Source organism: Triticum urartu, chromosome 2A (assembly GCF_056163025.1).
Source record: "Triticum urartu cultivar PI428250 chromosome 2A, HENAU_Tu73, whole genome shotgun sequence".
NCBI classification, from domain to species: Eukaryota; Viridiplantae; Streptophyta; class Magnoliopsida; order Poales; family Poaceae; genus Triticum; species Triticum urartu.
In genome coordinates this window covers 661,918,168-661,989,139 of record NC_141874.1, presented here as the reverse complement: position 1 = coordinate 661,989,139, position 70,972 = coordinate 661,918,168, and the positions used below count along the sequence as shown (strand labels likewise).

Below are 70,972 nucleotides of genomic sequence, written 5' to 3'. Positions count from 1 at the left end.
GTAGGTGACTATAGACTTGCAAGATAGGATCTAGAACTCACATATATTCATGAAAACATAATAGGTTCAGATCTGAAATCATGGCACTCGGGCCCTAGTGACAAGCATTAAGCATAGCAAAGTCATAGCAACATCAATCTCAGAACATAATGGATACTAGGGATCAAACCCTAACAAAACTAACTCAATTACATGATAAATCTCATCCAACCCATCACCGTCCAGCAAGCCTACGATGGAATTACTCACGCACGGCAGTGAGCATCATGAAATTGGTGATGGAGGATGGTTGATGATGACGACGGCAACGAATCCCCCTCTCCGGAGACCCGAACGGACTCCAGATCAGCCCTCCCGAGAGGTTTTAGGGCTTGGCGGCGGCTCCGTATCGTAAAACGCGATGATTTCTTCTCTCTGATTTTTTTTCTCTCCGAAAGCATATATATAGAGTTGGAGTTGGCGTCGGAGGGTCAATAGGGGGCCCACAAGGTAGGGGGGCGCCCCCCACCCTCGTGGAAAGGGTGTGGGCCCCCTAGTCTTCATATTTGGTGAGGATTTTTTTATTATTTTTTATAAGACCTCCCGTGGAGTTTCAGGTCATTCCGAGAATATTTGTTTTCTGCACATAAAACAACACCATGGTAATTCTGCTGAAAACAGCGTCAGACCGGGTTAGTTCCATTCAAATTATACAAGTTAGAGTCCAAAACAAGGGCAAAAGTGTTTGGAAAAGTACATACGACGGAGACGTATCATTAGCTGTAGAGCCTTATTAGTAGCGCCGGTCCCCGCGCTACTGAGAGGCCCAAAACCCGCGCTGCTGCTAGGCTTTTCCCTAGTAGTGTATGGACCTGTAGGTCTAAGGTAAACTACTCACACTTCATCGAAGGGGCTATGGTGTTGATGTAGAAGCCCTCCGTGATCGATGCCCCCTCCGGCGGAGCTCCAGAACAGGCCCCAAGATGGGATCTCGTGGATACATAAAGTTACGGCGGTGGAATTAGGGTTTTGGCTCCGTATCTGATCGTTTGGGGGTACGTAGGTATATATAGGAGGAAGGAGTACATCGGTGGAGCAATAGGGGGCCCACGAGGGTGGAGGGCGCGCCTGGGGGAGTAGGCGCGCCGCCTACCTCGTGGCCTCCTCTTTTCTTTCTTGACGTAGGGTCCAAGTCTCCCGGGTTTTGTTCGTTGAGAAAATCACGTTCCCGAAGGTTTCATTCCATTTGGAGTCCGTTTGATATTCCTTTTCTTCGTAACCCTAAAACAGGCAAAAAAACAGCAATTCTGGGCTGGGCCTCCGGTTAATAGGTTAGTCCCAAAAATAATATAAAAGTGGATAATAAAGCCCAATAATGTCCAAAGCAGTAGATAATATAGCATGGAGCAATCAAAAATTATAGATACGTTGGAGACGTATCAGCCTCTCCGATGATGTGTGAGTAGTTTACCTCACACCTTCGGGTCCATAGTTATTAGCTAGATGGCTTCTTCTCTCTCTTTGGATCTCAATACAAAGTTCTCCTCGATTCTCTTGGAGATCTATTCGATGTAATCTTCTTTTGCGGTGTGTTTGTCGAGATCCGATGAATTGTGGGTTTATGATCAAGATTATCTATGAACAATATTTGAATCTTCTCTGAATTCTTTTATGTATGATTGGTTATCTTTGCAAGTCTCTTCGAATTATCCGTTTGGTTTGGCCTACTAGATTGATCTTTCTTGCAATGGGAGAAGTGCTTAGCTTTGGGTTCAATCTTGCGGTGCTCGATCCCAATGACAGTAGGGGAAACGACACGTATTGTATTGTTGCCATTGAGGATAAAAAGATGGGGTTTATATCATATTGCATGAGTTTATCCTCTACATCATATCATCTTGCTTAAAGCGTTACTCTGTTCTTATGAACTTAATACTCTAGATGCATGCTGGATAGCGGTTGATGTGTGGAGTAATAGTAGTATATGCAGGCAGGAGTCAGTCTACTTGTCACGGACGTGATGCCTACATACATGATCATACCTAGATATTATCATAACTATGCTCAATTCTATCGATTGCTCGACAGTAATTTGTTCACCCACCGTAATACTTATGCTATCTTGAGAGAAGCCACTAGTGAAACCTATGGCCCCCGGGTCTATTTTCCATCATACAAGTTTCCAATCTATTTTATTTTTTAATCTTTACTTTCAATTTATATCATAAAAATACCAAAAAAATTATCTTATTATTATTATCTCTATCAGATCTCACTCTTGCAAGTGGCCGTGAACCCCTTTATCGCGTTGGTTGCGAGGTTCTTATTTGTTTGTGTAGGTACGAGGTGACTCGCACGTGGTCTCCTACTGGATTGATACCTTGGTTCTCAAAAACTGAGGGAAATACTTACGTTGCTTTGCTGCATCACCCTTTCCTCTTCAAGGGAAAACCAACGCATGCTCAAGAGGTAGCAAGAAGGTTTTCTGGCGCCGTTGCCGGGGAGCAATAGCGTGGGGTGAATATTCTCGTGTGTGCTTGTTTGCTTTATCACTAAGTATTTTTTATTTGCTGTTCTAAGTTGTTCTCTATCTTTAGTTATGGATATGGAACACGAAAGACCAAAAAAATTAGGTGTACCTGCTACTCATGGAGATGGGGAACCTCCTAAAACCCTCGATGCTGGTTATGTGAAAAATATTATGTACTACTTTGATAATCCTGAGAAAACCCCATTCAACTATGTAATGAGAGACACGTTGGATCAATTTCAATACTTTAGGGATTATCGCTTGACTCAAAAAGGGAAACTATTATGGGATCAAATTCATAGGTTGCATCGGTATGCTCGGGAACTATGCTTGAGATATGACTATACTTGTTGCTCTAGGATCAAGGCTCCACACCTTCCCTTTTCATGCAAATTTAATGATGATAAAACCTTGGCATCTTATGCTAATGGTATATATGATTACTACGATGTGGAACAAATAGAAGAATCTGTTGCTTTTATGGGTGCTTATGAAATTGAATCTTTGTTTAAAGAGTGTGAAAATCTTGATGATGCTGTTTACGGACCTGAAAATTTTGCTATACTTAAATATTGCTATGAGAATTATGAATTCAATTCCGATATTGATGATTTTATTGATAGAGTCTCCGCTGTCCAAGAAGATACTAATATTTTGCAGGAGTCTATGGAAGAAGAAATTAATGACATTGTGAGCTTATTGGATGAAAAAATGAGGAGGAGAGCGAAGAACAAAAGGAGGAAGAGCGGATTGATCACCCATGCCCACCGTCTAATGAGAGTAACTCTTCAGCTCATACATTGTTTAATTTCCCTTCATTCTTACCGAAGGATGATTGCTATGATGACTGTTATGATCCCGTTGATTCTCTTGAAATATCCCTTTTTGATGATGCTTGCTATGCTTGTGGCCAAGATGCCAATATGAATTATGCTTATGGAGATGAACTTGCTATAGTTCCTTATGTTAAACATGAAATTGTTGCTATTGCACCTACGCATGATAGTCCTATTATCTTTTTGAATTCTCCCAACTACACTATATCGGAGAAGTTTACCCTTATTAAGGATTATATTGATGGATTGCTTTTTACTATTACACATGATGATTTTGATAGATATAATATGCATGTGTTTTCTGCTCCTACTTGCAATTATTATGAGAGAGGAACTACATCTCTGCCTCTTTATGTTTCCAACACGAAAAAATTGCAAGAAACTGTTTATAATATGCATTGGCCTTTACTTTGTGTGCATGAATTGTTCTTTTATGACATGTCGATGCATAGGAAGAGAGTTACACTTTGTCATTACATGATATATGTTACTTTTTGCTCACTAATAAATTAAAAATCATTGTTAATTAAAATTGGCTTTGATATACCTTGGGATCCGGGTGGATCCATTACTTGAGCACTATATGCCTAGCTTAAGGCTTTAAAGAAAAGTGCTTGTTGGGAGACAACCCAATATTTTTCCTTGCTGTTATTCAATAAATAATTAATCTAGCCTCTGTTTAGATGTGGTTTTATGCTTTTAATTAGTTTTTGTGCCAAGTAGAACCTTTGGGAAGACTTGGGGAAAGTCTATGCGATCTTGCTGTAAAAAACAGAAACTTTAGCGCTCACGCGATTTGCTGCCATTTTTTACTGGAGAGTGATATTTAGTTAATTATTTTTGCAGATGATTAATAGAAAAATTCCTCACGTCCATCAATTTATTTTAGAATTTTTGTGGTTCCATAAGTATGCGTTTGATACAGATTACTACAGACTGTTCTGTCTTTGACAGATTCTGTTTTCCGTGTGTTGTTTGCTTATTTTGATGAATCTATGGCTAGTAATGGAGTTTATAAACCATAGAAAAGTTGGAATAAAGTAGTTTTAACACCAATACAAATAAATAATGAGTTCATTACAGTACCTTGAAGTGGTGTTTTGTTTTCTTTCGCTAACGGAGCTCACGAGATTTTCTGTTAAGTTTTGTGTTGTGAAGTTTTCAAGTTTTGGGTAAAGATTTGATGCATTATGCAACAAGGAGTGGCAAGAGACTAAGCTTGGGGATGCTCAAGGCACCCCAAGGTAAAATCCAAGGACACCAAAAAGGCTAAGCTTGGGGATGCCCCGGAAGGCATCCCCTCTTTTGTCTTCGTTCATCGGTAACTTTACTTGGAGCTATATTTTTATTCACCACATGATATGTGTTTTGCTTGGAGCGTCTTGTATGATTTGAGTCTTTGCTTTTTAGTTTACCACAATCATCCTTGATTTACACACCTTTTGAGAGATACACACATGAATCGGAATTTATTAGAATACTCTACGTGCTTCCCTTATATCTTTTGAGCTATATAGTTTTTGCTCTAGTGCTTCACTTATATCTTTTAGAGCACGGTGGTGGTTTTATTTTATATAAATAATTGATCTCCCATGCTTCACTTATATTATTTTGAGAGTCCTTTAGAACAGAATGTTAATTTACTTTTAGGCATAATAAAAACTTTCATATAAGTGCATTGGATACTATGAGAAGTTTGATACTTGATAATTGTTTTGAGATATGGAGATGGTGATATTAGAGTCATGCTAGTTGAGTAGTTGTGAATTTAAGAAATACTTGTGTTGAAGTTTGAGATTCCCGTAGCATGCACGTATGGTGAACCGTTATGTGATGAAGTCGGAGCATGATTTATTTATTGATTGTCTTCCTTACGAGTGGCGGTCGGGGACGAGCGATGGTCTTTTCCTACCAATCTATTCCCCTAGGAGCATGCGTGTAGTACTTTGTTTCGATAACTAATAGATTTTTGCAATAAGTATGTGAGTTCTTTATGACTAATGTTGATTCCATGGATTATACGCACTCTCACCATCCACATTTGCTAGCCTCTCTATTACCGCACACTTTTTGCCGGTATCATACACCCACCATGTACCTTCCTCAAAAAAGCCACCATACCTAACTATTATGGCATTTCCATAGCCATTCCGAGATATATTGCCATGCAACTTTCCACCGTTCCGTTTGTTATGGCACGCTTCATCATTGTCATATTGCCATGCATGATCATGTAGTTGACATCATATTTGTGGCAAAGCCACCGTTCATAAAAATTTTCATACATGTCACTCTTGATTCATTGCATATCCCGGTACACCGCCGGAGGCATTCACATAGATTCATGTTTTGTTCTAAGTATTGAGTTGTAATTCTTGAGTTGTAAGTAAAAGAAGTGTGATGATCATCATTATTAGAGCATTGTCCCAGTGAGGAAAGGATGATGGAGACTATGATTCCCCCACAAGTTGGGATGAGACTCCGGACGAAAAATAAAAAATAAAAGAGGCCAAAAAAAAGAAGGCCCAAATAAAAAAATAAAAAAATGAGAGAAAAAGAGAGAAGGGACAATGTTACTATCCTTTTTCCACACTTGTGCTCCAAAGTAGCACCATGATCTTCATGATAGAGAGTCTCCTATGTTGTCACTTTCATAAACTAGTGGGAATTTACATTATAGAACTTGGTTTGTATATTCCAATGATGGGCTTCCTCAAATTTCCCTAGGTCTTCGTGAGCAAGCAAGTTGGATGCACACCCACTTAGTTTCTTTTGTTGACCTTTCATACACTTATAGCTCTAGTGCATCCGTTGCGTGGCAATCCCTACTCACTCACATTGATATCTATTGATGGGCATCTCCATAGCCCGTTGATACGCCTAGTTGATTTGTGACTATCTTCTCCTTTTTGTCTTCTCCACAACCACCATTCTATTCCACCTATAGTGCTATGTCCATGGCTCACGCTCATGTATTGCGTGAAAGTTGAAAAAGTTTGAGAACATCAAAAGTATGAAACAATTGCATGGCTTGTCATCGGGTTTGTGCATGATTTAATATTTTGTGTGATGAAGATAGAGCATAGCCAGACTATATGATTTTGTAGGGATAACTTTCTTTGGCCATGTTATTTTGAGAAGACATGATTGCTTAGTTAGTATGCTTGAAGTATTATTATTTTTATGTCAATATTAAACTTTTATCTTGAATCTTTAGGATCTGAACATTCATGCCACAATAAAGAAAATTACATTGAGAAATATGTTAGGAAGCATTCCACATCAAAAATTCTGTTTTTATCATTTACCTACTCGAGGACGAGCAGGAATTAAGCTTGGGGATGCTTGATACGTCTCCAACACATCTATAATTTTTGATTGTTCCATGCTATTATATATTCTGTTTTGGATGTTTAATTGGCTTATTTATACACTTTTATATTATTTTTGGGACTAGCCTATTAACCGGAGGCCCAGCCCAAATTGCTGTTTTTTTGCCTATTTCAGTGTTTCGCGGAAAAAGAATATCAAACGGGGTCCAAACGGAATGAAACCTTCGGGAGTTGATTTTTGGAACAAACGTGATCCAGAGGACTATGAGTGGATGTCAAGCAACCAACAAGGAAGCCACGAGGCAGGGGGCGCGCCTACCCCCCTGGGCGCGCCCTCCACCCTCATGGGCCCCTCGTGGCTCCACCGACCTACTTCTTCCTCCTATATATACCTACGTACCCTGAAAACATCGGAGAGCACCACGAAAACCTAATTCCACTGCCGCAACCTTCTGTACCCGTGAGATCCCATCTGGGGCCTTTTCCGGCACTCCGCCGGAGGGGGATTGATCACAGAGGGCTTCTACATCAACACCATAGCCTCTCCGATGATGTGTGAGTAGTTTACCTCAGACCTTCGGGTCCATAGTTATTATCTAGATGGCTTCTTCTCTCTCTTTGGATCTCAATACAAAGTTCTCCTTGATTCTCTTGGAGATCTATTCGATGTAATCTTCTTTTAAGGTATGTTTGTCGAGATCCGATGAATTGTGGGTTTATGATCAAGATTATCTATGAACAATATTTGAATCTTCTCTGAATTATTTTATGTATGATTGGTTTATCTTTGCAAGTCTCTTCGAATTATCAGTTTGGTTTGGCCTACTAGATTGATCTTTCTTGCAATGGGAGAAGTGCTTAGCTTTGGGTTCAATCTTGCGGTGCTCGATCCCAGTGACAGTAGGGGAAACGACACGTATTGTATTGTTGCCACCGAGGATAAAAAGATGGGGTTTATATCATATTACATGAGTGTATCCCTCTACATCATGTCATCTTGCTTAAAGCGTTACTCCGTTCTTATGAACTTAATACTCTAGATGCATGCTGGATAGCGGTCGATGTGTGGAGTGCTACCTCTTGAGCACTGCGCTGGTTTTCCCTTGAAGAGGAAAGGGTGATGCAGCAAAGTAGCGTAAGTATTTCCCTCAGTTTTTGAGAACCAAGGTATCAATCCAGTAGGAGGCTACGCGTGAGTCCCTCGCACCTAAACAAAACAAATAAGTCCTCGCAACCAACGTGGTAAGGGGTTGTCAATCCCTACACGGTCACTTACGAGAGTGAGATCTGATAGATATGATAAGATAATATTTTTGGTATTTTTATGATAAAGATGCAAAGTAAAATAAAAGGCAATGAAAATAACTAAGTGTTGCAAGATTAATATGATGGAAGATAGACCCGGGGGCCATAGGTTTCACTAGTGGCTTCTCTCAATAGCATAAGTATTTTACGGTGGGTGAAAAAATTACTGTTGAGCAATTGACAGAATTGAGCATAGTTATGAGAATATCTAGGTATGATCATGTATATAGGCATCACGTCCGAGACAAGTACACCGACTCCTGCCTGCATCTACTACTATTACTCCACACATCGACCGCTATCCAGCATGCATCTAGAGTATTAAGTTCATAAGAACAGAGTAACGCCTTAAGCAAGATGACATGATGTAGAGGGATAAATTCATGAAATATGATAAAAAAAACCATCTTGTTATCCTTGATGGCAACAATACAATACGTGCCTTGCTGCCCCTACTGTCACTGGGAAAGGACACCGCAAGATTGAACCCAAAGCTAAGCACTTCTCCCATTGCAAGAAAGATCAATCTAGTAGGCCAAACCAAACTGATAATTCGAAGAGACTTGCAAAGATAACCAATCATACATAAAATAATTCAGAGAAGATTCAAATATTGTTCATAGATAAACTTGATCATAAACCCACAATTCATCGGTCTCAACAAACACACCGCAAAAGAAGATTACATCGAATAGATCTCCACAAGAGAGGGGGAGAACATTGTATTGAGATCCAAAAAGAGAGAAGAAGCCATCTAGCTAATAACTATGGACCCGAAGGTGTGAGGTAAACTACTCACACATCATCGGAGAGGCTATGGTGTTGATGTAGAAGCCCTCCGTGATCGATGCCCCCTCCGGTGGAGCTCCGGAACAGGCCCCAAGATGGGATCTCGTGGATACAGAAAGTTACGGCAGCGGAATTAGGGTTTTGGCTCTGTATCTGATCGTTTGGGGGTACGTAGGTATATATAGGAGGAAGGAGTACGTCAGTGGAGCAACAGTGGGCCCACGAGGGTGGAGGGCGCGCCTGGGGGGTAGGCATGCCCCCCTAGCTTGTGGCTTCCCTGTTGGTTGCTTGACGTAGGGTCCAAGTCTCCTGGATCTTGTTCGTTCCAAAAATCATGTTCCCGAAGGTTTCATTCCGTTTGGACTCCGTTTGATATTCTTTTTCTATGAAACTCTGAAATAGGCAAAAAAATAGCAATTCTGGGCTGGGCCTCCGGTTAATAGGTTAGTCCCAAAAATAATATAAAAGTGAATAATAAAGCCCAATAATGTCCAAAACAGAAGATAATGTAGCATGGAGCAATCAAAAATTATAGATACGTTGGAGACGTATCAAGCATCCCCAAGCTTAATTCCTACTCGTCCTCGAGTAGGTAAATGATAAAAATAGAATTTTTGATGCGGAATGCTACTAGGCATAATTTCAATGTAATTCTTCTTAATTGTGGTATGAATATTAAGATCCGAAAGATTCAAGACAAAAGTTTAATATTGACACAAAAATAATAATACTTCAAGCATACTAACTAAGCAATTATGTCTTCTCAAAATAACATGGCCAAAGAAAGTTGTCCCTACAAAATCATATAGTCTGGCTATGCTCTATCTTCACCACACAAAGTATTTAAATCATGCACAATCCCGATGACAAGCCAAGCAATTGTTTCATACTTTTAACATTCTCAAAAAATTTCAATCTTCACGCAATACATGAGCGTGAGCCATGGACATAACACTATATGTGGAATAGAATGGTGGTTGTGGAGAAGACAAAAAGGGAGAAGATAGTCTCACATCAACTAGGCGTACGGGCTATGGAGATGCCCATCAATAGATATCAATGTGAGTGAGTAGGGATTGCCATGCAACGGATGCACTAGAGCTATAAGTATATGAAAGCTCAACAAAGGAAACTACGTGGGTGTGCATCCAACTCGCTTGCTCACGAAGACCTAGGGCATTTTGAGGAAGCCCATCATTGGAATATGCAAGCCAAGTTCTATAATGAAAAATTCCCACTAGTATATGAAAGTGATATCATAGGAGACTCTCTATCATGAAGATCATGGTGCTACTTTGAAGCAAAAGTGTGGTAAAACGATAGTAGCATTGTCCCTTCTCTCTTTTTCTCTCATTTTTTTATTTGGGCCTTTTCTTTTTTTATGGCCTCTTATTTTTGGGCTTCTTTGGCCTCTTTTTATTTTATTTTATTTTATTTTTCGTCCGGAGTCTCATCCCGACTTGTGGGGAATCATAGTCTCCATCATCCTTTCCTCACTAGGACAATGCTCTAATAATGATGATCATCACACTTTTATTTTCTTACAACTCAAGAATTACAACTCGACACCCAGAACAAGATATGACTCGATATGAATGCCTCCGGCGGTGTACCGGGATATGCAATGACTCATGAGTGACATGTATGAAAGAATTATGAACGGTGGCTTTGCCACAAATACAATGTCAACTACATGATCATGCAAAGCAATATGACAATGATGAAGTGTGTCATAATAAACGAAACGGTGGAAAGTTGCATCACAATATATCTCGGAATGGCTATGGAAATGCCATGATAGGTAGGTATGGTGGCTGTTTTGAGGAAGGTATATGGTGGGTGTATGATATCGGCGAAAAGTGTGCGGTATTAGAGAGGCTAGCAATGGTGGAAGGAAGAAATGTACGTATGATCCATGGACTCAACCTTAGTCATAAAGAACTCATATACTTATTGCAAAAATTTACAAGTTATCAAAGCAAAGTATTACGCGCATGCTCCTAGGGGGATAGATTGGTAGGAAAAGACCATCGCTCGTCCCCGACCGCCACTCATAAGGAAGACAATCAATAAATAAATTATTCTCTGACTTCATCACATAACGGTTCACCATACGTGCATGGTACGGGAATCATAAACTTTAACACAAGTATCTCTCAAATTCACAACTACTCAACTAGCATGACTCTAATATCGCCATCTTTATATCTCAAAACAATCATCAAGCATCAAACTTCTCTTAGTATTCAACACACTCATAAGAAAGTTTTTACTAATCTTGTATACCTAGCATATTAGGATTATTTAAGCAAATTACCATGCTATTTAAGACTCTCAAAATAATCTAAGTGAAGCATGAGAGATCAATAGTTTCTATAAAATAAATCCACCACCGTGCTCTAAAAGGTATAAGTGAAGTACTAGAGCAAAACTATATAACTCAAAAGATATAAGTGAAGCACATAGAATATTCTAATAATTTCCGAATCATGTGTGTCTCTCTCAAAAGGTGTGTACAGCAAGGATTATTGTGGAAAACTAACAAATAAAGACTCAAATAATACAAGACGCTCCAAGAAAAACACATATCATGTGGTGAATAAAAATATAGCTCCAAGTAAAGTTACCGATGGAAGTAGACAAAAGAGGGGATGCCTTCCGGGGCATCCCCAAGCTTTGGATTTTAGGTGTCCTTAGATTATCTTGGGGGTTCCATGGGCATCCCCAAGCTTAGGCTCTTGCCACTCCTTGTTCCATAATCCATCAAATCTTTACCCAAAACTTGAAAACTTCACAACACAAAACTTAAAGTAGAAAATCTCGTGAGCTCCGTTAGCGAAAGAAAACAAAACACCACTTCAAGGTACTGTAATGAACTCATTATTTATTTATATTTTTGTTAAACCTACTGTATTCCAACTTCTCTATGGTTTATAAACTATTTTACTAGCCATAGATTCATCAAAATAAGCAAACAACACACGAAAAACAGAATCTGTCAAAAAAAGAACAGTCTGTAGTAATCTGTAGCTAACGCAAGATCTGGAACCCCAAAAATTCTAAAATAAACTGCTGGACGTGAGGAATTTATATATTAATCATCTTCAAAAATAATTAACTAAATATCACTTTCCAAATAAAAATGGCAGCAGTTCTCGTGAGCGCTAAAGTTTCTGTTTTTTACAGCAAGATTAACAAGACTTTCCCCAAGTCTTCCCAACGGTTCTACTTGGCACAAACACTAATTAAACACAAAAACACAACCAAAACAGAGGCTAGATAAATTATTTATTACTAAACAGTGGAAAAAAGCAAGGAATAAAAATAAAATTGGGTTGCCTCCCAACAAGCACTATCGTTTAACGCCCCTAGCTAGGCGTAAAAAGCAAGGATAGATCTATGTATTGCCATCTTTGGTAGGCAACCCATAAGTGGCTCTCATAATAGATTCATAAGGTAATTTGATTTTATTTCAAGGAAAGTGTTCCATGCCTTTCCTTAACGGAAATTGGAATCTAATATTTCCTTCCTTCATATAAATAATTGCACCAATCGTTCTAAGGAAAGGTTTACCAAGAATAATAGGACATGAAGGATTGTAATCTATGTCAAGAACAATAAAATATACGGGCACATAGTTCCTATTTGCAACAATAAGAACATCAATAATTCTTCCCATAGGTTTCTTAATAGTGGAATCCGCAAGGTGCAAGTTTAAAGAGCAATCATCAAAATCACGGAAACCTAACAAATCACACAAAGTCTTTGGAATCGTGGAAACACTAGCACCCAAATCACACAAAGCATAGCATTCATGATCTTTAATTTTAATTTTAATAATAGGTTCCCACTCATCATAAAGTTTTCCAGGGATAGAAACTTCCAACTCAAGTTTTTCTTCATAAGATTGCATCAAAGCATCAACGATATGTTTGGTAAAAGCTTTATTTTGACTATAAGCATGTGGAGAATTTAGCATGGATTGCAACAAGGAAATACAATTTATCAAAGAGCAATTATCATAATTAAATTCCTTGAAATCCAAAATAGTAGGTTCATTAACATCTGGAGTTTTGATCCCACTTTCATCAAATTTAGCATCAAAATCTAAAAACTCCAAATTTTTGGAATGCCTTCTAGGTAAAGGTGGATCATATTCAGTCCCATCATTATCAAGATTCATATTGCAAAACAAAGATTTAATAGGGGACACATCAATAACTTTTAGATCTTTATCTTTATTATCATGGAAACTAGAAGAACACGCTATTATAAAGGAATCTTTCTTAGCACGCATCCTAGCGGTTCTTTCTTTGCACTCATCAATGGAAATTCTCATGGCTTTGAGAGACTCGATGATATCATGCTTAGGTGGAATAGATCTAAGTTTCAAAGAATCAACATCAAGAGAAATTCTATCAACGTTCCTAGCCAACTCATCAATCTTAAGCAAATTTTCTTCAACCAAAGCATTGAAATTATTTTGCGAAGTAATAAATTATTTAATATTAGATTAAAAATCAGAGGGAATCTTATTATAATTTCCATAAAAATTGTTGTAGGAATTACCATAATTATTAGAGGAATTACTAGGATAAGGCCTAGGATTAAAGTTTCCTCTATACGCGTTGTTACCAAAATTATTCCTACCAACAAAATTCACATCCATAGATTCATTATTATTCTCAATCAAAGTAGACAAAGGCATATCATTAGGATCATAAGAAACACTCTTAGTAGCAAATAATTTCATAAGTTCATCCAACTTTCCACTCAAAACATTAATTTCTTCTATCGCATGCACTTTTTTATTAGTAGATCTTTCAGTGTGCCATTGAGAATAATTAACCATAATATTATCTAGGAGTTTAGTAGATTCTCCTAAAGTGATTTCCATAAAAGTGCCTCCCGCAGCCAAATCTAAAAGATTTCTAGAAGCAAAATTCAATCCGGCATAAAAAATTTGTATAATCATCCACAAATTCAAACCATGTGTTGGGCAATTACATATCATTAATTTTATTCTCTCCCAAGATTGTGCAACATGTTCATGATCAAGTTGCTTAAAATTCATAATATCGTTTCTAAGAGAGATGGTCTTAGCGGAGGAAAATACTTAGATATAAAAACATCTTTGCACTTATTCCAAGAATCAATACTATTTTTACGCAAAGACGAAAACCAAACTTTAGCACGATCTCTAAGCGAAAAAGGAAATAGCTTCAATTTAACAATATCATTGTCCACATCTTTCTTCTTTTGCATATCACACAAATCAACGAAGCTATTTAGATGGGTAGCGGCATCTTCACTAGGAAGGCCGGAAAACGTAACTTTCATGACAAGATTCAGCAAGGTAGCATTAATTTCACAAGATTCAGCATCGGTAAGAGGAGCAATCGGAGTGCTAATAAAATCATTGTTGTTGGTATTGGTAAAGTCACACAATCTAGTGTTATCTTGAGCCATCGTGACAAGCAAGCAATCCAACACACAAGCAAACGAGGAACGGGCAAAAAGAGGCAAATAGAGAAAGAGAGGGAGGATAGAGAGAGGGCGAATAAAACAGCAAGGGTGAAGTGGGGGAGAGGAAAACGATAGGCAAATGGCAAATAATGTAATGCGGGAGATAAGGGTTTGTGATGGGTACTTGGTATGTTGACTTTTGCGTAGACCTCCCCGGCAACGGCGCCAGAAATCCTTCTTGCTACCTCTCGAGCACTGTGTTAGTTTTCCCTTGAAGAGGAAAGGGTGATGCAGCAAAGTAGCGCAAGTATTTCCCTTAGTTTTTGAGAACCAAGGTATCAATCTAGTAGGAGCCTATGCGCGAGTCCCACGCACCTACACAAAACAAATAAATCCTCGCAACCAACGCGATAAGGGGTTGTCAATCCCTACACGGTCACTTACGAGAGTGAGATCTGATAGATATGATAAGATAAGATTTTTGGTATTTTTATGATAAAGATGCAAAGTAAAATAAAACACAATGAAAATAACTAAGTGTTGGAAGATTAATATGATGGAAGATAGACCCGGGGGCCATAGGTTTCACTAGTGGCTTCTCTCAAGAGCATAAGTATTTTACGGTGGGTGAACAAATTACTGTTGAGCAATTGACAGAATTGATCATAGTTATGAGAATATCTAGGTATGATCATGTATATAGGCATCACGTCCAAGACAAGTAGACCGACTCCTGCCTGCATCTACTACTATTACTCCACACATCGACCGCTATCCAGCATGCATCTAGAGTATTAAGTTCATAAGAACAGAGTAACGCCTTAAGCAAGATGACATGATGTAGAGGGATAAATTCATGAAATATGATTAAAAAACCCATCTTGTCATCCTCGATGGCAACAATACAATATGTGCCTTGCTGCCCCTACTGTCACTGGGAAAGGACACTGCAAGATTGAACCCAAAGCTAAGAACTTCTCACATTGCAAGAAAGATCAATCTAGTAGGCCAAACCAAACAGATAATTCGAAGAGACTTGCAAAGATAACCAATCATACATAAAAGAATTCAGAGAAGATTCAAATATTGTTCATAGATAAACTTGATCATAAACCCACAATTCATCGGTCTCAACAAACACACTGCAAAAGAAGATTACATCGAATAGATCTCCACAAGAGAGGGGTAGAACATTGTATTGAGATCCAAAAAGAGAGAAGAAGCCATCTAGCTAATAACTATGGACCCGAAGGTGTGAGGTAAACTACTCACACATCATCGAAGAGGCTATGGTGTTGATGTAGAAGCCCTCCATGATCGATGCCCCCTCCGGCGGAGCTCCGGAACAGACCCCAAGATGGGATCTCGTGGATACAGAAAGTTACGGTGGTGGAATTAGGGTTTTGGCTCTGTATCTGATCGTTTGGGGGTACGTAGGTATATATAGGAGGAAGGAGTGCGTCGGTGGAGCAACAGGGGGCCCACGAGGGTGGAGGGTGCGCCTGGGGAGGGGGGGTAGGCGCGTCCCCCTACCTCGTGGCTTCCCTGTTGGTTGCTTGACGTAGGGTCTAAGTCTCCTGGATCTTGTTCGTTCCAAAAATCACGTTCCCGAAGGTTTCATTCCGTTTGGACTCCATTTGATATTCTTTTTCTGTGAAACTCTGAAATAGGCAAAAAAATAGCAATTCTGGGCTGGGCCTCCGGTTAATAGGTTAGTCGCAAAAATAATATAAAAGTGAATAATAAAGCCCAATAATGTCCAAAACATAAGATAATATAGCATGGAGCAATCAAAAATTATAGATACGTTGGAGACGTATCATGGAGTAATAGTAGTAGATGCAGGCAAGAGTCGGTCTACTTGTCACGGACGTGATGCCTATATACATGATCATACCTAGATATTCTTATAACTATGCTCAATTCTATCAATTGCTCGACAGTAATTTGTTCACCCACCGTAATACTTATGCTATCTTGAGAGAATCCACTAGTGAAACCTATGGCCCCCGGGTCTATTTTCCATCATGCAAGTTTCCAATCTATTTTATTTTGCAATCTTTACTTTCAATTTATATCATAAAAATACCAAAAAATTTATCTTATTATTATCTCTATCAGATCTCACTCTTGCAAGTGGTCGTGAAGGGATTGACAATCCCTTTATCGCGTTGGTTGCGAGGCTCTTATTTGTTTGTGTAGGTACGAGGTGACTCGCGCGTGGTCTCCTACTGGATTGATACCTTGGTTCTCAAAAACTGAGGGAAATACTTACGCTGCTTTGCTGCATCACCCTTTCCTCTTCAAGGGAAAACCAACGCATGCTCAAGAGGTAGCAGCAAGCCCCCCTTTAATCATTCTGATATCGTCCATTTCATTCTTTCTCATGCTTGCATTAGATTTTGCTACTGTAATTGATTCCTCCTATTCTGATGCATAGCCTACTTTTATAACCTGCTTATTGTTACCTACCTACTTATCATAAATTGCTTAGTATAGGTTGGTTAGTGATCCATTAGTGACCCCACCTTGTCCTTGTTGCCCCTGCTTCATCATCGACGACTCGATCAACATGATCGACGACCAGAGCCCGACACCTCACATCACATCACACCCCTTTTGTTGCTCGACTCTGCAGAGCTACTATCGAGTGCCGAGGGTGATACTTCGTAACGCACTCCTGATGATAATTCTGTAGTGTAGCTATTCGGTCGTGGTCAATGAGGGTGATTCCTCCTTCACCATTCCCGATACGGCTCTTTCGTGCAACCTCTCAAGTGTGGACCTCAAGGGTGATTCCTCCCACGTTCACCTTGATGATTACACCGAGTGGAATCCATCGAGGGTGATTCCTTTGGTTTCCCCCCCTTGATGTTTGGACACACGATTACCTGGACTTTACTTGAGACCTTTTTTTAAGTCGGGTCGGCCCTGAGGAGTACCCGCGAGTTGATGTGAAAGTCGGGCGGGCCCGTAGAGCACCCGCGAGTTTTCTATGAGGCAAGGTCGGGCATTCTAGGCCCTTGCCGTAAGTCCATGAGACGGGGCGATGGGGTCACATTATCGTGAGTCTCTGCTCATCTCCGCGAGCCCCCAATGCACTAACAGGTTTGGGTATTTGTTCTAAGTTGGCCTTTGGCCTTTACGCACTAACCACCACGCAGGAATAGTTATGGGCCTCAGCGTCATAGTATCAGTTGAAGCTTTGTCAAATGTCTAGTTCAGCATTGCGGCACAGCCTGGTCGGCACCCCAGTGGATGTGGCCTGGATCGCCCTGCGTGCAACGACCCGGAGTGCAACGGGCGATGGGCCTAAGGCCCCGGAGTGCTTAGGATGTAGATCGGCGGGGACCTCTCTGCTGAGCCTAGGTAGGGCTGCGACATGTTGATCTTCCAAGGCCGGGCATTGACTCGGAAAAGTGTGTTCGTCCAGAGTAATCAAGTGTGTCGGGTAACGTGGTGCACCCCTGCAGGGAAGTTATCTATTCGAATACCGTGTCCACAGTAATGGACGTTCAGACTTGTATCCTGATCTATTACAACTAGAACTGGTTACTTGAGACATGAGATGGATATGTTGGCTCCGGGATTGCTTTTTTGCAGGGAGTTGAGGAAGGATCTCTGAGCTTTAATGTTACAACATGCTTGTTTAATATTAAAATGCTATTATTTACTCTTCTACATGCTGCAAGATGCTTGGAGCTGCTAGCCTTCGATAGGCTATGCCTTCCCCTCTATTCTGGAATTTTGCAGTTTAGTCCACAGATACAACCCTCCCATTTGATATCAATGCATACTTAGTATAGATCTGATGCTTGCGAGTACTTTGGATGAGTACTCACGGTTGCTTTGCTACCCCTTTTCCCCCTTCTTTCTTCTTTCCGATTGTTACAACCAGTTGGTGGATCCCTGGAGCCAAATGGCACCGCCGACGGATACTACTACATGGAGGCCGCCGAAGACCAGGAGTAGTTAGGAAGTCCCAGGCAGGAGGCCTTGCCTCTTCGATCATTGTTGTTTTTGTGCTAGCCTTCTTAAGGCAGTCTTGTTTAACTTATGTCTGTACTCAGATATTGTTGCTTCCGTTGACTCTTGTGTATCGAGCTATGTATTCGAGCCCTCGAGGCCTCTGGCTTGTAATATAAAGCTTGTACTATTTTATTTGTGTTGTGTTGTGATATCTTCCCGTGGGTCCTTGATCTTGATCGTACACATTTGCGTGTATGATTAGTGTACGATCGAATCGGGGCGTCACGTTATCTTTTTTCCACTTATCTCTGGCTACTCATCTCGGACGACTTATCATGGGTGACTTATTCCTGGCTACTTATTTTTTTTCTCTCCCCCTTTCTGGCGACCCATGGACTCGCTTTATATAACAGCTGAGTCCATGGGGTTACAAGAGACTCCAGGTTATACCCGCAGCCGGAGTCCTACTCTGAGTGCTTAAAATCCTCCGTTTCTCCCAAGTTGAAAGTCTCCGTCTTGTATTTGGACTCTAGGTATTGTAGCAGGTCGGGTCTCATCGCAGGCCGGGCCAAGGTTGTAGCCCGCTCATTTGTCTCGCTTATATGTCCTGCTTATTATGTCCCGCTCATTTAACCGAGCAAACTTAACTCCATAGATGACTTGTCCTCGAAGATGACTCAAGTCTAGAGATGACTTATCATCATAAATGACTTAAGTCCAGAGATGACTTATCCTCAGAAATGAGTGAAGTCCATAAATGACTTATCCTCATGAGCCGGGTCTAGCCGCGGGTAACTCCCCTGACAAACCCCGTCAGGGCATGCGGCGGCTATGGGCTTCCCTAGGTCGGCCTAACCGCCCTTAGTACCTCGTGGATTCGCTGCCTCCAATCTTGAAGAACGAGGAGAAGATACAAGGAAGAGGGATAAAAATTAGATGAACATGAAAAAGTAGTAGATTGATTATTCGATTGTGTGTTGTGTTTTCAATCTGAAGGAAATATGCCCTAGAGGCAATAATAAAGTTATTATTTATATTTCCTTATATCATGATAAATGTTTATTATTCATGCTAGAATTGTATTAACCAGAAACTTAGTACATGTGTGAATACATAGACAAACAGAGTGTCACTAGTTTGCCTCTACTTGACTAGCTCGTTGAATCAATGATGGTTATGTTTCCTAACCATACACATGAGTCGTCATTTGATTAACAGGATCACATCATTAGAGAATGATGTGATTGACTTGACCCATCCGTTAGCTTAGCACGATGATCGTTTAGTTTGTTGCTATTGCTTTCTCCATAACTATACATGTTCCTATGACTATGAGATCATGCAACTCCCTAATACCGGAGGAACACTTTGTGTGCTACCAAACGTCACGACATAACTGGGTGATTATAAAGGTGCTCTACAGGTGTCTCCTATGGTATTTGTTGAGTTGACATGGATCAAGATTGGGATTTGTCACTCCGATTGTCGGAGAGGTATCTCTGGGCCCTCTCGATAATGTACATCACTATAAGCCTTGCAAGCAATGTAGCTAATGAGTTAGTTACAGGATGTAGCATTACGGAACGAGTAAAGAGACTTGCCGGTAACGAGATTGAGGTATTGAGATACCACGATCGAATCTCGGGCAAGTAACATACCGATGACAAAGGGAACAATGTATATTGTTATGTGGTTTGACCGATAAAGATCTTCGTAGAATATGTAGGAACCAATATGAGCATCCAGGTTCCACTATTGGTTATTGACCGGAGACATATCTCGGTCATGTCTACATAGTTCTCGAACTCGTAGGGTCCGCACGCTTAACGTTCGGTGACGATCGGTATTATGAGTTTATGTGTTTTGATGCACCGAAGGTAGTTCGGAGTCCCATATTTGATCACGGACATGACGAGGAGTCTCAAAATGGTCGAGAAATAAAGATCGATATATTGGACGACTATATTCGGACACCGGAAGTGTACCGGGTGATTTCGAAGAAAACCAGAGTGCCGGAGGGGTTACCGGAACCCCCCGGGGAAGTATTGGGCCTTAGTGGGCCTTAGGGGAGAGAGAGGGCAGCAGCCCAGGAGGTGGCGCGCCCCCCCAAGGGGAGTCCGAATAGGACTAGGGGAGGGGGCGCGGCCCCTCTTTCCCTCTCCCTCTCCCTCTCTTTCCTTCCCCCTTCCTCCTTCCTAGTAGGACTAGGAAAGGATGAATCCTACTCCTACTAGGAGGAGGATTCCTCCTTTCCTTGGGCGCCGCTAGGGCCGGCTGGCCTCCCCACTTTCTCCTTTATATACGGGGGCAGGGGCACCCTAGGACACACAAATTGATTGTTCCAAGCCGTGTGCGGTGCCCCCCTCCACCATAATCCACCTCAGTCATATCACAGTGGTGCTTAGGTGAAGCCCTGTTCCGCTAGCAACATCATCACCATCATCACGCCGTCGTGCTGACGAAGCTCTCCCTTGAAGCACTACTGGATTGTGAGTTCACGAGACGTCACCAAGCCGAACGTGTGCAGATCGCGGAGGTGCCGTACCTTCGGTGCTGGGATCGCGACGTACGACTACATCAACCGCGTTGTCATAACGCTTCCGCTTACGGTCTACGAGGGTACGTAGGCGATACTCTCCCCTCTCGTTGCTATGCATCACCATGATCTTGCGTGTGCGTGGGAATTTTTTTGAAATTACTGTGTTCCCCAACACAATCGGCCATCACCCCTTATGTATATAATAGGGAGATGGACTTACCTGCAAGGAAAGGTTAGAATTCGCATTCAAAACCCTAGTTTGGGTCCAACTCGGAATTCAAACTTTTTAAAACTGTTCGGTTTATAACCTGGCTGCACCTTGCGGGTCACTGTTGAGGCAGGAAATGACCTTCGATGAAAATGTGCCCAAAAGCATATTTACTTGTTTTGACGAGACGAACAACTTTCGTGTTTCACGTTTTTTGATTTGAGGCCATATGCAGGGCCAAATCGCTCGCGCAAAATATGTTATTATTCATGTGTGTCTGGTCTCGTGCGTCATATTTTGCTCACTGCAGGGTCGCGTTGTGCAGGCTCTAATTTTTGCATACAACCTCGTATTGGGATGATTTTTATATACTTAATCATTTCGATGAGACAAAAACAATTCGTGTAGATCAATTTTTCATATGAGGCTGTTTTGGGAGCGTAATCAGCCGAATAGTGTTCTAGATACAAAATCTCGATACTTCGAACACAACTTCGTTCTTAAAGATGAGATCGGATGGCTATGGCCCAAACATCAAAGTTTCTCCTTTTGACGATACGGAACTTTCTCACTTTGGGCACTTTTTCATTTGAGGTCTTCTTAATTATGTTTTTGACCAGCCAAAATCTGGTGCACTTTTGTAGATCTGAAACCCCACACGCGAGGGAGGAACCCCGTCAGAGCGCGCGGCGGCTATGAGCTACCCTAGTTCGACCCGATCGCCCCTAGGGCCTCGATGTTCGCCACCCTGCAACAAGAAGAATGAACGAAGAACGAGGAAGAAAAAGAACAAGAGATAAAAGTAAAGGTAAAAGGTGGTAGATGATTTTGTCGATTGTGTGTTGTTCAATCGGCCGTCACCTCTCATGTATATAAGAGGCGGATGGACTTCCTGTACAAGGAAAGGTTAGAATTCATGTTCAAAACCCTAGTTTGATTCCAACTCGGAATCCAAACTTTCCAAAATTGTTCGGTTTATAGCCTGGCTGCACCTTGTGGGTCACTTTTGAGGCAGTAAACGACCTTCGATGAAAATGCGACCAAAAGCATATTTACTCGTTTTGACGAGACGAACAACTTTTGTGTTGAAATGTTTTTGATTCAATACTATCTTCAGGGCCAAATCGCTTGCACAAAACAGATAATTATTCACGCAACTCATCAGACCTGGTCACATGTGTGTGGCTCGGGCGTCATATTTTGTTAACTGCAGGGTCGTGCTGTGTGGCCTCTAACTTTTGCATAAGACCTTGGATTGGGATGATATTTATATCAAAATCGATCATTTCGGCGGGACGAAGACAATTCGTGTAGATCAGTTTTCCATATGAAGCCATCTTGGGGGCGTCATCAGCCGAATAGTGTTCTGAATACAAAATCTCAGTACTTCAAACACAATTTCGGCTTTAGAGATGAGATTAGATGGCTATGACCTAAATATCAAAGTTTCTCCTTTTGACGATACAGAACTTTCTCACTTTGAGCGCTTTTTCGTTTGTGGCCTTCTTAATTATGTTTTTGACCGTGCCAAAATCTGATGTCAACAATACAGTGTATAAATTTCAGGGATTTAGAGGTGAAGGCTCATTTGCGACGAGCTCTACAACCTCAAGTAGACTTCACTCACACCACCTGGTAGGTTTCTCCTTCCCACTTGTGGCCCGTCTTCTTTTCTCCTCACGCCCTGTTGCGGCTCATCACCGTGCTTACATGTTTGCCAGGACGGCATACTTGCCGGTGTTCTCTGGCTGTAACTGAAAGAACCGACACACCGCGATCTCGATCAGTCGTACCTTTTGCGTGCTTTCTGCGGTCGCCCAACAATGTGCCATATAACAACGAGTGCTCCTGGCATACATACCTGGGAAGAAGAAAAGAAGAGGGACCACAAGTGAGAAGGAGAAGCCTACCGGGGGGTTCTGGCAAAATATTGCCTATGTGGCGTGGGTCAACGGGCCACGCAACCTAGTCAGACGCGGAAAGGACCCGCGGTGAACGACTTACAAACATATAGGACCTAGATGTGCGTTTTCAAATTTTTAGGACCTACTTGACACACTTGGAATACTTTTAGGTCCGCAGTGTATTTTACTCTTAAATGAATTGGTTTTCCTAGAATACATTCCGAATTATGAATAATGCACTTCACATCAATTTTTCAAGATAAATACTCTAATTTGATGATAATTGGTGTGGTTGAAATGGTATATAAATTTGATTCTTGCATTATGACACGTTAAATTACAAAATATATATTGGTAAAGACGTGCATTTGCACGTACACGTTTACTAGTCTAACAAAATACTAGAGAAGCAAAAAACCGCCTACAGCGGATCAAGTGGTCGAATTGGGAGGCCGCGTGTGCAAAGAGCACCAGATGATGCCATTGCAACTCAAATCTAGTGATGATACTTCTGTCCTTTGATGATTGTCCACGCCCTGCAAAATTATGACACCGAATGAACAATCGATTGATATCACAATTAGCAGCAAACATTTGCTGGCACTGATAAATATGCGTGCCAACCAAGATTTACCTGTGTTACACCGACGCTGCGTTGATTCTACATGCTATATCACTAGCGTTGACGTGGAAAATTAAGAAAGTATGTTCAAACGCAGAAATGGCATCACTGCGTTGCAGAGGCTCGTTGTTCACCTGTAGAGCTGCTCCATTAAAACTATTAAAGCGACTTGGTGGTTCAAAACCAGTGAGGATAGCCTAATTGTTGCATCAGCTCGCTCTCGTACTTGTATTCCAAGACCATATGGCCCGCCAATACAAAATGTGAGCCTTGACGATCCCTAAAACATTTGGACACATATTATCAGCGAGTATGTTCTCCCAATATTTTTTCAAACACAAAAAAAAATCTCCCAAGAAATTTCCAGCAGCTTGAACTTTAAAACTAAGTAGTTGGCTACTGAATATCGGATTAACCGAAGTGCAGAGCATACCGTGTTGCCAGCATCCCCAATGAGATCAGCTATCTGCTCAGATATGACATCCTTCCCGTTTTCATCCAACACAACAACCTAATCATGCACACTAACATCAGAACAATTAGACTGCTAGAACCTAATGGATGGGTGAGGTATTTATCAGGTAAATACAAGAAAGCACCGAAACATACAAAATCTTCAGCCTTGAGCTGCTGCATCATAGACGCGTCTTCTGCTTCAATTTGCACCTTAACATCGCTGAAAAGTGGAAACAACAGAATATCAGGGGCCAGCATCAACAATCAAATTCGTCAGGAACAATCAAACAAACAGCAGAATAAGAAGTTCACAGTTTCCAATGAGGTGTAAATTTACCAGTTGAAAGCCAGTCCACCAACAGCAGAAAATCTCACGGTACAGTAAAACAATATAGTGATAGGGAGCATGTACTAGGTAACCATAGAAGAGTGAGAAATAGCCTCTGGGGATGCATTGACCACAATGTTCATAGCATCATACAACATGTCATACCTTGTAAGTTTTGGGTTGGACTTGATAAGGGTGTCCTCAACGTCGCAGTAGTGACCGAGCTTCTCTTTGTACTCTTCAACAAGAAGTTGTGTCCCCTGAGACCTCTTCTTGCCGACTGTCAGCACGCGCATAGGCATTGCTCTCTGCAAACATGGACCAACGGAAACTGAATTTATAAACCTGATTGAACTCATAAATTTGGCCGTTATCTCGGCTATACGGTATGACCCTTTATATGGATGAAAGACAAAGTTCAGAACTATGCATCGGCCGGTGATGAGTCTAATATCTTCAGAGGATATACTGCAGAGTACAGATTGCAGAATATATACACCTCTAATTCTGAAATCATTTTCTTTTTTGCTGTCTTGCTCAATTAAATTCTACTGTGAACTTATGAAGGTAAGTGAGTAAGTCTAGATCTTCGTGCAAGTACCACAGGAGAAACAATTGCACAAAGTGGGTGATTTTTCTTGAGGATAACTGAACTGAAAATTTGCAGAAATTCTTCTCTGAGCTTCTTACCACAGATTGTCCCGTGTATTTGGATCTCCTGCCTCGGGCAGCTGAAGAACAGGGAGCATCAGGCAACGAAAAACAGCATTGGAGGGGGGGAATCAGGAAATGGTGAGAATATTAGGACAGCTCAGATTGAGAGAAGCAGCGAGCAGAGAAATGGTGAAGGGAATTGAGGCTGTACCAGGAGGAGGAGGACGCGCGGGCGCACCCCTGTTCTTGCTGGGGGTGGGGTTGAGTCCGCAGCGGCAGCTCCATGGCAAGACTCCCATGGAGGAGACGGGGGGGAGTGAAGCTCGCGTGGTGGGCGCGGACGACGGGTGGGGTTGGGTTTGCTGGGTGCACGCCGCCGTTCGGCTGGGAAGAAGATGAAAACCCGCAGAGACGTGTTTCTCTGCTTAAAACGTACTTTGCGGGAGGAGCCTTCGCGACGACGATGACGTATTTAGGGGTCGATTTCGGTGCTTCCACGGCGCAGGCTCAACACTTTTCACTTGCAAAAATGCTTGTCGACAGATGATGTCCTGCAACTGCATAGGACTGATTGAAACACAATTTACTGAAAGTATTAGTGTTATGACGAGTGCTCAGGCGTCACTAGTCTCGGGTGAATTGACTAGTTTGGTATCTGCAAGACTTGAGATGGCTATGCTAAAAATAAAAGGTTGCTAATGGGAGCATAAAGCATGGCAAATCAATAAAGTAAAGTATGTAGATAATCCTAGTGTATTAGTATTGTTGTCATTGGGTTCTTGCAATTATGTACCTACCAAATGCTTGACGACTACTTACAATGTACGTATATTCGTGTATGCAAACAAGATGTTTGATGAAATGTCAACAAGAACCACATCACCTTCCGAAGCCCTGCCACCACCATTGGCCACACACGGTTTGCACGGTAGCGGTATCCGGCGGTGGCGAGGGAGAGCGGCTGGAGAAGAAATACCCTAGGAGATGAATCCCGGCGTTGCCGGTGTTCGCCCGCCCCACCGTGTGAGTGTGACGCCGGGCAGTAAACCGGGGACAGGTTAGGAATTTTCTGTTGGAAATATTAGCACTTTTCCATTAGACTAATCCACGAGTAAACAGTAAGCATGGTATAAAAGGTATGCATCTCATAGCTATACCTAAGCATACTAGCACGTACAGAACATAGAAGCGAACCATCTATGAGCAGCACATATACGGCTAGCACAAGTACGAGTAAACGAGGGATGAACAGATCATACCCTCCGATTGGCCAGGCCAACGCGGCGGCGGCAACAGCTGCCTCAGCGTCATTCGTGGCCTTCTTCTTGGCGGTGGCGTCATCGGCCATGGAGTCGATACAGGGGAGGTAGTGGAAGCAGAGGCGGACGGAGTTGGGGACGGATCGGGAGCAGTCACGTCGAGACGCTCCCCAAAAACCTTATTGCCGTTCTCCCGGGCAGGATCTCGAATGACAGGGTTCTGGAACCTGCTCTCCCGACCAGCCGTGCACGCGATCGTCGGGGCCCATGACCGAGGCGGACGGAGTTGGGGACGGATCGGGAGCAGTCGCGTCGAGACGCTCCCCAAAAACTTTATTGCCGTTCTCCCGGGCAGGATCTCGAATGACAGGGTTCCGGAACCTGCTCTCCCGACCAGCCGTGCACGCAAGTCAGCCCACCTATTAACGTCTCGGATAGTGGCCCCACCTATTAGCGACTCGTTAATTAATCCCTTCATTACCGCAACCCGCGGCGGAGGAGAAGCGCGCGTGTACCACTCCTCTTCCCAAGCTCCCAATGACAAGTGGTAGAGCAACCTTTATAAAGGGGTCTCAGCTCTTCTCAACTAGCAAGGTGGGACTAAACTTCCCACCACCTGTCATCTCATACATGGGCCTCAAGATTAACCAGGGATTAGCGTCTTATATGGGCCTAAGCCCATCCATAATCCAACAATTTCTTGTACAAAACATCTTTCATGTGAATATGGGATAGCCTCAAATGATCCTTCAATTAATAAGATGTATTGTAATAAGTTCAATAACAACAAATATAGCCACGCAAATTCGTTGGCCACTCCATTATTTTCAATACCAGACTTTTAATTTTACCAACCATGTGCAGTGTACTATGAGTGCATTCCTGAATCCTATACATGTTAAGTATGCACTCTCCAGTTTCTCTCTGCAATTTGCACAATCTGATATTCTGCTAAAGTCTAAAAGCCTATCATCCTGTGTACATACACCTAAGAACATGCCTTCTTAGTTCCTATTTTTTTTAGAAAAGGTCTTAGTTCCTATTTGCTCCTGTTCTTCAAGCTGCCATGAGAAGGTAATACACAACTGACACGAATAAAAAAAACGACCGACCAAGGAGTCAACAACAGCGTACTAAACACATACAAATGGGGCCCACCGCACACCCAGCAGCCTCGATCAACCAGGAAGCCCCCGTTCCCGGGAGCTTCGAGGTTTAGGGGATGTGTTCCTGTTCTTCAAGCTGCCCTGAGAAGGGAAACCCCCACTGTACTCAAAGGCCCTGCTGTCCATCTGATACGTCGTGGACGGCGTCGATGTGCTGGAGTACGGATACCTTGGTGCAAACGTCCTTGTTGTCGAGTCCACGCTGAACGACGAGCTTGCCGACATCGAACCGGGTGTGAGCCCGTTGTCCTGCATTATCATCTCGATCTCCCTCACCACATTGTTCATCTTCGGGCGGTCAGGTCCCACCTCCTCCACGCATTGCAGTGCCATCGTCACGAACCTTGGGAATCCTAGGAGGCCCCCCATTTTGTAGAGAACTGGGTCCATCACATCCTTCAGCCCACAGTACATGGTGTCTTCCATGTCTAGTGCCGTCTTCACCTCACGGACAATGTACTTCTTCTCGTATATAGGTGGCTTGGCTACTATGAGCTCTAGTAGTACCACGCCGAAGCTGTAGACATCGCTCTTCGCCGTAAGTTGCTGCGTCATGTAGTACTCTGGATCTAGGTAACCCTGCATTGACGACAAGTGTTTAAGCTTAGAACTGAAATGGTAAGCATGATCTGCATGATATGGCATGGTTGATACCGAGAAACATTTAATTTTATACAGAAGGGCAAGCCTACCAGTGTTCCCTTGACATTTGTGCACAGCTCGCCTTCCTCGCTGTCTGATACCAACAAGGAGAGGCCAAAATCTGCAACCTTTGCGGTCATCTTCGAATCAAGGAGAATGTTGGTGGACTTGATATCTCTATGAATGATTGGAGGATTGGCATGGTCATGGAGGTAAGCTAGCCCTCTAGCTGAATCTAGAGCTATTTGAAGTCTCATACTCCAATCCAATTGTACTCCTTTCATACCTACAGTGAGCCATTGTGATCAGTCCAGCTGATAATCATGAAGGAAAGATATTTAGATTTGGAAGAACTGTGCCACAATATATATCTACTGCTTGATTCTGGAAGTTGGCCAAAAAAGGCACACGCCTCATATAAATCGAAGTTACTTCTGACAATCAGATGGAAGAACATGTTAACGTACCATATAACGCCTCACTTAGAGTTCCATTGGATATGAACTCGTAAACCAGCATCTTTTCGCCCTTCTCGAAGCAGAAACCAACTAGCCCAACCAAGTTGTTGTGATGCACCCTCGAAAGGAGCTCGATTTCTGTCTTGAACTCAAGCCCACCCTGCATGGACCCTTGCTTGGACCTCTTGATGGCTATGAGCTGTCCATCCAGAAGTTTTCCTCGGTACACCTGTTCCCATCGGAAAACAACATTTATAGAACTGTCCTAACTCCTAAAGATGATAAGAACCTTAAGTTGTCGAAAAGATTGTTGCTTAATTACCGTTCCATAGCCTCCTTCTCCAATTGCATTGATTTGTTTGAAGTCGTTTGTGCTAAGCTTGAGCTCTTCCAGTGTGAAGGCTCTAGCGCTCTTGAGTTTTGGCGCTTCACCAATATCTTCCGGCGTTGATCCCCATGAAGCTGAAAAATATAAACATTTAGATCAAAAGGGAGATAAAACAACATAATATTACCTCCGTCCAAAATTACTTGTCTTAGATTTGTCTAGATACGGATGTGTCTAAAACTAAAATGTGACAAGTAATTCGGGACGGTGGGAGTATGATTTAATCTGTATGAAATGTATGAGGTACCAAAAGGATTATTCTGGGAGACAAGCATCTTAGCCCGTTTCTTTTGGCGCACGGCGTAAAGTCCAATCAGCGCGAGCCCGACAACCAAAAGAACAGAGCCAGTCACGACACCAATCAAAATAGCTCGAGAAGCTGCAATACATCAACAGCTAAACATCAGCACAAATCAATATGCCAGCCTAACAAACTTCACCGCAAGAACCGGATCAGGCTCCATAAATCACCTTTGTCGTGGAACGGATAAGGATGTGATTTCACATAGTAAGGTCCAAAGTTCTCCGGTGGCTTGTAAGTCTGAAGTGTCAGATTAAAGCAGTTGAGCACCTGAGAGTAATTGAACCTCTTCTGGTTTACTGGGCACGCCTTGATGTCCACTTTCAGGTACACGTCATCAACGTATGGTACCAAACCTAGCTTGTTCGGGGTACAACTGCTCACTGTTCTCGACAGGTTGTCGTGCAGTTCAGGAAGGAACTTTCTGACATCGCCAAAGGAAGGAGATCGGAAGAATATGGTTTCAACAAATGGATGTGGACACTGTACATCAGAGAAGGGTAGCATGATTGGAAATTCGGCTAGCTGGTCGGTGCAGAGCAGCGTGTTTGACAGAAGAGAGTCGGTGCAGAGTGGGTTTCCTTCAAGCCTGGCAAGAACAGAGCAGCAGGATAATAGAGTAAAAATTTGAAGGAAATGGAACACATTTCTTTGTCAAAAAATAAGTCTCAAATGAGCAACCGCCAACAATACTCACTTGAGAAGCTTGCTGTCAAGGCTGCTGTACACTGTAACTGAGGTAATTTTGTTGTTCCGCAAGTCGACAAGGTCTAGTCCATCGTTGATGTTATTGCCCATGTCAAGCGTATCATTCAGTTCATTATCATTCAATATTCTGCCGTACGATTGACTAGTTAGTGCATTTCGATAAATAATGTGCAAGGTAGAGGTCCTATGGTTGTTGTATTGTCTTACACATGTTGCAAATCACGCAAGCCGAAAAGCTTCTGTGGTAGTTTCCCAGAAATCCCAACCGACTGCATTGTACTGCACGGCAAAACGAAAGAGTCCATCATTTGCTTCTCTTAAACTGCATCTTAACTATTGAATTCAGATAGCACTGTAACTTACAGGGTCATTAATCCGGGCAATTCTGTAAACCAACTTGGAACACCAGAAGGCGTGAAGCTGTTATTGCTTAGATCCCTGTGCATATAGCGCCGTATCCCTTGTCAATGATATTGAATGAGAGTTTGTAAATAATGCTGATTAAGATCACACTAATTTCTTACACATTTCCAAGACCATTCATATCAGTCAAATTCGGCATTGGTCCACTTAGCTTGTTATTTGACAGCATTCTGAGATTTCCAACAAAAAATACAAGTGATATATTAGTGCTTATCTCATCTAAGTATGCAAGAGTAGCATCAAATAAGATGGGAATGGTGGGTACGGCAACTTACAGAACATGGAGCTTAGTCAGGTTATTCATAGCCGGAACTCGGCCTGTGAAGTTATTGTTATTTAGACGACTGTATTCCAAAAGCACATCAAATAATTAGCTTGCCGCAAAAACGCTAACTCCCGAAAGTAATTCTGAAGCAAGCTGTGTGAACACTTACAGTACTTCAAGTGTTGGGATTAGCCCAATAGATGATGGGATAGTTCCACTCAAATTGTTCCTGTCCAGAAGTCTAGACACAACAAACCATTGTCAGACAAATTACGGTCCAAATGATACAGGGTGAAAGGCTATATCTGAACTTACATATGCTTGAGGTTCATGCTGGAGTTGAACATATATTCTGGGATAGGACCTTCTAGAGAATTCTGGTTAAGATGGCTACAAAAGGCAGAGCGGCCTATGAATGAGTGATAGACAGACGACACATATGATTAACAAGAAACTGATGTTAGGTGACACTTACAAGTGCTCTGCATTAAGAAGCTGGTCCAATCCAGCACCATTGTCCCTTGAGTTTGGGAGAAGTCCGGTTAACTTGTTATCAGCTAGGTCCAGCCATTTAACCTTGGAGAGCTTGCCCAGTGAGGGCGGGATTCTGCCCGTGAATTGGTTTGAGTTCAGACCGCTGCGGAAGGACATCGAGTTATGGAACCACATTAAGATCCACCAAATAGGGAATTCTTGCAAACAAAACTATGACATATTTTTTCAAAAGAACAACCAGAATCTTACAAGAATTCGAGTTGTGCCAGGTTGCCTAGTTCACTTGGAACAGTACCGCTGAAACTGCAACCTATTAATGCTCTATACATGGAAGATGGTAAGTCAGTAACTCAGGTGGAGACACAAGATTATACAGTTCATAGGCCTACCGCCTCTTTGTACAATAATGGAAACTGTTGTAACTTACAAATTTATAAGCTGAACTAATTTCCCAATGGCAGGTGTAAGTGGACCGCCTAGGTCTTTATTTGAGGATAAATCCCTGCAGTGCATTCATCAGTCAGTGATTAACTTTGTACTAGTAATTTTTTTCGAGAAGGAGGGTTGACCCCTGGCCTCTGCATCAATGGCTGCATATAGCCATTTTTAGTTCTCAAAAGGAAAAACAACATAATGGAAACACTCACAGGACCCTAAGCTCAGTCAGGCTTCCTATATCATCACTGAGAGTGCCTTTCATGTTCATGCCAAAAAGATTTCTGCCACATTGAAGAGGGTAAATCAAAACATAAGGATCTTGAACAGCTAGCTCCTAACAAATGGTGGTGTCAATTGTGCTCACAGTGATGTAACCCTTGAGTTGGCACCATTGCATTCGATTCCATCCCATCTGTCGCCGCAAGGATCGTTCGATTTCTTCCTCCAGCTAGCAGGCACATTTGACCATTTCCTCATCAAGGATTTGAGAGCAGCCGCTGCAAAGGCAGGAGAGAGAGAGAGAGAGAGACAGGGACTTGTGAACCAACTACTGGAAGTGGATACTCTTTTACTAATAAATAAAGAGGTTGGTTAACTGAAATTTGCTAGTAAGTAGTAGTAAATAGATTATTCTCTAACAAGTTGCAACTGAACAATCTGTTGGGAAAATGATCCCAGCAGAAAATTTCACAGCATCTGGAATCATGGATTACAAGATTTCCTATTCCTAGCTCACCCGAAGACCAAAACTGAACCTCCAAACAACCAAGCATATTTTCCGGCGCAGTCTGAATAAACCTTTCCTCCTCCCCGAAGTTCGGAGAAGGGGAAGGAGAAAAGCTTAGCAAACATACATACCATCCTGTGGGTGGGTGGCGGCGGCGGCGATCCTGGACTGCGCCAAGAGGCACAAGACGAGCAGCAGCAGCAAGAGGGGGAGCCGCCCCTCCCTCTCCCCCTTGGCCATCTCCTCCCTCCTCTGCCCCCGGCCAAAACGGCAAAAGACCGACCTTTTTCCGATCCCGGTGATGTGCTTCAGTTCGTGGCGTTCTCCGCTGCGGTGCTGCCCCCCTGGAAGTGGAAGATGAGCGGCGCCCGGCGGTGGAGATGAAGGAATGAAGAGCGAGGCAGGACGCGGAGCTGGCCAATTCTAATCACACTTGGACCTGGGCAAAGCAACACGCGTGGCGAGGAAAATGGCGCTGGTTTGGTGCGGCTTACTAGTACTTGGTCAAATCCCTGAAATGGTATTTCCAACGTTTTGCATCTTGTCGCTAGTACTGCAACCACAGTTGTTTGGCTTGGCACTCTCCTGCTTGGGAGTATTTTTTTGGAGGGATGGGAGCATTACTATCTTACTATATGCTTGATTGGATGGCGGTTACCGACTACCGGGGTTTTTCAGAGAAAGAATGCAATGTGCAACTTTTGTTTATGCTTGACGAATGGCACGGCTCCAGAACCTGGCCAGGCAAACACGCTGGCACGACACCAAAGATGCATCCTACTACCGGTCAAATTAGTGATGTCACACTGAACAACAAGGATCCGCTTGGACGTGTTTGGTTACCTGCATTTCTCAACAGGCTCGCCGGATGCATGGAAATTCACTCTGATTATATAGGATGTGCTGGTCCACACGCGCACGAAGCTTAAAGCAGCCCAAAGCCCAGCTCACTAGTAATGTTCGAATATGTTGTTCCCAACTAGTCGTGCTAAATTGAGCGCAAAAGGGGGCACGACATACGCGGCGATGCAGGGGAAATCGGCATGGAGATGGCGGGAGACCAAAATCCCTACCAACGCATGATGGTCCAAAATGTAGTCTCCCCCCCTCCCTCCCCCTTCCCTACTCGCTCATCTCTAGTGGTAGGACATTGGTGCATCCTTGCAAACCGGGATTTGACTCCCATCGAGAGTGAATTTTCGTGATCTCAACCTGGTGGACTCTATCTTAATATATAGGGCATGGGCTACTCCCCAGTGGCTCTTTTTTTCTAGCGGTACCAAAAATCCAGACTCGGTTCTTGGCACTAGTGACGACTCGGATCTGCGGAAGCGACGACGGTCGTGACGACTTAAATCTCCAACACCAAGACCTGTTACTCTCCGCCATGAGATCCTTGTCCCCTTTGTCTCCATCTAGTCTGCCTTGTCTCTAGCATGGGTTGGTCGTTTGCTTCAATGGTGATACGCAGCATACAACCACCCTCCACAGTTAGGTCGTTAGGGAGGGCGTACGGTCGATTTCCCCATTACTTACCACGTCATTGATTTCACTAGGACGAACTAATGAATCTGGTAGTTCAGACAGTAGCACTCATAGTTGTGATTCATGCATGGGTTATCTTAGTCACAAGAGAGCGGTTCATCACAATTCAAAACTATGGTCCATTGTTAGCCCGAGATTAAGATAGAGTCCACACTTTGGTTCTACCTATTGTCATTTAAAATGTAGGAACACAAATATTTTAAATGACAATAGGTCCCTACTTACCGCCGGTTTTCCTTTCAGATACAAAAATGACACACTTTGGTCTACTAAGATCCCCAACAAAATTCTGGTGCACTTTGTAGTAATTGAACATTTCTAACCCCATACTGCCTAATAAAGGAGTTCCTTCCGGTCCACAAACCATAAGGAGTGATCGTGATAGATGACAAATTACATGAATCAGAGACAGCCCCCCCCCCCCACCCCTCTTTTACCGAAAAAGGGTTTCCTCCCCGCTTTGTATTCCAAAGCAACCAATATCGAGTATAGATAACGCTGTGGCGAGCAGCACAACATACCAAGAAAAAGAAGAAGAAACAAATGCCAACTACGGCAGCTTGGCAAAGCGCGGATGACCCAGCACCGCGGCGCCCACCGGACACAAATCACCACAGACCAAGGCTTCGATCCGCCGCGTACCAAGCAGCACCTCCAAGAAGGGATGCGACGCCGACGACGCTGCTGCCCGGACGAGTCCTCAGGTTTCCCCGGGCACGCGAAGGGAGGTGGGGGGTGGATACCACCGACACCCTCCAGGAAGGAATGGTGGCACCCACAGGTGTCACCGCGTCGGGGCCGAAGCTGGCAGGGATTTCTCCCGCATTCCAACCCCAACCGCCCAACCGAACGGAACCGACCTGCCAAACCGTCGCCCACCACCACGCGCCAACGCAGTACCGCCGCCACCCACGCCGCCTCACTACGAACACCACCACGAGGCCAAGAGGACCGAAGAGAAGCTCACCACGACGGGAGCAGCAACACCGACGTCGAGCGGGAGGGAACCACCTCCACCGCCGTCGTGCAGGAGACCCGTGCCTCCGGCACCGTCGCGGTAGCCGTCCGGACGCGGCAGCGGGGCATGCCGGGCCACCCCTGGCCCAGCCAGGCCCAAAGCGGGCCCGTTAAGCTCCGCCGGCCGCGATGCAGCAGGCCGGCGTCGTCGTCGCCAGCACCCAGCCACTCGTAGCATCTCCTCCACCTCCCAGAAGCCACGCCGAAGACCATCCCCGCCGCCGGCCCGCCCAGGCCCAGATGGAGCCCGAAGGGCCTAGATCTGGGCCAAGCGGGCGACGCCAGAGCCCGCCGCCGCGCCGCCCCGCCGCCAACGGCAACGCCGCCGCCCAGCTGCTCGCCTGCATGCGCCACGGAACCCCGCTGCCACGCCAGACCGCCACCGCCTAAACGCACCCCCCGGAGCAGCTCCGCCCACGCCGGAGAGCGACCGGGAGGGGAAGGGCCAGGAGGCTGCCGACACCAGCAGCCCCGGGCCAAGCCGGCCGCGGGCGCCGGCGACAGCGGCGGGAAGGGAGGAGGGAGGGAGGGCCTGGAGGGAGGAGGCCTGGCGCGCGGCCGGTCGCCCGCGGGGGTGCGACGCGGTCGCGAGAGGAAAAGTCTTTTCAAGAACCGAGTCCTCCAGTTCTTCCAATGTTTTTTAGGTGAGATCACATTTTCTTGAATTAGACTAATGTGCCCGTGGGGGCGTGTGTGAGAATCTAGCCAGAATACTCAGTATCTCAAACTATCATCGTCCTGCTCAAACCCCAGTGTGATCATAAGTACATCCGGGAACAAGATCAGCATGAGTACCGCAAACATTTTCGCTCACAACAAGGCAATCTGCTTCAGGTAGAAATTAATATCACAAGAAACTACTTTGCGGGTTTTATCTCTGAACTTACGTCTGCAAGCAGTTGTGCAGACATCCATATAGCTGATATACCTTGTGGCATCGAGCACATGCAAAATATGCAACCTACCCTTCTAATCTTGTCTCAGGAAGACGAAAAGCGAGCCTCGGGATCCTTTCCCAAGCCTGATCTTCTCGTCGACATAGGTGATTTCCAGCTTGACCTCGCTCTCGCCACCGTATTGGAAACCCAAGGGGCCTACCTTCAGTTCCGGGGGCTCAAATATGACCTGAATCCACTTGCTGTCCAATACATTCAGCTTGCCTGCAAGACACCCACAGAGTTGAGATCACTGGCATATTACCCGCAATCTTATATTTCTGATATTTGTGTCAACAATGCAGGGCTTGAAGCCAGCCTGGGGCTAGCCAATGAGTGAACAATATGCACGATATAAACTGAATGAGTGAAGAACCAACATGTGGTTTACCTTTCAAAGACACCGCACCATCGAGGCCGAAGATGGAGAAGGACACCTTGTTCCTGACGACGTCGGGGGCTTCCACCACCTGAACCATGTCGTCGGTCTTGAACACCAGCCGCCCGAGAGGGGTCCGGTAAATCCCTCCGGGGGACGTCGGCACCGAGCAATACACCACGTCCCAGTCTGGTCAGGCACCGCACAAACTCAATCAAGCAACTTAATTCAGGTGGCATGAGGAACTGAACAAGGTAGATACATCTAACACTAGAGATCTCCAATGCGACCGTACCAACAGAATACCAGATGCAAGTCTCAGTGTATTACTTCCTCCGTTCCTAAATATAAGTCTTTTTAGATATTCCAACATGGACTACATACGAAGCAAAATGAGTGAATCTACGCTCTAAAATATGTCTATGTACGTCCATATGTAGTTCATATTGGAAATCTCTAAAAAGACTTATATTTAGGACGGAGGGAGTACTACATGTTTGACAAAGTTGGTCATTTTTACATTGTGTCAGCAAGTGGCACAAGCACAGCCACAGCAGAATACCGGATAAGATGGAGTTGTGGTTTGGTTTGGCGAGGCAGGGAGGGAGGGACTCACCTCCGAATATAAGCGGGGACTTGACGGGCTCGTCGATGCAGTACTTCCCCAGCTGCTGCGCGACGTCGGCGACCTCCTGGTGGCCTTCCTCCGGTAGCAGCACCCCCCGGTCAGTCCCCTTCACCTGTCGCCAACATGCTAACTTGCTAAGAAATCACGCCGAAAATCGAAGCAAACTTTAGTTGGGACCAAATTTAGTGGAAAACGCTAATTTTTGGTGGTTTCTTGCCATATTATCCATGTTATAAACTTGCTTAGCAGGATTGCAAAACCTAGGACGAAGATTGGAGAGGGGCAAAGGAGCTAGTAGATGTGAGCGTCACCTTGGAGAGGATGGAGTCGACGAGCTCCGCCGGCGCCCGGAGGCCGGGGGCTGCGGCGAGGGAGCATCGGGCGGAGGCGACGCGCCGGCGGCGTGGCCGGCGGAGAGCGGTCGGTGAAGGTGTGGAGCAGGAGATGCGGACGCAAGGGGGCGCAGCAGAAGCCGCCATTTCCTTCTCGAGTTTGTGTGGCGAGGCGATAGCTCAACTGAAGCCCATTGCTCCCATTTTGTATTTCTTTTTCTTTTTATAAGAAACAGTTCCACTGGGTGTCCGGTCGCTGTTATCTCTGTCCCTCCGTTCGGAAATAACTTACGTGGTTTCAGTTCAAAGTTATTTCCGAACGAGGTAATATTTCTCAAGTTCAAATATTCCTGAGGTGCTAAATTTTACTTCGTTTTAAAATGTATATGGTGCATTAATTTTTTAAAAAAATTCAAAATTATAGATGCTTAACCAAATTTATAGAAAAATATATTAGCATCTCAGTAGGGAATAATTAAAATATATTTCATGAAGGATCTAATTTGGTATATAAAAAAGATATCAGCATCTCAGTACCGAAATAATAATAATAATAATAATAATAATAATAATAATAATAAAATATATTCCATGAACAAAAGTACACCATGAAAAAAAATTCTATATAAATTTGGTCACAAAAGAAATTAGACTTTCCAAAAAAAATGCACCTTCTATTTCAAAATCAAGCAAGTACCGTGGAAATATGAAATGCAAAAACATGACAGCCACTTGAACAAGCGAAATGATTCCACGGAGCTTTGAGCAGACTCAGTGGTATTAGTGTAACCAATAATGGACATCATCTAATGGCTTTTCCGAGTTACAGTAATCTTACTATACATCACTGAATCAGTGACAAAATCTGTTAAGAAACTAGTAAAAAGACATGGTCGTCCTAAATATGTGATGTCCTGGAGCGAGTTAAAATGGCCTGAGATGGAGATGGGATTGGGAACCACTCGATTACTGCAGCGAATGCCTTCTCCTCCGTATTTTCTTCTATATCCACCAACTTGTCAATAGATCTAATGTCCTTCCAAATGTACACATGTTTCTATAGCAAAAATATCTCCTGTAAATTCCTGTAGTATGTGGGATGAGCACAGCACACTCAAAAGAGGGTGTAATTCGAGAATAAGTACATGAGGTTGTTCATGGACTCAGGGTAGAACTTCCTTGCGAACAGGTAGCATGGTTTCTTCACTCCATTCCATAAGCAAGGGTTCTGTGTAACCACTTTCTGTAACAACAAGGAAACAAATCAAGTATCTCTGTATTAGTTCCTTTTCTTCATCACTTTGAGTTTGTCAGGTAAATGTGCACGTGAATCATTGAGAGAGAGAGAGAGAAGAGAGACAGAGACCTTGATATCGCTTGTAACATGATGGCTCACGTCGATTGACTGCAGCGAGATCAAAGAATTGGAATTAGAACCATGTTAGAGATGAACTTAAAGGACCTCTGACAAGTAGACATGACACGAGATAAATCTACAAGTGTAACACAGAAACATACAGTTATATTCTTGAGGAGCCCATGAGTGACATCTTGCGCCCGATAAGCTTTTGGATGCCACTTTCCTTCTGACCAGTCAACATGAGTTACGGACCAATTCGCTATTCCATTTGGATCCATCATCTGTTTTGTGCAAATACAAGTTCCCATAATCGCAAGTGACGCAATGGTTATTACTGATGGAGATAAATGTCAACATATAAAAGGCCCTCGTATACTTACATTGAATAGTGTTGGCATATAATGCTCATCGGCATAGCAATTGCGTCCACCTTCCATTCCTGGCTGCAAACAGAGCAAACACATGTCATACATCTGAGCCCACTATGGTAAACTAAAAGAAATGATGTGTGATAAAACCACTGATAATAAATTTGTAATTAGCTCATTAATACCTAAAACACAACAATACATGCACATATACAGTGTAAAGCAACTGTAGAACATATACAAAGATCACGGACATTTTATTTTATTTTTGGAAAGTTTGTCATCTTTCGGTGAATGAGACAGAACAGGTTTCCTTTGCTACAAAAGCAATAGTAAGTACAACCTCATAGATAATAGATAGTTCAATAGTACACTATATCATCCAATGACAAATATCAAACTAGCAAAGGACGTGATATTGTGCCACATGATCCTCAAGTTTAAGAAAAATAAAGTATGAAATGAAGTTTACCATATAGTGCATATACCAAATCTTATATGCTGTGAGACAACTGGGCAGAGATATGTCTGACAACTGTATATGGGAAAGGAAAGAGTAAAAGGGCATGGCATACCTTACAATAAAGCTTGAACTTTGTATAGTAAAGACTGTCCGCGATTGTCATCAATGCATGTTGCCGCTTGACTGAGAACCACTGAAATATTTAGAGACTTTGTTGAGATGCAACTTTCTATATGAAAATACATATCAACAAAATAGAGTAAAAGATGAGGAGGGAGGGGGGGGGGGGGGGGGGCAAACTTATGTGACCGAAGGATTAACTTTAGTAATATATTGGAAGCTAGCCCCCGCGTCGCTCCCAGGGGCGACTCGGGAGGCGAAACCCTAGCCGCCGCCCAGGCTCCCCTCCTTCCCCTCCCTCCCCTCGCCGTCGCCGGAGGATGCCGGCGGGCAAAGCCCTCACCGGTGGACGGCGGCGGCGGGGCCCTCGTTCGTGTGCTTGCGCGCTGCTGCTGGGCGCGCTGGAGCGGCGGGAGCGCGCGGTGGCGCGGTGGGCGGCCGTCTGCTCGCGGGGAGGTCGAGATGGCGTGGACTGCATGCGCGGTGGCGCTGCCATGGCGGCTGCCGGCCGCTGATGCGTGCGGCAGAGTTGAGGGCGCCCAGATCTGGGCCGCACGAGCCCACCCAGGCCGGCAACAATCACTCTGCCCCCACCCACCCCTCTCCCTCCTCCCACCCCTCCCGGCCGCCGCCGGCGGTTGCCGCTGGGTTAGTAAGCACGCGCGCAGCGACCTTGACGGTTGCTGCTCCGCTGTGCCCCAGCGGATCCTGGTGGCGGAGGCTGCGGGCCAGCGCGGCGGCGGCGCGGTGCAGGTGGCTGCTGCCGCCTGCTGGACGCGCTCCCGGCGGTGGCCGGCCTGCTGGAGCTGCGCTGGTCGGTGCTCACTCCTGCGACGACAACGTTTCTAGGCTTCCCCCATGTGTGTTGGTCTTCTCCGACGATTCTTCGCCATGCCCGGTCTGCCATTGCATCTGAGGTCTTCGTCCTTGGGTCGGGGCGAAATCCCCGCGCGGCGACGGCCTGCGCTGTCAACGGCGACGCCCGAGGGTGCCGTCACCTCCTTGGAGGCGTTGGCATGACCCTGACCAGACCTCCTCCTCGAGCACCGGGAGAAATCCTAGGTCCGGCCTCCCGGACCGGGCAGCGGCGGCGTCTCAATGCCGTTCCCCTCTTGATGGCGCTGCTTTGGCTGCAAGTGGAGTACTTGATGCGGCAGATAGTGGTTGGCGATGCATTGCTCTGGCGTAGACTGCTACACAAGGAGCAGGTCGCAACGTTTGCCTGCGCCGGCGCTCCCCAATGAATGCTACACCAGTTCCAATCAGGCCCTGCTTTTCACCCGCCGACTCTCTAGGCACATGGGTGCGAGGTACGTCGGCTTGGGCGGTCCTGAAGCTGCATTCGTCCCTGGAAGTGCCTGGCAATGGCAGTGATGCTGCCCTGTTGCTCCGAGTCTCGGTGCTTCGCCATTTTGGCTGGAGGCAAGGCTGGGCGAGGCCTAATGTCGTTGCGTGTCTGTAGTTGAGGGCACCTCCTCACCTAGCTGTAGTCACTTTGTGAGGACGGTCGTGTGTGTGTGTGTGTGTGTGTGTGTGTGCGTGCGCGTGTGTGTGTGTCCCTCCTTTCTGGAGGTTGTACCCCTGATGTCTTCCTGTTCAATGCAATGAAACGCAACTCTTTTGCGTTTTCTCGAAAAAAAACTTTAGTAATATTACTGTCTGGAGATTAAAGGCTTAAAATTTAGACACAAAGTCATGCTGTCTTGAAGAATCTACTGTGCAAAATACTTTTGGCCCATGAACTTAATAGATAGTTCAGTAAATTACCTGTGAACCCTTCCTGAAGTCAGACTCTCTAACCTCAGGTAACATATTTTGCGAATATCTAAAATTTCCGTGTGGTCCAGGATCATAGAAGCTGACCAAGGAATAAATAAAATGGAAGTAAGAAATAGAAGCTCCAATAATGTTAAGGCTAGTTCTTGAGAAAAAATTTAAGCAGATATTTGACTTACGAGTCAATAAAACTGAGATTTGTTCCCATCAGGTAGTCATACACATAGTCAAAATTGTGCAAAGGTACGCAGCTGTAACAGCACAAGAGTTGACGTCAGATAGAATTTATCATGAAGGAAAATCAGATGTAAGCAAACTATACTCTGTGGACCTGTCAGAAAGCAGCACAAAATGCTGGTTGTCAATGTCTTGTAGAGCATTCGCCAACAACCTCCTCTCAGCATCAACCATAGAAATCTGACCCCACTGTACCTGCAATAAATATATATATCACCCAAGGCAGTCTTTAGCTTCTGAACACTGTTGCAAGACATGGTCTATATGGCAAATATCGATACCGATCAAGGAATAACAGTTTCAATTTTTCAAAAGCATAGACATAATGCTGAAATTAATTTGTGTTTTGTATCACCAGCTGATAAATTAATATGAACAGTGCATGACTTGTTATAACAGCTTTCAAACTGTGCATTATTTACAATGTCATTACCTTGTCACTGTGTATATCTCGACCAATAAATAAGCGACTGACATGTTCTGGCTTCTCCCTCGAGGCGTGAACATATATGGTATATCTTCCCTCATGACCCTGCGGAGACAGCAGCAGAAGACATAAAGAGACAACTTTGAGCAAAATGTGATGACACTGAGAACTACGCTATCGTTCAAAAGATCGATGGTTCTCTCCGTGATGCCTTAAATCAACAAAATGGTCACAAAGTGTAATTGTATCTTTAACGGTACGCAGTTTTCAGAGAAAGTCCGAAATTCCAATGAATAGAAAACACTGGCATAGCATGTTAATATCAATTAATTCAGGCTATCTTAGCGATGGAGATAATGGAGCAATAGATGTGCATCAAGACCAAGCAATCCACTTCTAGATCTTGCTTATTAGCTAGCCGCAAATGGTTATGCACTCAAACTATATGTCATTAATCCTTACTGTATAATTTCCAGCTTTTTCTATAGCTTGGATGTAGTTTAATTAAAAGCTGTTGTCCACTTGGATACAAGGGCCAGTAACAAATACGTACGTGTAATCGATCGTATGGCACCAAAATCCTGACCAAAAGAACAATACTTCGTGCATCCGATACGCACCTCGAAGAATTTCTCCCATAGTTTTTCAAACGGCAAGTTGCCCGGGGTGAGGAACATGAAGGCAATCTTGGACCCCCTGGACCGAACAGGAGGCGTGGAGAGCATGTGGCCGAAGACGACGCGCGAGGCCCTCTCGTCGTCGGTGAGCTCCCTGTCGGGCTCCACCGGGAGCCAGTTGCTGACGGGGGAGGCGTAATGCCGGGGCGGGTAGTGGTAGGCCCAGACCACCACGACGGAGACGATGGCCGCGACGGCGAGTATCCACGCGCGCCGCCTCGGAGAAGCCGCCGCTCTCGTGCGGGGCAGCGGCGCGGCCTTCATGTCCCCGACGACGGCCGCGGCCGGGCAGCAGCTCGCGAGGGGCCGCCGTCAGAGCCCAGATCGATCTTGATTGGCGGAGAAGACGGCGCCGCCCGACCAAACGAATCGGCCGCCGCCTGCACGGAGAGGGGAGAGGGCTTCGGTTCTTGATCGCTCGAACTGCCGGAGCAAAAGGGGGAGACGAAGAGCTGACCAGCTAGGGTTCCTTACCGGCAGGAAGGCAATCAATCAGCCCGCAGCCAGAGCACCAGCTGGCCTGGCTCGGCGCCGCCGCCGCCGCCGCTGCAGCGGATTTCGGCTGGGGGAGGATGGCAGCTGAGGAGCGCAGGGAGGGGGCCGAATCCGGCGGGTGGGGAGAAAAGAAATCAGGGGAGGCGGCGCAGGGAGGGGAGGAAGAATCACAGCGCGGATTGGAATTGTTGGATGGATGGAAAGAAAAAAGGCGGAAGCTTCAGAGGATCGGCGGGCGCCCGCGTCCGGTCTGTTGGGGGCGTGTCGGGGGGTTTTCGTTCCGTTTGTTTGTTTGTTTGTTCCTGAACATGGAACATGGGATGGGACGGGAGTTATGGAAGCCGATCGGAGGTGGCTGGAACATGCCATTTTTCTCGTCTCAATCAAAGACTAGTAGTAGCAGGAGCAGTAGTAGGAGTAAAACAACGGAGGCGTGCCGGATTTCGTTTGGTAACTGACGCGTCCGGCTTTCGGTCCCCCGGCTTGGCGACTGCCCATTGGATGCTTGGCATGGGGTGACGACGCACGCTTCACAGGAGCCGCTGGATTGGTTTGATCGGACGGTTTCAGATCGTTTAGAAACAAATGCCCCATGCGTTTCCATTTTATAACCGGGGATCCTCGGAATCCAAATATATTTATTGTAGAATTGTGCATGCTTTCAGTTACATATACCGATTACAAAAGAATTACTAGGAATATATATTGTGGAAGACTTTTTTTGCTCATCTCTACTACTATGTGTAAATGCAACAACCCCTCCCTCCCTCCGGGATTAAATAAGCTGGCGGCTACGGATCTATTACGGAGGATTTCAGTTTTATTCCAATTCACTAGGCCGCGTGCGCAAAACCTCTTCCGGTTGTTGGGTTTTATCTTTTTCCATCCTGGTGATGCACCTTGCCTCCCGCGTGAGTAGCTATGAGGTTTGTGTGCAAGTCACTGGGCAGGATGACGCTCGCTTTTGTGGAGCAGAAGCCTCGCTCCTTTGCTGTTTATTCCAGGTCGACTTGGATGGCGCTAATTGGCCTATTCCATCATCAATTGTTACGCATATCTTTAGCTTCAATTTTTTTTTCTCATGCCTTCTTCGGAATTTATCCTTCAAGCTCACCAAAGAACAGTCACCTCGCAAAAGCAAATTGGAATGACATGAACAATGGTAGTGTAATGAATATGAGAGATAAAGCATCCTATTGTGTGTGTATTATTTTATCACTATAGATTTAAGCTCTCGTGACAAATATTATCAAGCACAGTACCATTATGGTTTTGTTATCGCTGGTGTGGGGCCCTAGATATTAAAATTGTTAGATTAAATAGAGGTCATTGTCGTTGATGGCGGTGAAGGTGATATGCGAGTCCTAAGAAGCTCACTCAAGAGTTCAACAACGAGAATGCTCTACTTGTCAAGATTGCACGAATGGACAAGCTAGATGGCTAGGCTAAGGGGGAAGGATCACGCAAGGGAGATGCCATATGACATTGAGGATTGCATCTATGTCTTCGCGCATGGCCTTGAAGTACAAATGTGCAGCCACTGAGTTTCTCAAGAATATTGTTGAATACCTTAAGAAGTTGAAAATGCGCCATCAAATCATCAACAATCTCCAGTGCACCGAGGCTCATGTACGGTGCATGAGGCATAAACTTGATAAGTACATCCCTACCTCTATTTTTTTGCTTGTTGGCCCACGAGCACTCGCCATTTATGCGGAGACCGCTAGTCTACTTGGTAGTGGCGAAGCTTAGTGAGGGCTAACATGGGTCCCCCCCCCCACCCCAGTCAGAAGATTATGTGTGATAATCCCTTAGTAGTTGGCCCATATAAGCAGTGAAATTGGCCCAACCCATTTTCTGGACCCCCCTGGTCCCATTGCCCCTCCAACATTTTGACCCAAGCTCCACCACCGCTTGTGGGCAAACCTTTTTATTGTGTGTATATTATCGTATCTATATAATTTTTGTGGTTTATTGTCGTTGATGTGATATGGGGGCACAAGCCTTGTTTGGTTAAACGGAGGTCCTTGTCGTTGCTGATGATGAAGGTGACACGCGATTCCTAAGAACCTCACAAGGGGTTCAACAACATTAATGTTCTTTTTGTCAATATTGTATGAATGGACGAGGTAGATGACGACTAAGGTGTGGAGGGATCAAGTGAGGACGATTCCATATGACATTGATGTTTCTTCCCCTCTTGACGTCTATATGTACTTCTCCACCTGACAAGATTTCTTTCTTTAGAGCAACTCTAGTACTGTTGCCTGATCGACCCAATCGGAAAAATAACGGCATGACCAATTTGACCGAAAAGGCCATTCTAGTAGAGCCATCATCCGACCCCGAGTCGCCATAGATTATGAAGGGTGCTCCATATACTGTTGGGGAACGTAGTAATTTCAAAAAAAATTCCTACGCACATGCAAGATCATGGTGATGCACAGTAACGAGAGGGGAGAGTGTTGTCTACGTACCCTCATAGACCGGAAGCGGAAGCATTATAACAACGCGGTTGATGTAGTCGTACGTCTTCACGGCCCGACCGATCAAGCACCGAAACTACGGCACCTCCGAGTTTTTGCACACGTTCAGCTCGAAGACGATCCCCGGACTCCGATCCAGCAAAGTGTCGGGGATGAGTTCCGTCAGCACGACGGCGTGGTGACGATCTTGATGGTCTACCATCGCAGGGCTTCGCCTAAGCACCGCTACAATATTATCGAGGATTATGGTGGAGGGGGGCATCGCACACGGCTAAGAGATCAATGATCAATTGTTGTGTCTCTGGGGTGCCCCCCTGCCCCCGTATATAAAGGAGTGGAGGAGGGGCCGGCCAAGGAGGGTGGCGCGCCCAAGGGGGGGAGTCCAACTCCCACCGGGAGTAGGACTCCCCTTTTTCCTATTAGGAGTAGGAGAGGGAAGGAAGAGGAAGGAGGGAGGAAGGAAAGGGGGGCCGGCCCCCCTCCCAATTCGGATTGGGCTTGGGGGGGCGCCCCCTCCCTTGCTCCTTTCCCCTCCTTTCCACTAAGGCCCAATAAGGCCCATATACCTCCCGGGGGGTTCCGATAACCTCCCGGTGATCCGGTATTGTCCCAATCTTACCCGGAACCTTTCCGGTGTCCAAATATAGTCGTCCAATATATCGATATTTATGTCTCGACCATTTCGAGACTCCTCGTCAAGTCCGTGATCACATCCGGGACTCCGAACAACCTTCGGTACATCAAAATATATAAACTCATAATGAAACTGTCATCGTAACGTTAAGCGTGCGGACCCTACGGGTTCGAGAACAATGTAGACATGACCAAGACACGTCTCTGGTCAATAACCAATAGCGGAACCTGGATGCTCATATTGGCTCCTACATATTCTACGAAGATCTTTATCGGTCAGACTACATAACAATATACGTTGTTCCCTTTGTCATCGGTATGTTACTTGCCCGAGATTCGATCGTCGGTATCTCAATACCTAGTTCAATCTCGTTACTGGCAAGTCTCTTTACTCGTTCCGTAATACATCATCTTGCAACTAACTTATTAGTTGCATTGCTTGCAAGGCTTAAGTGATGTGTATTACCGAGAGGGCCCAGAGATACCTCTCCGACAATCGGAGCGACAAATCCTAATCTCGAAATACGCCAACCCAACATGTACCTTTGGAGACACCTGTAGAGCACCTTTATAATCACCCAGTTACGTTGTCACATTTGGCAGCACACAAAGTGTTCCTCCGGTAAACGGGAGTTGCATAATCTCATAGTCATAGGAACATGTATAAGTCATGAAGAAAGCAATAGCATCAAACTAAACGATCAAGTGCTAAGCTAACGAAATGGGTCAAGTCAATCACATCATTCTCCTAATGATGTGATCCCGTTAATCAAATGACAACTCATGTCTATGGCTAGGAAACTTAACCATCTTCGATCAACGAGCTAGTCAAGTAGAGGCATAATAGTGACACTATGTTTGTCTATGTATTCACACAAGTATTACGTTTCCGGTTAATACAATTCTAGCATGAATAATAAACATTTATCATGATATAAGGAAATAAATAATAACTTTATTATTGCCTCTAGGGCATATTTCCTTCAGTCTCCCACTTGCACTAGAGTCAATAATCTAGATTACACAATAATGATTCTAACACCCATGGAGCCTTGGTGCTGATCATGTTTTGCTCGTGGAAGAGGCTTAGTCAATGGGTCTGCTACATTCAGATCCGTATGTATCTTGCAAATCTCTATGTCTCCCACCTGGACTAGATCCCAGATGAAATTGAAGCGTCTCTTGATGTGCTTGGTTCTCTTGTGAAATTTGGATTCCTTTGCCAAGGCAATTGCACCAGTATTTTCACAAAAGATTTTCATTGGACCCGATGCACTAGGTATGACACCTAGATCGGATATGAACTCCTTCATCCAGACTCCTTCGTTTGCTGCTTCCGAAGCAGCTATGTGCTCCGCTTCACATGTAGACCCCGCCACGATGCTTTGTTTAGAACTGCACCAACTGACAGCTCCACCGTTTAATGTAAATACGTATCCGGTTTGCGATTTAGAATCGTCCGGATCAGTGTCAAAGCTTGCATCAATGTAACCATTTACGATGAGCTCTTTGTCACCTCCATATATGAGAAACATATCCTTAGTCCTTTTCAGGTATTTCAGGATGTTCTTGACCGTTGTCCAGTGATCCACTCCTGGATTACTTTGGTACCTCCCTGCTAGAGTTATAGCAAGGCACACATCAGGTCTGGTACACAGCATTGCATACATGATAGAGCCTATGGCTGAAGCATAGGGAACATCTTTCATTTTCTCTCTATCTTCTGCAGTGGTCGGGCATTGAGTCTTAATCAACTTCACACCTTGTAACACAGGCAAGAATCCTTTCTTTGCTTGATCCATTTTGAACTTTTTCAAAACTTTGTCAAGGTATGTGCTTTGTGAAATTCCAATTAAGCGTCTTGATCTATCTCTATAGATCTTAATGCCCAATATGTAAGCAGCTTCACCGAGGTCTTTCATTGACAAACTCTTATTCAAGTATCCCTTTATGCTATCCAGAAATTCTATATCATTTCTGATTAGTAATATGTCATCCACATATAATATCAGAAATACTACAGAGCTCCCACTCACTTTCTTGTAAATACAGACTTCTCCAAAAGTCTGTACAAAACCAAATGCTTTGATCACACTATCAAAGCGTTTATTCCAACTCCGAGATGCTTGCACCAGTCCATAAATGGATCGCTGGAGCTTGCACACTTTGTTAGCTCCTTTTGGATCGACAAAACCTTCCGGCTGCATCATATACAACTCTTCTTCCAGAAATCCATTTAGGAATGCAGTTTTGACATCCATCTGCCAAATTTCATAATCATAAAATGCGGGAATTGCTAACATGATTTGGACAGACTTAAGCATCGCTATGGGTGAGAAGGTCTCATCGCAGTCAATTCCTTAAACTTGTCGAAAACCTTTTGCGACAAGTCGAGCTTTGTAGACAGTAACATTACCGTCAGCGTCAGTCTTCTTCTTGAAGATCCATTTATTTTCAATTGCTTGCCGATCATTGGGAAAGTCAACCAAAGTCCACACTTTGTTCTCATACATGGATCCCATCTCAGATTTCATGGCTTCAAGCCATTTTGCGGAATCTGGGCTTACCATTGCTTCTTCATAGTTCGTAGGTTCATCATGATCTAGTAGCATGACTTCCAGAACAGGATTACCGTACCATTCTGGTGCGGATCTTACTCTGGTTGATCTATGGGGTTCAGTAGTAACTTATTCTGAAGTTTCATGATCATCATCATTAGCTTCCTCACTAATTGGTGTAGGTGTCACAGAAACCGGTTTCTGTGATGTACTACTTTCTAATAAGGTAGCAGGTACAGTTACCTCATCAAGTTCTACTTTCCTCCCACTCACTTCTTTCGAGAGAAACTCCTTCTCTAGAAAGGATCCATTCTTAGCAACAAATGTCTTGCCTTCGGATCTGTGATAGAAGGTGTACCCAACAGTCTCCTTCGGGTATCCTATGAAGACACATTTCTCCGATTTGGGTTCGAGCTTATCAGGTTGAAGCTTTTTCACATAAGCATCGCAGCCCCAAACTTTCAGAAACGACAACTTTGGTTTCTTGCCAAACCATAGTTCATAAGGCGTCGTCTCAACGGATTTTGATGGTGCCCTATTTAACGTGAATGCGGCCGTCTCTAAAACATAACCCCAAAACGATAGCGGCAAATCTGTAAGAGACATCATAGATCGCACCATATCAAGTAAAGTACGATTACGATGTTCGGACACACCATTACGATGTGGTGTTCCGGGTGGCGTGAGTTGCGAAACTATTCCGCATTGTTTCAAATGTAAACCAAACTCGTAACTCAAATATTCTCCTCCACGATCAGATTGTAGAAACTTTATTTTCTTGTTACGATGATTTTCAACTTCACTCTGAAATTCTTTGAACTTTTCAAATGTTTCAGACTTATGTTTCATTAAGTAGATACACCCATATCTGCTTAAATCATCTGTGAAGGTGAGAAAATAATGATATCCGCCACGAGCTTCAACATTCATTGGACCACATACATCTGTATGTATGATTTCCAACAAATCTGTTGCTCTCTCCATAGTACCGGAGAATGGTGTTTTAGTCATCTTGCCCATGAGGCACGGTTCACAAGTACCAAGTGATTTATAATCAAGTGGTTCCAAAAGTCCATCAGTATGGAGTTTCTTCATGCGCTTTACACCGATATGACCTAAACGACAGTGCCACAAATAAATTGTACTTTCATTATCAACTCTGCATCTTTTGGCTTCAACATTATGAATATGTGTATCACTACTATCGAGATTCATCAAAAATAGACCACTCTTCAAGGGTGCATGACCATAAAAGATATTACTCATATAAATAGAACAACCATTATTCTCTGATTTAAATGAATAACCATCTCGCATCAAACAAGATCCAGATATAATGTTCATGCTCAACGCTGGCACCAAATAACAATTATTTAGGTCTAATACTAATCCCGATGGTAGATGTAGAGGTAGCGTGCCGGCCGCGATCACATCGACTTTGGAACCATTTCCCACGCGCATCGTCACCTCGTCCTTCGCCAGTGTTCGCTTAATCTGTAGTCCCTTTTTCGAGTTGCAAATATTAGCAACAGAACCAGTATCAAATACCCAGGTGCTACTTCGAGCTCTAGTAAGGTACACATCAATAACATGTATATCACATATACCTTTGTTCACCTTTCCATCCTTCTTATCCGCCAAATACTTGGGGCAGTTCCACTTCCAGTGACCAGTCTGCTTGCAGTAGAAGCACTCAGTTTCAGGCTTAGGTCCAGACTTGGGTTTCTTCTCCTGAGCAGCAACTTGCTTGCTATTCTTCTTGAAGTTCTCCTTCTCCTTCCCCTTGCCCTTTTTCTTGAAACTAGTGGTCTTGTTGACCATCAACACTTGATGCTCCTTCTTGATTTCTACCTCCGCAGCTTTTAGCATTGCGAAGAGCTCGGGAATCGTCTTATCCATCCCTTGCATATTATAGTTCATCACGAAGCTCTTGTAGCTAGGTGGAAGTGATTGGAGAATTCTGTCAATGATGCAATCATCCGGAAGATTAACTCCCAGTTGAATCAAGTGATTATTATACCCCAGGCATTTTGAGTATATGCTCACTGACAGAACTGTTCTCCTCCATCTTGCAGCTATAGAACTTATTGGAGACTTCATATCTCTCAATCCGGGCATTTGCTTGAAATATTAGCTTCAACTCCTGGAACATCTCATATGCTCCATGACGTTCAAAACGTCGTTGAAGACCCGGTTCTAAGCCGTAAAGCATGGCACATTGAACTATCGAGTAGTCATCAGATTTGCTCTGCCAGATGTTCTTAACGTCGTTAGTTGCATCAGCAGCAGGCCTGGCACCCAGCGGTGCTTCCAGGACGTAATTCTTCTATGCAGCAATGAGGATAATCCTCAAGTTACGGACCCAGTCCGTATAATTGCTACCATCATCTTTCAACTTTGCTTTCTCAAGGAACGCATTAAAATTCAACGGAACAACATCACGGGCCATCTATCTACAATCAAACATAAACACGCAAGATACTATCAGGTACTAAGTTCATGATAAATTTAAGTTCAATTAATCATATTACTTAAGAACTCCCACTTAGAAAGACATCCCTCTAATCTTCTAAGTGATCACGTGATCCAAATCAACTAAACCATAACCGATCATCACGTGAAATGGAGTAGTTTTCAATGGTGAACATCACTATGTTGATCATATCTACTATATGATTCATGCTCGACCTTTCGGTCTCAATGTTCCGAGGCCATATCTGCATATGCTAGGCTCGTCAAGTTTAACCTGAGTATTCTGCGTGTGCAAAACTGGTTTGCACCCGTTGTAGATGGACGTAGAGCTTATCACACCCAATCATCACGTGGTGTCTGGGCACGACGAACTTTGGCAACGGTGCATACTCAGGTAGAACACTTTTATCTTGAAATTTAGTGAGAGATCATCTTATAATGCTACCGTCAATCAAAGCAAGATAAGATGCATAAAAGATAAACATCACATGCAATCAATATAAGTGATATGATATGGTCATCATCATCTTGTGCTTGTGATCTCCATCTTCGAAGCACCGTCGTGATCACCATTGTCACCGGCGCGACACCTTGATCACCATCGTAGCATCGTTGTCGTCTCGCCAATATTATGCTTCTACGATTATCGCTACCGCTTAGTGATAAAGTAAAGCATTACAGGGCGATTGCATTGCATACAATAAAGCGACAACCATATGGCTCCTGCTAGTTGCCGATAACTTGGTTACAAAACATGATCATCTCATACAATAAAATTTAGCATCATGCCTTGACCATATCACATCACAACATGCCCTGCAAAAACTAGTTAGACATCCTCTACTTTGTTTGTTGCAAGTTTTACGTGGTTGTTATGGGCTTAGCAAGAACCAATCTTACCTATGCATCAAAAACCACAATGATAGTTTGTCAAGTTGGTGCTATTTTAACCTTCGCAAGGACCGGGCATATCCACACTCGGTTCAACTAAAGTTGGAGAAACTGACACCCGCCAGCCACCTGTGTGCAAAGCACGTCGGTAGAACCGGTCTCGCGTAAGCGTACGCGTAATGTCGGTCCGGGCCGCTTCGTCCAACAATACCGCCGAACCAAAGTATGACTTATATCGCCCACAACTCACTTGTGTTCTACTCGTGCATATAACATCAACACATAAAACCTAGGCTCGGATGCCACTGTTGGGGAACGTAGTAATTTCAAAAAAATTCCTACGCACACGCAAGATCATGGTGATGCACAACAACGAGAGGGGAGAGTGTTGTCTACGTACCCTCGTAGACCGGAAGCGGAAGCGTTATAACAACCCGGTTGATGTAGTCGTACGTCTTCACGGCCCGACCGATCAAGCACCGAAACTACGGCACCTCCGAGTTTTTGCACACGTTCAGCTCGATGATGATCCCCGGACTCCGATCCAGCAAAGTGTTGGGGATGAGTTCCGTCAGCACGACGACGTGGTGACGATCTTGATGTTCTACCGTCGCAGGGCTTCGCCTAAGCACCGCTACAATATTATCGAGGATTATGGTGGAGGGGGGCACCGCACACGACTAAGAGATCAATGATCAATTGTTGTGTCTCTGGGATGCCCCCCTGCCCCCGTATATAAAGGAGTAGAGGAGGGGGCCGGCCAAGGAGGGTGGCGCGCCCAGGGGGGATTCCAACTCCCACCGGGAGTAGGACTCCCCTTTTTCCTATTAGGAGTAGGAGAGGGAAGGAAGAGGAAGGAGGGAGGAAGGAAAGGGGGGGCGGCCCCCCTCCCAATTCGGATTGGGCTTGGGGGAGCGCCCCATCCCTTGCTCCTTTCCCCTCCTTTCTGAAGGAAATATGCCCTAGAGGCAATAATAAAGTTATTATTTATTTCCTTATATCATGATAAATGTTTATTATTCATGCTAGAATTGTATTAACCGGAAACATAATACATGTGTGAATACATAGACAAACAGAGTGTCACTAGTATGCCTCTACTTGACTAGCTCGTTAATCGAAGATGGTTATGTTTCCTAACCATAAACAAAAGAGTTGTTATTTGATTAACGGGATCACATCATTAGAAGAATGATGTGATTGACATGACCCATTCCATTAGCTTAGCACCCGATCGTTTAGTATGTTGCTATTGCTTTCTTCATGACTTATACATGTTCCTATGACTATGAGATTATGCAACTCCCGTTTGCCAGAGGAACACTTTGTGTGCTACCAAACGTCACAACGTAACTGGGTGATTATAAAGGAGCTCTACAGGTGTCTCCGAAGGTACATGTTGGGTTGGCGTATTTCGAGATTAGGATTTGTCACTCCGTTTGTCGGAGAGGTATCTCTGGGCCCTCTCGGTAATGCACATCACATAAGCCTTGCAAGCATTGCAACTAATGAGTTAGTTGCGAGATGATGTATTACAAAACGAGTAAAGAGACTTGCCGGTAACGAGATTGAACTAGGTATTGAGATACCGACGATCGAATCTCAGGCAAGTAACATACCGATGACAAAGGGAACAACGTATGTTGTTATGCGGTCTGACCGATAAAGATCTTCGTAGAATATGTGGGAGCCAATATGAGCATCCAGGTTCCGCTATTGGTTATTGACCGGAGACGTGTCTCGGTCATGTCTACATTGTTCTCAAACCCGTAGGGTCCGCACGCTTAAGGTTTCGATGACAATTATATTATGAGTTTATGAGTTTTGATGTACCGAAAGAGTTCGGAGTCCCAGATGAGATCAGGGACATGACGAGGAGTCTTGAAATGGTCGAGACGTAAAGGTCGATATATTGGACGACTATAGTCGGACATCGGAAAGGTTCCGAGTGATTCGGGTATTTTCGGAGGTACCGGGGAGTTACGGGAATACGAGGAAGAAGCAATGGGCCTTAATGGGCCTTAGTGGAAGGACCAGGAGGTGGCGCGCGCCCCTCCCAAGCCCAGTCCGAATTGGACAAGGGGTTTGGGGTGCGGCCCCTCTCTCCCTTCCTTCCCCTCTTTCCCCCTTTCCCCCCTTCTCCTAGTTGGACTAGGAAAGGAGGAAACCTACTCCAACTAGGAGTAGGAATCCTACTCCCTGGCGCGCCCCTCCTAGGGCCGGCCTCCTCCCCTTCCTCCTTTATATACGGGGGCAGGGGGAACCCCTAGACACACAAGTTGATCCACGTGATCATATTCTTAGCCGTGTGCGGTGCCCCCTTCCACCATAATCCTCGATAATATTGTAGCGGTGCTTAGGCGAAGCCCTGTGACGGTAGAACATCAAGACCGCCACCATGCCGTCGTGCTGACAGAACTCTTCCCCGACACTTTGCTGGATCGGAGTTCAGGGATCATCATCGAGCTGAACGTGTGCTAGAACTCGGAGGTGCCGTAGTTTCGGTGCTTGATCGGTCGGGCCATGAAGACGTACGACTACATCAACCGTGTTGTGCTAACGCTTCCGCTGTTGGTCTACAAGGGTACGTAGATCACACTCTTCCCTCGTTGATATGCATCACCATGATCTTGCGTGTGCGTAGGAATTTTTTTGAAATTACTACGTTCCCCAACAGTGGTATCAGAGCCAGGTTTTATGTGTTGATGTTATATGCACGAGTAGAACACAAGTGAATTGTGGGCGATATAAGTCATACTTCTTACCAGCATGTCATACTTTGGTTCGGCGGTATTGTTGGACGAAGCGGCCCGGACCGACATTACGCGTACGCTTACGCGAGACCGGTTCTCCCGACGTGCTTTGCACAAAGGTGGCTAGCGGGTGACAGTTTCTCCAACTTTAGTTGAACCGAGTGTGGCTACGCCCGGTCCTTGCGAAGGTTAAAACAGCACCAACTTGACAAACTATCGTTGTGGTTTTGATGCGTAGGTAAGATTGGTTCTTGCTTAAGCCCGTAGCAGCCACGTAAAACTTGCAACAACAAAGTAGAGGACGTCTAACTTGTTTTTGCAGGGCATGTTGTGATGTGATATGGTCAAGACATGATGTTGAATTTTATTGTATGAGATGATCATGTTTTGCAACCAAGTTATCGGCAACTGGCAGGAGCCATATGGTTGTCGCTTTATTGTATGCAATGCAATTGCGCTGTAATGCTTTACTTTATCACTAAACGGTAGCGATAGTTGTGGAAGCATAAAATTGGCGAGACGACAACGATGCTACGATGGTGATCAAGGTGTCGCGCCGGTGACGATGGTGATCACGACGGTGCTTCGAAGATGGAGATCACAAGCACAAGATGATGATGGCCATATCATATCACTTATATTGATTGCATGTGATGTTTATCTTTTATGCATCTTATCTTGCTTTGATTGACGGTAGCATTTTAAGATGATCTCTCACTAATTATCAAGAAGTGTTCTCCCTGAGTATGCACCGTTGCAAAAGTTCTTCGTGCTGAGACACCACGTGATGATCGGGTGTGATAGGTTCTACGTTCAAATACAACGGGTGCAAAACAGTTGCACATGCGGAATACTCAGGTTATACTTGACGAGCCAAGCATATACAGATATGGCCTCGGAACACGGAGACCGAAAGGTCGAGCGTGAATCATATAGTAGATATGATCAACATAGTGATGTTCACCATTGAAACTACTCCATCTCACATGATGATCGGACATGGTTTAGTTGATTTGGATCACGTAATCACTTAGAGGATTAGAGGGATGTCTGTCTAAGTGGGAGTTCTTTAGTAATATGATTAATTGAACCTAAATTTATCATGAACTTAGTACTTGATAGTATCTTGCTTGTTTATGTTTGATTGTAGATAGATGGCCCGTGCTGTTGTTCCGTTGAATTTTAATGCGTTCCTTGAGAAAGCAAAGTTGAAAGATGATGATAGCAATTACACGGACTCGGTCCGTAACTTGAGGATTATCCTCATTGCTGCACAGAAGAATTACGTCCTGGAAGCACCGCTGGGTGCCCGGCCTGCTGCTGGAGCAACACCAGATTTTATGAACGTCTGGCAGAGCAAAGCTGATGACTACTCGATAGTTCAATGTGCCATGCTTTACGGCTTAGAATCGGGACTTCAACGATGTTTTGAACGTCATGGGGCATATGAGATGTTCCAGGAGTTGAAGTTAATATTTCAAGCAAATGCCCGGATTGAGAGATATGAAGTCTCCAATAAGTTCTATAGCTGCAAGATGGAGGAGAACAGTTCTGTCAATGAGCATATACTCAAAATGTCTGGGTATAATAATCACTTGATTCAATTGGGAGTTAATCTTCCAGATGATTGCGTCATTGACAGAATTCTCCAATAACTACCACCAAGCTACAAGAGCTTCTTGATGAACTATAATATGCAAGGGATGAATAAGACTATTCCCGAGCTCTTCGCAATGCTGAAAGCTGCGGAGGTAGAAATCAAGAAGGAGCATCAAGTGTTGATGGTCAACAAGACCACCAGTTTCAAGAAAAAGGGCAAAGGGAAGAAGAAGGGGAACTTCAAAAAGAAAAGCAAGCAAGTTGCTACTCAAGAGAAGAAACCCAAACCTGGACCTAAGCCTGAAACGGAGTGCTTCTACTGCAAGCAGACTGGTCACTGGAAGCGGATCTGCCCCAAGTTTTTGGCAGATAAGAAGGATGGCAAGGTGAACGAAGGTATATGTGATATACATGTTATTGATGTGTACCTTACTAATGATCGCAGTAGCACCTGGGTATTTGATATTGGTTCTGTTGCTAATATTTGCAACTCGAAACAGGGACTACGGATTAAGCGAAGATTGGCTAAGGACGAGGTGACAATGCGCGTGGGAAATGGTTCCAAAGTTGATGTGATCGCAGTCGGCACGCTACCTCTACATCTACCTTCGGGATTAGTATTAGACCTAAAAAATTGTTATTTGGTGCCAGCGTTAAGCATGAACATTATATCTGGATCTTGTTTGATGCGAGACGGTTATTCATTTAAATCAGAGAATAATGGTTGTTCTATTTATATGAGTAATATCTTTTATGGTCATGCACCCTTAAAGAGTGGTCTATTCTTATTAAATCTCGATAGTAGTGACACACATATTCATAGTATTGAAGCCAAAAGATGCAGAGTTGATAATGATAGTGCAACTTATTTGTGGCACTGCCGTTTGGGTCATATCGGTGTAAAGCGCATGAAGAAACTCCATACTGATGGGCTTTTGGAACCACTTAATTATGAATCACTTGGTACTTGCGAACCGTGCCTTATGGGTAAGATGACAAAAACACCGTTCTCCGGTACTATGGAGAGAGCAACAGATTTGTTGGAAATCATACATACAAATGTATGTGGTCCGATGAATGTTGAGGCTTGTGGCGGATATCGTTATTTTCTCACCTTCACAGATGACTTAAGCAGATATGGGTATATCTACTTAATGAAACATAAGTCTGAAACGTTTGAAAAGTTCAAAGAATTTCAGAGTGAAGTTAAAAATCATCGTAACAAGAAAATAAAATTCCTACGATCTGATCATGGAGGAGAATATTTGAGTTACGAGTTTGGTGTACATTTGAAACAATGTGGAATAGTTTCGCAACTCACGCCACCCGGAACACCAGAGCATAATGGTGTGTCTGAACGTCGTAATCGTACTTTACTAGATATGGTGCGATCTATGATGTCTCTTACTGATTTACCGATATCGTTTTGGGGATATGCATTAGAGACAGCTGCATTCACATTAAAAAGGGCACCATCTAAGTCCGTTGAGACGACACAATCTGAACTATGGTTTGGCAAGAAACCAAAGTTGTCGTTTCTTAAAGTTTGGGGTTGTGATGCTTATGTGAAAAAGTTTCATCCTGATAAGCTCAAACCCAAATCGGAGAAATATGTCTTCATAGGATACCCAAAGGAGACTGTTGGGTACACCTTCTATCACAGATCCGAAGGCAAGACATTCGTTGCTAAGAATGGATCCTTTCTAGAGAAGGAGTTTCTCTCGAAAGAAGTGAGTGGGAGGAAAGTAGAACTTGACGAGGTAACTGTACCTGCTCCCTTATTGGAAAGTAGTTCATCACAGAAATCTGTTCATGTGACTATTACACCAATTAGTGAGGAAGCTAATGATGATGATCATGTAACTTCAGATCAAGTTACTACCGAACCTCGTAGGTAAACCAGAGTGAGATCCGCACCAGAGTGGTACGGTAATCATGTTCTGGAGGTCATGTTACTTGACCATGACGAGCCTACGAACTATGAGGAAGCGATGATGAGCCCAGATTCCGTGAAATGGCTTGAGGCCATGAAATCTGAGATGAGATCCATGTATGAGAACAAAGTATGGACTTTGATTGACTTGCCCAATGATCGGAGAGCCATTGAGATTAAGTGGATCTTCAAGAGGAAGACGGACGCTGATAGTAGTGTTACTATCTACAAAGCTAGAATTATCGCAAAAAAGGTTTTTGACAAGTTCAAGGTGTTGACTACGATGAGAGTTTCTCACTCGTATCTATGATTAAGCCTGTCCGAATCATGTTAGCAATTGCCGCAATTTATGAAATTCGGCAAATGGATAAACAAAACTGCATTCCTTAATGGATTTATTAAAGAAGAGTTGTATATGATACAACCAGAAGGTTTTGTCAATCCTAGAGGTGCTAACAAAATGTGCAAGCTCCAGCGATCCATCTATGGACTGGTGCAAGCATCTCGGAGTTGGAATATGCGTTTTGATGAGATGATCAAAGCATATAGTTTTATACAGACTTGCGGTGAAGTCTGTATTTACAAGAAAGTGAGTGGGAGCACTACATCATTTCTGATAAGCATATGTGAATGACATATTGTTGATCGGAAATAATGTAGAATTATTCTGCAAAGCATAAAGGAGTGTTTTTGAAAGAAGTTTTTCAAAGAAAGACCTCGGTGAAGCTGCTTACATATTAAGCATCAAGATCTATAGAAATAGATCAAGACGCTTGATAAGTTTTTTTTCAATGAGTACATACCTTGACAATATTTTGAAGTAGTTTAAAAATTGGAACGGTCAAAAAAAGAGTTCTTGGCTGTGTTACAAGGTGTGAAATTGAGTAAGACTCAAAGCCCGACCACGGCAGAAGATAGAAAGAGAATGAAAGTCATTCCCTATGCCTCGGCCATAGGTTCTATAAAGTATGCCATGCTGTGTACCAGATCTATTGTATACCCTACACTGTGTTAAGCAAGGGAGTACAATAGTGATCTAAGAGTAGATCACTGGACAACGGTCAAAATTATCCTTAGTGGAATAAGGAAATATTTCTCAATTATGGAGGTGACAAAAAGGTTCGTCATAAAAAGTTACATCGATGCAAATTTTGACACTGATCTGGATGACTCTAAGTCTCGATCTAGATACATATTGAAAGTGGGAGCAATTAGCTAGAGTAGCTCCGTGCAGAGCATTGTAGACATAGAATTCGCAAAATACTTACGGATCTGTATGTGACAGACCCGTTGACTAAAATTATCTCACAAGCAAAACATGGTCACACCTTAGTACTCTTTGGGTGTTAATCACAGAAAACGATGTGAACAAGATTACTGACTCTAGTAACCCTTTGAGTATAGGTCACATGACAATGTGAACTATGGGTGTTAATCACATGGTGATGTGAACTATTAGTGTTGAATCACATGGCGATGTGAACTAGATTATTGACTCTAGTGCAAGTGGGAGACTGAAGGAAATATGCCCTAGAGGCAATAATAAAGTTATTATTTATTTCCTTATATCATGATAAATGTTTATTATTCATGCTAGAATTGTATTAACCGGAAACATAATACATGTGTGAATACATAGACAAACAGAGTGTCACTAGTATGCCATTACTTGACTAGCTCGTTAATTGAAGATGGTTATGTTTCCTAACCATAAACAAAAGAGTTGTTATTTGATTAACAGGGTCACATCATTAGAAGAATGATGTGATTGACATGACCCATTCCATTAGCTTAGCACCCGATCGTTTAGTATGTTGCTATTGCTTTCTTCATGACTTATACATGTTCCTATGACTATGAGATTATGCAACTCCCGTTTGCCAGAGGAACACTTTGTGTGCTACCAAACGTCACAATGTAACTGGGTGATTATAAAGGAGCTCTACAGGTGTCTCCGAAGGTACATGTTGGGTTGGCGTATTTCGAGATTAGGATTTGTCACTCCGTTTGTCGGAGAGGTATCTCTGGGCCCTCTCGGTAATGCACATCACATAAGCCTTGCAAGCATTGCAACTAATGAGTTAGTTGCGAGATGATGTATTACGAAACGAGTAAAGAGACCTGCCGGTAACGAGATTGAACTAGGTATTGAGATACCGACGATCGAATCTCGGGCAAGTAACATACTGATGACAAAGGGAACAATGTATGTTGTTATGCGGTCTGACCGATAAAGATCTTCGTAGAATATGTGGGAGCCAATATGAGCATCCAGGTTCCGCTATTGGTTATTGACCGGAGACATGTCTCGGTCATGTCTATATTGTTCTCGAACCCGTAGGGTCCGCACGCTTAAGGTTTCGATGACAGTTATATTATGAGTTTATGAGTTTTGATGTACCGAAAGAGTTCGGAGTCCCGGATGAGATCGGGGACATGACGAGGAGTCTCGAAATGGTCGAGACGTAAAGATCGATATATTGGACGAATATATTCGGACATCGGAAAGGTTCCGAGTGATTCGGATATTTTCGAAGGTACCGGGGAGTTACGGGAATACGAGGAAGAAGAAATGGGCCTTAATGGGCCTTAGTGGAAGGACCAGGAGGTGGCGCGCGCCCCTCCCAAGCCCAGTCCGAATTGGACAAGGGGTTTGGGGCGCGGCCCCTCTCTCCCTTCCTTCCCCTCTTTCCCCCTTTCCCCCCTTCTCCTAGTTGGACTAGGAAAGGAGGAAACCTACTCCAACTAGGAGTAGGAATCCTACTCCCTGGCGCGCCCCTCCTAGGGCCGGCCTCCTCCCCTTCCTCCTTTATATACGGGGGCAGGGGGAACCCCTAGACACACAAGTTGATCCACGTGATCATATTCTTAGCCGTGTGCGGTGCCCCCTTCCACTATAATCCTCGATAATATTGTAGCGGTGCTTAGGCGAAGCCCTGCGACGGTAGTACATCAAGATCGTCACCGCGCCGTCGTGCTGACGGAACTCTTCCCCGACACTTTGCTGGATCGGAGTCCGGGGATCGTCATCGAGCTGAACGTGTGCTAGAACTCGGAGGTGCCGTAGTTTCGGTGCTTGATCGGTCGGGCCGTGAAGACGTACGACTACATCAACCGCGTTGTGCTAACGCTTCCGCTGTCGGTCTACAAGGGTACGTAGATCACACTCTTCCCTCGTTGCTATGCATCACCATGATCTTGCGTGTGCATAGGAATTTTTTTGAAATTACTACGTTCCCCAACACTTTCCACTAAGGCCCAATAAGGTCCATATACCTCCCGGGGGGTTCCGATAACCTCCCGGTGATCCGGTATTGTCCCAATCTTACCCGGAACCTTTCCGGTGTCCAAATATAGTCGTCCAATATATCAATCTTTATGTCTCGACCATTTCGAGACTCCTTGTCAAGTCCGTGATCACATCCGGGACTCCGAACAACCTTCGGTACATCAAAATATATAAACTCATAATGAAACTGTCATTGTAACGTTAAGCGTGCGGACCCTACGGGTTCGAGAACAATGTAGACATGACCGAGACACGTCTCCGGTCAATAACCAATAGCGGAACCTGGATGCTCATATTGGCTCCTACATATTCTACGAAGATCTTTATCGGTCAGACCGCATAACAACATACGTTGTTCCCTTTGTCGTCGGTATGTTACTTGCCTAAGATTCGATCGTCGGTATCTCAATACCTAGTTCAATCTCGTTACTGTTGGAAATATGCCCTAGAGGCAATAATAAATTGGTTATTATTATATTTCCTTGTTCATGATAATCGTTTATTATCCATGCTAGAATTGTATTGATAGGAAACTCAGATACATGTGTGGATACATAGACAACACCATGTCCCCAGTAAGCCTCTAGTTGACTAGCTCGTTGATCAATAGATGGTTACGGTTTCCTGACCATGGACATTGGATGTAGTTGATAACGGGATCACATCATTAGGAGAATGATGTGATGGACAAGACCCAATCCTAAGCCTAGCACAAGATCGTGTAGTTCGTTTGCTAAAGCTTTTCTAATGTCAAGTATCATTTCCTTAGACCATGAGATTGTGCAACTCCCGGATACCGTAGGAGTGCTTTGGGTGTGCCAAACGTCACAACGTAACTGGGTGGCTATAAAGGTACACTACAGGTATCTCCGACAGTGTCTGTTGGGTTGGCACGAATCGAGACTGGGATTTGTCACTCCGTGTAAACGGAGAGGTATCTCTGGGCCCACTTGGTAGGACATCATCATAATGTGCACAATGTGACCAAGGAGTTGATCATGGGATGATGTGTTACCGAACGAGTAAAGAGACTTGCCGGTAACGAGATTGAACAAGGTATCGGGATACCGACGATCGAATCTCGGGAAAGTACAATACCGCTGGACAAAGGGAATTGTATACGGGATTGATTGAATCCTCGACATCGTGGTTCATCCAATGAGATTATCGTGGAACATGTGAGAGCCAACATGGGTATCCAGATCCCGCTGTTGGTTATTGGCCGGAGAGTTGTCTCGGTCATGTCTGCATGGTTCTCGAACTCGTAGGGTCTACACACTTAAGGTTCGGTGATGCTAGAGTTGTTATGGGAAATAGTATGTGGTTACCGAAGGTTGTTCGGAGTCCGGATGAGATCCCGGACATGACGAGGAGCTCCGAAATGGTCCGGAGGTGAAGATCGGTATATTGGACGAAGGGTATTGGAGTCCGGAAGTGTTCCGGGGGTATCAGGCTATGGCCAGCATGACCGAAAGGTGTTTTGGGAGCCCCGACAAGTGTGGGAGGGCCTCATGGGCCAAAGGGGAAGGGGCAAACCAGCCCACTAAGGGGTGGTGCGCCCCCCACACCCTTTCCCACGTTACTTGGGGGGTTGGGGCGCCTCCACCTGCTTGGCTTGGGGGGCAAGTCTCCCTAGGATTTTCCCTAGGGAGATCCAATCTGCCTAGCCGCCGCCCCCTAGGGGAAACCCTAGGGCGCCTCCCCCTCTCCCCTTGCCCCTATATATAGTGGAGGGGTGGGAGGGCAGCCATGACCTCTTCCCTGGCGCAGCCCTCCCTCCTCCAACTCTTCCTCCTCCTCCGTAGAGCTTGGCGAAGCCTTGCAGGAATACCACAAGCTCCACCACCACGCCGTCGTGATGCTGGAGTTCTCCCTCAACTTCTCCTCTCCCCTTGCTGGATCAAGAAGGAGGAGATGTCCCCGGGCTGTACGTGTGTTGAACGCGGAGGCGCTATCCGTTCGGTGCTAGATCGGAATCAACCGCGATCTGAATCGCTGCGAGTACGACTCTTTCATCCGCGTTCTTGCAACGCTTCCGCTTAGCGATCTACAAGGGTATGTAGATGCACTCCCCTTCCCCTCGTTGCTAGATTACTCCATAGATTGATCTTGGTGATGCGTAGAAAATTTTAAATTTCTGCTATGATCCCCAACAGTGGCATCATGAGCTAGGTCTATGCGTAGTTTCTATGCACGAGTAGAACACAAAGCAGTTGTGGGCGTCGATATTGCCAATTTGCTTGCCGTTACTAGTCTTATCTTGATTCGGCGGCATCGTGGGATGAAGCGGCCCGGACCGACCTTACACGTACGCTTACGTGAGACTGGTTCCACCGACTGACATGCACTAGTTGCATAAGGTGGCTAGCGGGTGTCTGTCTCTCCCACTTTAGTCGGATCGAATTCGATGAAAATGGTCCTTATGAAGGGTAAATAGAAATTGGCATATCACGTTGTGGTTTTGGCGTAGGTAAGAAACGTTCTTGCTAGAAACCTATAGCAGCCACGTAAAAACTTGCAACAACAATTAGAGGACGTCTAACTTGTTTTTGCAGCATATGCCTTGTGATGTGATATGGCCAAAAGGATGTGATGAATGATATATGTGATGTATGAGATTGATCATGTTCTTGTAATAGGAATCACGGCTTGCATGCCGATGAGTATGACAACCAGCAGGAGCCATAGGAGTTGTCTTAATTTATTTATGACCTGCGTGTCAACATAAACGTCATGTAATTACTTTACTTTATTGCTAAAGCGTTAGCCATAGTAGTAGAAGTAATAGATGACGAGACAACTTCAAGAAGACACGATGATGGAGATCATGATGATGGAGATCATGGTGTCATGCCGGTGACAACGATGATCATGGAGCCCCGAAGATGGAGATCATAAGGAGCAAAATGATATTGGCCATATCATGTCACTATTTGATTGCATGTGATGTTTATCATGTTTTACATCTTATTTGCTTAGAACGACGGTAGCTTAAATAAGATGATCCCTCACTAAAATTTCAAGAAAGTGTTCCCCCTAACTGTGCACCGTTGCGAAGGTTCGTTGTTTCGAAGCACCACGTGATGATCGGGTGTGATAGATTCTAACGTTCGAATACAACGGGTGTAAGCCAGATTTACACACGCAATACACTTAGGTTGACTTGACGAGCCTAGCATGTACAGACATGGCCTCGGAACACGGAAGACCGAAAGGTCGAACATGAGTCGTATAGAAGATACGATCAACATGAGATGTTCACCGTTGATGACTAGTCCGTCTCACGTGATGATCGGACACGGCCTAGTCGATTCGGATCATGTTTCACTTAGATGACTAGAGGGATGTCTATCTGAGTGGGAGTTCATTAAATAATTTGATTAGATGAACTCAATTATCATGAACATAGTCTAAATTGTCTTTGCAAATATGTTGTAGATAAATAGCTCACGTTGTAGCTCCCTGTTTCAATATGTTCCTAGAAAAATATTAAGTTGAAAGATATTGTAAGCAATGATGCGGACTAGGTCCATAGTCCAAGGAGTGTCCTCACTGCTACACAGAAGGCTTACGTCTTTGATGCACCGCTCGATGTGCAAACCCCTACAACGTCGTTTGTGGATGTTGTGAACACCTGACAGACACATCCTGATGACTATTTGATAGTTTAGTGCACCATACTTTACGGCTTAGAATCGGGATTCCAATGACGTTTTAAACGCCATAGAACATATGCGATGTTCCAAGAGCTGAAATTGGGATTTCAGGCTCATGCCCGTGTTGAGAGGTGTGAGACCTCTGACAAGTTCTTTTTGCCAACAAGATGGAGGAGAATAGCTCAGCTAGTGAGCATGTGCTTAGAATGTCTGGGTGCTACAATCACTTAAATCAAGTGGGAGTTAAACTTCCAGATAAGATAGTGATTGATAGAGTTCTCTAGCCACTATCACTAAGCTACTAGATCTTCGTGATGAACTATGACATGCAAGGGATGGAGTTGATCCCGGAGCTGTTCGCGGTGCTTAAGACCGCAAAAGTTACAAATCAAGAAGGAGAATCAAGTGTTGATGGTTTAACAAGACCACTTGTTTCAAGAAGGGCAAGGGGTAAAAGGGAAACTTCATGGATGGCGAACCAGTTGCCGCTCCAGTGAAGGAACCCAAGGTTGAACCCAAACCCGAGACTAAGTGCTTCTATTGTAAGGGGAACGGTCACTGGTAGCGGAATTACCCCAAATGCATGGTAGATAAGAAGGTTGGCAGCTTCAACAAAGTATATACGTGTTATTAATGTGTACCTCACTAGTACTCCTGGTAGCACCTGGGTATTGGATACCGGTTCAGTTGCTATTATTGGTGACTTGAAGCAAAAGCTACGGACTAAACGGAGACTGGCTAAGGGCGAGGTGACGATGTGTGTTGGAAGTGTTTCCAAAGTTGATGAGATCACCATCGCACGCTCCATCTGCCTTCGGGATTAGTATTGAACCTAGATACATGTTATCAGGTGTCTACGTTGAGCATGAATATGATTAGATCATGTTCATTGCAATACGGTCATTCATTTAAGTTAGAGAATAATGGTTATTCTGTTTTACATGAATGATACCTTTCATGGTCATGCACCCTATGTGAATTGTTCATTGAATCTCGGTCGTGGTAATACACATGTTCACGCCAAAAGATGTAGAGTTAATAATGATAGTACCACTTTCTCGTGGCATTGCCGCTTAAGTCATATTGGCGTAAGATGCATGAAGAAAATCCATGTCGATGGATGTTTGGAGTCACTTGATTTTGAATTGCTTGACACATGCGAGCCATGCCTCATGGGCAGGATGACTAAGACCCCATTTTCAGGTACAATGAAATGGGCAAGTGACTTGTTGGAGATCATGCATGCTGATGCGTGTGATCCAATGAGAATTGAAGCGTGCAGTGGATATCGCTATTTTCTCATCTTCACTGACGATTTGAGTAGATATAGGTATATCTACTTAATGAAGCACAAGTCTGAAACATTTGAAAAGTTCAAGCGATTTTAGAGTGAAGTTAAGAATCATCATAACAATAAGATCATGTTCCAACGATCTGATCAAAAGGGGATTTTCTGAGTTATGAGTTTGGCAATCACTTAAGACATTGTGGAATTGTTTCACAGTTGAAGCCACCTGGAACACCACAAGGTAATGGTGTATCCGGACGTCGTAATCGAACACTATGAGATATGGTGCGATCTATGATGTCTCTTACCAATCTACCGTTTTCATTTTGAGGTTATGCGTTAGAGACAGCTGCATTCACTTTAGATAGGACACCATCTAAGTCCGTTGAGACGACGTCGTATGAACATTGGTTTGGCAAGAAACCAAAGTTGTCGTTTCTTAATGTTTGGGGCTGCGATGCTTAAAGCTTCAGCCAGAGAAGCTCGAATCCAAAGCGGACAAACACATCTTCATAGGATACCCAAAGGTGACAGTAGGGTATACCTTCTATCTTAGATCCGAGGGCAAATTGTTTGTCACTAAGAACGGGTCCTTTCTCGAGAAGGAGTTTCTCTCGAAAGAATTGAGTGGGAGGAAGATCGAACTTGATGAGGTTGTCGAACCTTTACTTCAACCAGAGAGTGATGCAACACAGAAAGATGTTTTCTGTGGCGCCTACGTCTGTTGAAGAGGAAGTTAATGATAGTGATCATGAAGCTTCGGATCAAGTTGCTATCGAACCTCGTAGGTCGACAAGGATATGTACTACTCCTGAGTGGTACGGTAATCCTGTCTTAGATATCATGTTGTTAGACAACAATGAACCTACGAGCTATGGAGAAGCGATGGTGGGCCCGTATTCCGACAAATGGTTGGAAGCCATGAAATCCGAGATAGGATCCATGTATCAGAATAAAGTATGGACTTTGGTGGACTTGGCCGATGATCGGCAAGCCATTGAGAATAAATGGATCTTTAAGAAGAAGACGGACATGGACGGTAATGTTACCGTCTATGAAGTGCGACTTGTGGGAAAGAGTCTTTTCACAAGTTCAAGGAGTTGACTACGATGAGAATTTCTCACCCGTAGCGATGCTTAAGTCCGTCGGAATCATGTTAGCATTAGCTATATTTTTCGATTATGAAATCTGACAGATGGATGCCAAAACAAGTTTTCTTACCAGTTTCCGTAAGAAAAGTTTGTATGTGATACAATAAAAGGTTTTGTCGATCCTAAGGATGCTAAAAGGTATGCTTGCTCCAGCAATCCTTCTATGGACTAGAGCAAGCATCTCGGAGTCAGAATACATGCTTTGATGGAGTGATCAAAGCTTTTAGGTTTATACAATGTTTGCTAGAAACTTGTATTTACAAGAAAGTGAGTGGGAGCACTACAACATTTCTGATAAGTATATGTGGATGACATATTGTAAGATCCGAAATAATGTAGAATTTCTGGAAAGCATAATCGGTTGTTTGAAGAGTGTTTTTCAAAGGAAGACCTGGATAAAGCTGCTTACAAATTGGGCATCAAGATCTATAGAGATAGATCAAGACGCCTGATGATACTTTCAAAGAACGCACACCTTGACATGTTTTTGAAGAAGTTCAAAATAGATCAGTCAAAGAAGGGGTTCTTACCTGAGTTGTATGGTGTGAAGTTGAGTAAGACTCAAAGATTGACCACAGCAGAAGAAAGAGGAAGGACGAAGGTCGTCCCCTATGCTCTTGTCATAGGCTCTATACGGTATGCCATGCTGAGTACCGCACCTGATGTGTGCCTTGCCACATGTCTGGCAAGAAGGTACAAAGGTGATCTAGGACTGGATCATTAGATAGCAGTCAAAATTATCCTTAGAGGAATAAGGAAATGTTTCTCGGTTGTGGAGGTGATAAAGAGTTCGACATAAAGAGTTACGTCGATGCAAGCTTAACACCTATCCGGATAGCTCTGAGTAGAGATACCGGATACGTACAATGGAGCAATAATTTGGAATAGCTCCAAGTGGAACGTGGTAGCAGCATCTACAATATAAAGTTTTGCGAAATACATAGGGATCTGAATATGGCAAGACCCGTTGACTACAACCTCTCTCACAAGCATAACATGATCAAACCCAGAACTGTTTGAGTGTTTATCACATAGTGATGTGAACTAGATCATTGAGTCTAGTAGACTCTTGGATGTTGGTCACATGGCGATGTGACCTGTGAGTGTTAATCACATGGCGATGTGAACTAGATTATTGACTCTAGTGCAAGTGGGAGACTGTTGGAAATATGCCCTAGAGGCAATAATAAATTGGTTATTATTATATTTCCTTGTTCATGATAATCGTTTATTATCCATGCTAGAATTGTATTGATAGGAAACTCAGATACATGTGTGGATACATAGACAACACCATGTCCCTAGTAAGCCTCTAGTTGACTAGCTCGTTGATCAATAGATGGTTACGGTTTCCTGACCATGGACATTGGATGTCGTTGATAACGGGATCACATCATTAGGAGAATGATGTGATGGACAAGACCCAATCCTAAGCCTAGCACAAGATCGTGTAGTTCGTTTGCTAAAGCTTTTCTAATGTCAAGTATCATTTCCTTAGACCATGAGATTGTGCAACTCCCGGATACCGTAGGAGTGCTTTGGGTGTGCCAAACGTCACAACGTAACTGGGTGGCTATAAAGGTACACTACAGGTATCTCCGACAGTGTCTGTTGGGTTGGCACGAATCGAGACTGGGATTTGTCACTCTGTGTAAACGGAGAGGTATCTCTGGGCCCACTCGGTAGGACATCATCATAATGTGCACAATGTGACCAAGGAGTTGATCATGGGATGATGTGTTACGGAACAAGTAAAGAGACTTGCCGGTAACGAGATTGAACAAGGTATCGGGATACCGACGATCGAATCTCGGGCAAGTACAATACCGCTGGACAAAGGGAATTGTATACGGGATTGATTGAATCCTCGACGTCGTGGTTCATCCGATGAGATCATCATGGAACATGTGGGAGCCAACATGGGTATCCAGATCCCGCTGTTGGTTATTGGCCGGAGAGTTGTGTCGGTCATGTCTACATGGTTCCCGAACCCGTAGGGTCTACACACTTAAGGTTCGGTGATGCTAGAGTTGTTATGGGAAATAGTATGTGGTTACCGAAGGTTGTTTGGAGTCCCGGATGAGATCCCGGACATGACGAGGAGCTCCGGAATGGTCCGGAGGTGAAGATCGGTATATTGGACGAAGGGTATTGGAGTCCGGAAGTGTTCCGGGGGTATCAGGCTATGGCCAGCATGACCGAAAGGTGTTTCGGGAGCCCCGACAAGTGTGGGAGGGCCTCATGGGCCAAAGGGGAAGGGGCAAACCAGCCCACTAAGGGGTGGTGCGCCCCCCACACCCTTTCCCACGTTACTTGGGGGGTTGGGGCGCCTCCACCTGGCTTGGGAGGCAAGCCTCCACCTGCTTGGCTTGGGGGGCAAGTCTCCCTAGGATTTTCCCTAGGGAGATCCAATCTGCCTAGCCGCCGCCCCCTAGGGGAAACCCTAGGGCGCCTCCCCCTCTCCCCTTGCCCCTATATATAGTGGAGGGGTGGGAGGGAAGCCATGACCTCTTCCCTGGCGCAGCCCTCCCTCCTCCAACTCTTCCTCCTCCTCCGTAGAGCTTGGTGAAGCCTTGCAGGAATACCACAAGCTCCACCACCACGCCGTCGTGATGCTGGAGTTCTCCCTCAACTTCTCCTCTCCCCTTGCTGGATCAAGAAGGAGGAGACGTCCCCGGGCTGTACGTGTGTTGAACGCGGAGGCGCCGTCCGTTCGGTGCTAGATCGGAATCAACCGCGATCTGAATCACTGCGAGTACGACTCCTTCATCCACGTTCTTGCAACGCTTCCGCTTAGCGATCTACAAGGGTATGTAGATGCACTCCCCTTCCCCTCGTTGCTAGATTACTCCATAGATTGATCTTGATGATGCGTAGAAAATTTTAAATTTCTGCTACGATCCCCAACAGTTACCGGCAAGTCTCTTTACTCGTTTCGTAATACATCATCTTGCAACTAACTTATTAGTTGCATTGCTTGCAAGGCTTAAGTGATGTGTATTACCGAGAGGGCCCAGAGATACCTCTCCGACAATCGGAGCGACAAATCCTAATCTCGAAATATGCCAACCCAACATGTACCTTTGGAGACACCTTTAGAGCACCTTTATAATCACCCAGTTACGTTGTGACGTTTGGTAGCACACAAAGTGTTCCTCCGGTAAACGGGAGTTGCATAATCTCATAGTCATAGGAACATGTATAAGTCATGAAGAAAGTAACAACAACATACTAAACGATCGGGTGCTGAGCTAATGGAATGGGTCATGTCAATCACATCATTCTCCTAATGATGTGATCCCGTTAATCAAATGACA

The 70,972-nt window shown here is 44.3% G+C and overlaps 4 protein-coding genes and 1 pseudogene across 8 annotated transcripts; 1 reads left to right on the top strand and 4 right to left on the bottom strand.

The window, feature by feature from the left end:
- Positions 1–22,440: 22,440 nt before the first annotated feature.
- On the bottom strand, positions 22,441–25,318 carry LOC125539541 (methyltransferase). Of its 4 annotated transcripts, XR_007296894.2 has the most exons (8): positions 25,129–25,313; positions 24,954–24,994; positions 24,429–24,571; positions 24,089–24,155; positions 23,913–23,990; positions 23,614–23,759; positions 23,283–23,393; positions 22,689–22,814 (listed from the first exon to the last, which is right to left on the bottom strand). XR_007296894.2 is itself a non-coding variant. In XM_048703025.2 (7 exons), exons 1-7 carry the CDS (start codon positions 25,214–25,216, stop codon positions 22,631–22,633), a joined length of 747 nt encoding a protein of 248 aa, XP_048558982.1. In that variant the 5' UTR covers positions 25,217–25,318; the 3' UTR covers positions 22,441–22,630. The 4 variants fall into 4 exon arrangements, 2 of the variants coding, with proteins under 2 accessions (XP_048558982.1, XP_048558983.1); XM_048703025.2 differs by lacking the exon at positions 23,283–23,393 and having other exon boundaries at positions 22,441–22,814; positions 25,129–25,318; XR_007296895.2 differs by lacking the exon at positions 22,689–22,814 and having other exon boundaries at positions 23,122–23,393; positions 23,492–23,759.
- Positions 25,319–26,908: 1,590 nt separating this feature from the next.
- Positions 26,909–32,729, bottom strand: LOC125539540 (leucine-rich repeat receptor protein kinase HPCA1). The gene is made up of 19 exons (XM_048703023.2): positions 32,319–32,729; positions 31,825–31,957; positions 31,670–31,741; positions 31,450–31,524; positions 31,272–31,343; positions 31,003–31,164; positions 30,843–30,917; positions 30,697–30,768; positions 30,538–30,606; positions 30,364–30,432; positions 30,203–30,277; positions 30,047–30,118; positions 29,829–29,966; positions 29,302–29,720; positions 29,078–29,209; positions 28,765–28,904; positions 28,452–28,671; positions 28,035–28,270; positions 26,909–27,921 (listed from the first exon to the last, which is right to left on the bottom strand). The coding sequence occupies exons 1-19, from the start codon at positions 32,425–32,427 to the stop codon at positions 27,355–27,357; spliced, it is 2,907 nt and encodes a 968-aa protein (XP_048558980.2). The 5' UTR covers positions 32,428–32,729; the 3' UTR covers positions 26,909–27,354.
- A 2,738-nt stretch (positions 32,730–35,467) lies between these two features.
- On the bottom strand, positions 35,468–37,250 carry LOC125539535 (Plastid-lipid associated protein PAP / fibrillin family protein). Its single transcript, XM_048703017.2, has 4 exons — positions 37,003–37,250; positions 36,680–36,803; positions 36,076–36,252; positions 35,468–35,909 (listed from the first exon to the last, which is right to left on the bottom strand). Exons 1-4 carry the CDS (start codon positions 37,168–37,170, stop codon positions 35,719–35,721), a joined length of 660 nt encoding a protein of 219 aa, XP_048558974.1. The 5' UTR covers positions 37,171–37,250; the 3' UTR covers positions 35,468–35,718.
- Positions 37,251–37,755: 505 nt separating this feature from the next.
- Positions 37,756–43,254, bottom strand: LOC125539533 (glycosyltransferase BC10). 2 transcript variants are annotated; one of them, XM_048703012.2, is made up of 12 exons: positions 42,926–43,253; positions 42,395–42,831; positions 41,781–41,879; positions 41,442–41,542; positions 41,290–41,361; positions 41,102–41,192; positions 39,327–39,407; positions 38,764–38,826; positions 38,542–38,664; positions 38,390–38,428; positions 38,169–38,266; positions 37,756–38,080 (listed from the first exon to the last, which is right to left on the bottom strand). In XM_048703012.2, the coding sequence occupies exons 2-12, from the start codon at positions 42,713–42,715 to the stop codon at positions 38,026–38,028; spliced, it is 1,143 nt and encodes a 380-aa protein (XP_048558969.2). In that variant the 5' UTR covers positions 42,716–42,831; positions 42,926–43,253; the 3' UTR covers positions 37,756–38,025. The 2 variants fall into 2 exon arrangements, with proteins under 2 accessions (XP_048558969.2, XP_048558970.2); XM_048703013.2 differs by having other exon boundaries at positions 42,395–43,254.
- On the top strand, positions 39,655–40,610 carry LOC125549047 (uncharacterized; annotated as a pseudogene).
- Positions 43,255–70,972: the final 27,718 nt, after the last annotated feature.

What these genes read in the sequence shown, in the direction of transcription:
- LOC125539541 (XM_048703025.2), bottom strand. Translation starts at nt 25,216, where the DNA reads ATGGGAGTCTTGCCATGGAGCTGCCGCTGCGGACTCAACCCCACCCCC. An exon ending in CGCGCGTCCTCCTCCTCCTG is followed by an intron (nt 24,995 to 25,128) that starts GTACAGCCTCAA and finishes CCTGTTCTTCAG; the next exon opens with CTGCCCGAGGCAGGAGATCC. An exon ending in AATACACGGGACAATCTGTG is followed by an intron (nt 24,572 to 24,953) that starts GTAAGAAGCTCA and finishes CCATGTTTGCAG; the next exon opens with AGAGCAATGCCTATGCGCGT.
- LOC125539540 (XM_048703023.2), bottom strand. Translation starts at nt 32,427, where the DNA reads ATGGCCAAGGGGGAGAGGGAGGGGCGGCTCCCCCTCTTGCTGCTGCTG. An exon ending in CGCCACCCACCCACAGGATG is followed by an intron (nt 31,958 to 32,318) that starts GTATGTATGTTT and finishes CTGCCTTTGCAG; the next exon opens with CGGCTGCTCTCAAATCCTTG. An exon ending in CTTCTTAATGCAGAGCACTT is followed by an intron (nt 30,918 to 31,002) that starts GTAAGTGTCACC and finishes TGCCTTTTGTAG; the next exon opens with CCATCTTAACCAGAATTCTC.
- LOC125539535 (XM_048703017.2), bottom strand. Translation starts at nt 37,170, where the DNA reads ATGGCGGCTTCTGCTGCGCCCCCTTGCGTCCGCATCTCCTGCTCCACA. An exon ending in GTCCCCGCTTATATTCGGAG is followed by an intron (nt 36,253 to 36,679) that starts GTGAGTCCCTCC and finishes GTGCCTGACCAG; the next exon opens with ACTGGGACGTGGTGTATTGC. An exon ending in TGGTGCGGTGTCTTTGAAAG is followed by an intron (nt 35,910 to 36,075) that starts GTAAACCACATG and finishes GGTGTCTTGCAG; the next exon opens with GCAAGCTGAATGTATTGGAC.
- LOC125539533 (XM_048703013.2), bottom strand. Translation starts at nt 42,715, where the DNA reads ATGAAGGCCGCGCCGCTGCCCCGCACGAGAGCGGCGGCTTCTCCGAGG. An exon ending in TTTGTGCTGCTTTCTGACAG is followed by an intron (nt 41,362 to 41,441) that starts GTCCACAGAGTA and finishes GTGCTGTTACAG; the next exon opens with CTGCGTACCTTTGCACAATT. An exon ending in ACTTCAGGAAGGGTTCACAG is followed by an intron (nt 39,408 to 41,101) that starts GTAATTTACTGA and finishes TAAATATTTCAG; the next exon opens with TGGTTCTCAGTCAAGCGGCA.